This window comes from Perna viridis, chromosome 3 (assembly GCF_037379345.1).
Source record: "Perna viridis isolate PV_CMFRI_1.1 ecotype Kerala chromosome 3, ASM3737934v1, whole genome shotgun sequence".
NCBI classification, from domain to species: domain Eukaryota; kingdom Metazoa; phylum Mollusca; class Bivalvia; order Mytilida; family Mytilidae; genus Perna; species Perna viridis.
Genome location: NC_142447.1, coordinates 45,408,733 through 45,469,680, shown reverse-complemented (window position 1 = coordinate 45,469,680; position 60,948 = coordinate 45,408,733). Strand labels below are relative to the sequence as shown.

The following is a 60,948-nucleotide window of genomic DNA, read 5'->3' as shown; positions in this document are numbered from 1 at the left end:
GAACATAATAAAAAAAAAACAATATCACTTTTGATTGAAAAAAATATTTTTACTGTGTATAAATTTTTTGCTCACTTAAAGTAAAAATTCATTTAATTTATGCGGTAGTAGCATAGTGGTGGAGTGCGGAAATATGAAGATAGAGATAGATAGGATCGGTGCTTTGATTTGATTGATGATCATGAAAAGTATCGATTAATAGAAATATAGACCACTGAAATATATTACATATTATTGTATATTAATTAAGGTCCATGAAAATACGCGATTTCTACCCCGGAATCGAGGTAACTCTCCGACTTCGATTTATATTTAGTCAACTTCCTTCAAAACGACAAGTTCGTCCAACATCAGAAGATGGTAATTTCTTCTTTTTCATGTTGTTCTGTGGCACGAAAATTCAGATAACACTGAATAAATAACAAACGAAATCTCACCTTTCCTTTCATTCTAAACATTGACATACCTCGCAGACGTTTTGAAGTCAAAATCGCTTCCTACATGTAGTGATGTACTCATGATGTCATGTTACTGATGTGGACACAACTCTTTTGCCCATTCACATACTTTAATTCATTCCCCTTTTTATACACAGACTCTCTATTGATGGTTACATGTTCAGTCATGTCTTACTTTCATACACTGGGGCTCACTTGCTTTTTCTAGTGTCATTGTACATTTTTGTAGATTGCTTAGTAAGATCCCAGCAAATCTGGTTTGCCTTGCAATGTCAGAGATCATAGTAGTTTGACTATCAGTCTAAGCATGGAGTCTGAATTAATGTACAAATGTACAGTACTACTCAGGGTTCTCCATGACCTCATTTTGCATGGCGCTGTGCCATCCCCGTGCGTCATGAATTCAAATAAGCACCATATGTTCTTTTGGTGTACGCCATGTCTTCAAATTTGCGTCATGCATTGCAAGTTGGCACTGTATTTCCCGATTACTCTTGTTTATTAATCACCTACATGTAAATGAGCATAAAAATGTTCCTTCTACTTTTTGCACAAAACTTAAAAAGTTCTGTTTTTATATTAAATGACATGTGATAATGACTTTTTAGCTCACCTGGCTCCTGGCTGAAAGTCGATGTGAGCTATTGTCATCACTTTGTGCCAATCATGGCCATCTGTTAACTTTTTCAGACATCTTCTCCTCTGAAACTGTTGAACAGATTTTAACCAAATTTTGCATGAACGTTTTCTTAACTATCCTTGTTTGGCAATTTTTGATCATAAGTTAAACATGGCTGCCATTACTGAAAATAGACCACAGGGGGTCAAATTGCAGAATTTTGCAAATAACTGAAAGACATTTGGGTTTAGCAAAAATTTGTCAGGGTAAAAAGCATGATGGGGTAGACTTATGCCGGAAGTTTTCAAAAAGATCCATGGAGGGATGAATGAGTTGTGGGTCCTGACATGGATTTTTCCAAAATTTTACTTTTACAACTTGGAAAATCTTCTCCTCTAAAACTACTGAATGGATTGAAATTAAACAGCCTAAATGTTCTGTAGAACATCTTTAAGAATCTGTATTTGGGGATTTTTGATCTTGTGGAAAACATTGCTGCCATGATTTAAATTAGACCATGGGGTAAAATTGAAGAATTTTGCATATAACAGTTGAGTTTAGCTAAAATCTGATGGGAGTAAAATTGTTCAGCATGATGGGATGGACTTGTACTAAAATTTTCAGAAAGATCTGTTGATGGATGTTTGATTTATGGGTCCTGGAATCGCTTTAATCCATTGATGCACATCACAAATTAGATGACGAGGCATTTGGCTACCTTAAGAGAGTCATTCTGTAGTTACTCCCACCATTACCAGTCTTCACTTTGACATTTATAGCACTGGAAAGATAAAAAAATCACATGTAGCTAGTTAAGTACTTCTACACCATGTGTTGCTAAATGGTCCTGTTATTAGTAATCAAATGTACAAATGTACGTACACATGTATATTATTAAGTACCAGTCCACATAAAATTCCGACACTACCAATGGTAAAGTGATTTATGGTGTAGATAAACCACCAAATAAATGCTTTTTCAGTCTACATACGCTATACATGCACATAATGAAAATCATACATTTATCTCCCACTAAATCAACCAAATAAAACCAAATCAAGAATGATAACTCTTGCAAAATGCCAATGTCATGTACAATCTAAATAATTTTTTTTATCTCAAAAGTGCAACAACCAAATGAAAAACTGAGACTGGTTATATGATCATTAATTGTTTCTGAACAAGAAATAAAACTGACTTTGGTGGGTTTTTGATATGCATGAGTCACCTTCTGCCTGATTTTTATAAAGACTGCTACTTAAATAGCTGATTGTCAATGTGATTTTTTTTTCTGTTTTAGGCTGACTTTTTAAAAGGTTTGCCATCACATGATGAGAACAATTTTACCAAGTACCACACAGATGCTGGTTGTAAATCTAGTGTAAGTGTTTAATGTGTATAGTATAGTTATACACTCTGTGACTGCCCTCAAGCTTTTAAGACAGTATACAGTATGTATATGAGGGTGTGCTTACCAGATAGCTCTTCTTTTACTGAATTTTGGATAGGAACAGTACAGTAGGGATGTAAATAACCTAAACAGTGCAATTCAAACATTTGTCATCAAACATTTCTTGTTTGATCTACCAAACTAATCCAGTTAACTATTGCATCCTGATGGATTTATTGATTTACAGTCTGTAATGTTTTATTTTCTTCAAAACATGATATTTTGGATTATTTCAGTCATAACTCTATATTTAATTATTTTGTTATACTATTTAATTTTTATATTTTTAAAAAAATAAAAACAAAGAATCAGAAAAGATCCAAATGCAAATATGATGACTACATGTATATTCAAAAGTCAAACTGGTCATGCCTCATCCATACACAACCAGTCACAAAGCCTTCATTTATATGTCACAGTCTGCATTTTGTTAGGTTATATAAGGAATGACTGTTATATTTATTGGTCTATTCAAAATAACCTGAATGTCCATGATGCATGCTTGAAAGTAACCCGAATGCCCATGGTGCATGCATGAAAGTAACCTGAATGTCTATGGTGCACACTTAAAAGTAACCTGAATGCCCATGGTGCACACTTGAAAGTAACCTGAATGTCCATGGTGCACACTTGAAAATAATCTGAATGCCCATGGTGCACACTTGAAAGAAACCTGAATGCCCATGGTGCACGCTTGAAAGTAACCTGAATGCTGATGGTGCACACTTGAAAGAAACCTGAATGCCCATGGTGCACATGAAAGTAACCTGCAGGTTATTTTGTGTTCACCACATGATTGAGATCATTTCTTTATAGACTGATATAATGTTACAGTCATTTCTTATAATTTAATTTTAGTATCAAAATTTAATGAGTAAATCTTAAAAAAAGGTTGATGATGTCACAGTCGCTCAGCTTAGTCTATGAGATGATGGACACAATTTTTTATCCAGTCAGAATGTGTGTTACCTTTGAAATTGCATTATTGTCTAAAGGCCCAGACTACAAAAAGCTACATTATAAAATTACATCACTGTCAAGGCTTTGTTGTACATTTTAAAGGAGACTGTTAGAAAATTGGTCTCTACATAGGGTAGGAAATTCACTCAAATCCTAACCAGTCCTGAAAAGAATTTTTCAATATTATTACTATATGGCTTTATAGATTTTTGCTAAAATTAGCCAGCCCTGCCAAAAAAATAGCCAGTGTCGGGCTGACGGGCAGGCTACTTTTTATAACTCTGCTCTGCATCAGTATATCAAAAAATCCATAGTACTCACTTCTATCAGTTATATATAGTAATGTATAATGGACTGTATAATATAATCCTCATACAGTAAAGCCTTTCAATCTTACCCCTTTTGGATTTTAAATTTGGTGGGTTTAGATAGGTGTTTTGTTAATCAAGGTTCAAAATAATTGATGTAAATGGACTTAAACAAGTGTTTGGTTTAGACAGGTATTTTGATTATTTTTAGGGTTCAGGTTAGACAGGTATTTGTTCATAAATGGTTACAGACACAGGACATAAAAGTCTGAATGATTAATAGTAGAGCTGGTATAAACTATAAAACCATATTGTTTAAATAAAATGTCTGTATGTATTAATTTTACAGGTGCGGAAACCCACAGTTTATATATCAACAAAAGATTACCCTTCAGAGCAAGGTACAATTTTTATTCTTTAAAAAATTATTTTTTGTATGAAGAAGATTCAGTGCAGGTATAAAAAATTAATACACAGTATGATTGAAAATTGAAGCAATAAACAGAAAATATAAAAAAGAAATGTATTTAATACAGAGGTCTTTCCATGGTCTTACATTTGTATATACACATCACATGGAGGTGCACTATTGGCATTTACAAAATTATGGATGCTCCTTGAGGTTCCAGATCTATGTATTTTAAGAAGTATTTGAAATTTCATGTACATGTACACACGTATCAAGCAGTCCAAAACCAGAAAAGAAGAAAATTCATGGTTCACAGTAGAAAATCAGTAATACAAAGAAAATTAAATTGTTCGGCTAGACTTGAACACTATTTTGTAGTATTATATTACTTGTATTAGATTCCCAAACTTCATAAGAATCAATACAAAGAAAGGTACATGTATATAGCTTCATCTTGCTCCACGAAGGATATGTCAATTCACCTTACAAAGATATTGTCCGCAGTGAAGGATAGACAGCAAGCTAGTTGCAATACCAACTACTCTTGTAGTGGCATTAATCATATGTGGAGTCAGGATACTTAATAATTGTAAAGATTTATTTAAAAACCTAAAATCCTGCAGCCTTTCGGAAATTAGTTCTTTCCAAACTTTTGTCTTCTTAACTCTTTACACTACGATGCCACATGATATACTGAAATTTTGTTTGAAAGGACTTATTCATAAATCTTTTGCAATTTCGAAAAATTATGTTGTTCTTGTTTAAAAAAAACGTATTTTTCTGAAGCATTGCAGAAGGGCAAAATGTGACACACAGAAAAGCAGGTTTGGGATTTGCTTGATTTCCTCATTGACAACATATTTGTCACATTTGGAGGAGCTATTTTTCAAAAAGATGTTGGCATTTCAGTTGGCACTAACTGTGCTCCTCTCCTATTCGATTTGTTTTTATATTCATACAGGACTGAATTTCTTTAGAATCTTGTAAAGAATAAAAATATAAAAGATGCTAAATCCTTTACATTTACATACAGATATATTGATGATATATTGTCCATCAACAACCTTTCATTTGGTAAATGGTTACCTTCAATATTATATTCACTAGAGCTCGAGGTAATGGAGATTACAGAAACAGCTTGTTCTGTATCTTTTTTGGACCCACATCTTGTATTTGACAACAATGGTCATCTCAGCACATAGATTTATGATTAAAGAGATGACTTTGATTTCAATATAAATTTTCCTTACCTATGCAGCAATATACTTTCATATCCTGCATGTGGTGTTTATATTTCACAATTGATTTGCTACACTAGACCAAGTAGTAACTACTCTTGATTTCTCGAATGCCATAAATATGACTCTTGAATCATGGGTGTGAGGAAATGTGTCTTAAAAGGTCTCTTACCAAGTTTTTTTTTAGATATCAGTCCGTGGTTGAAAAATACTCAGTTTCTTCTAAAATAATGAGTAATGATTGTTCTTTGTAAGTTGTTCTATGTGCTGATGTTACTGCTGATTTACCAATTATAATGCTATAGCAAACAAATGCTATAAAATCACCACTGATATATTCATGCCCGCCTCAATGGAAGAGGGAGGTTGAGCTTGCTGTAAAATCTAGATTTAACCCACCATTTCGTCTGAAATGCATGTACCAAGTCAGGACCATTGCGGTACCAGCTGCTCCGGTAGTGAAATATCTATTTTGCCAGGTTCATTTTGGACTTGACTTTATTATGGATCAGATTAGTGTGTGGTTATTTTGTTGTCACCTTTATTTGATGGCAGGTCTACAGTGTAGCAGTGTTAGTTTAATATTTATTATTACATATTTCAATTTTGTGAAATTTTTTTTGATAGTTCATAGTTCAACATTATAGAACAGTAGTGTCCATTTCCTTTAACCTAACTTGGTATTTTAGCAATGCCCCTAATCACAGAACTACTTCGATGTTGTATCCCAATACACTAAAAGCAAGCATGTAAATTATAAATGGCACCATGGATTGACAATTGACAGTATTGATCCGCGTTAAAAAAAATGTATGTTGAAATAAGCATAAATGAAGGAAGAATCTATATAATAAATAGGATAAATAACCAAATATCATTACTTGTGCTTAGAACACTTGAAGATTTAACTTCCCAGAGCACTTGTAAAGTTTGGGCATTCTTCAGCACTTGAGATCTTATTTTGGTTATTTACTCTTTCCTATTAATTATTCCATTATTATTATCATATATCCATAACTGAATAATTTCCTTGGGCTTGACAACCTCTTTCAGACATCTGAGTATAGATATATACATGTACCTGTATTGTATACTTTAGAATACATTTTATTGCAGGCTTTGCTTGAACAAGTCTATTAATCACTTGCAAAATGTGAAAAAAGAAGTAAAGTTTCTTGTTTGAAAATTGAGGACAAACTTTTTTAGTAATTGTGTGTTCCTTAAAATTGTTTTGCATCACATAATTTGAATGTGATACAAAACAATTAAAAGAAAACAATTTTAAGGAACAGACAATTATTGAAAAAGTTGTATATGCATGTATATTGTTGAATAATTTAAAACATATTAGATAAAAAACCAATGTTTTTCTTCTTTGTTGGCCTTGTCTTCATTTAAAACAAAGTTTTATTTTTACAGTTATAACAACTGAGAAGACCAATATTCTTTTGAGATATCTCCACCAACAGTGGGATAAAAAGGTAATGTTTACTGTTAATCATATTTCCACCAACATTAGGGTTAACAGAGTAATGCTTATTATTAACCAATATCCTACATTATCAATCAAACAACCAAAGTTTGAAAAGATATTTCTCTTAGCTAACCATTTACAAAGTTCTAGTCAAAGGTAGATGAAATCTTACTTTAACAGGAGGCTTGGAGAGACATTATCAAGAATATTATTTATTTGTGTGTAGGTTGATTTACTTCATATCTCAAGTCTCTTGTTAAACAACGATGGACAATAATGTTGAAATATTGCTCATTTTATGATGAAGAAGTAAGAAAAGATTTAATGGATTTCAGAGGACCAAACATCATTATTTACATTGTACTATATAAATGTATTTGAATACAAAGATAGGCAATTAATTACACATACCATATTCAACTTTGCAGTTAGGCCTGTCAGTTAACATTAAACATTGGAAACTTTCTTTTAAAGAATACTTTCTCTCTTTTGTTTGAATACAGTTAGATGGGTATAGGGAGTAAGAATGGTTCGATTGGTTGGGTTTTGAATGATGATGGGATGTGTTTTATGTTCATGAAGAATTTATACAAGTTTAATTATTTCAGAATTCCAGTAAAAAGCGTGATTCAAGTAAAGCTAGTTTGGACAATTCTGAAACATGCAATTCATCAAAAATGCCACGACTAGGATCAACAGATGATGCATCATAATAATAAAATTCCAGTATGCTGTGTTCAAATGGTGGATATAAATATATACATGTACATGTAAAATGGTTGCATGGAAGCATGATATTTTATACTACTCAAATATGTGGTTGATATACATGTAGGAAATATGTGGTTGATATACATGTATGATATATGTTGTGAAGTATTTTTTGCTGGTGTAAATGGTGGATTACATGTACTTGCCTATGAAAATACAATATTGTTAATGTTATTATTTTGTTAAAGGTGCATTTATTTTTTTTATTTTAATTGAGCCTGATTTTACATTTATCCCTGGTATGATTTTAAAATCTGAATACTACCTGGTATAGACTGGAGTATATATATCAATAGAGAATTTATTCTAATTCATCTTCAACTCCAATATTCACCAATCAAATTGATTGAATCAAAATCTCAACTTGAGATGTTCTATAAAAGCTTGAACCAGGACTATACTAGTTCACTTTTGCCTTATTGTCTGGTGTTTCATGACAAGGTTGAATCTTAAATGCATACTGGTCATTGATGTAAAAGAGGCTTAATAAAAAAATGATTTTAATTTTCCTATTGTACTTAAGAAAAGTCTTAATTTTGAGCCTTGAAATATACATATTGGTGAATATGTAATATTATTATCCGGTAAATTCAATCAGATCTGTAAAAATGCTATACTGATACTTAACATGAATGCATTTAGTTATATGGTGTGTCTTTTAAGTACCAGTCCATATAAAATTCAGACACTGCCTATGGTAGAGGTGATTTGTGGTGTAGTAAAACATACTTTTTCAGTCTGCACATGCTATATTTTTAAATACTGATAGTCTTTTCTGTGTTCATATACATATATTTTTTTTAGAAAACCATACATTCATCTTCCACTAAAATCAACCATATCAAGAAAGATAACTTTAGCAAAGTGTCAATTTCATACACAATGTCCATGATTGTTATCCCAAAAGTACAACTGATGACAAAGTGGTCTATAACTACTTAAAGTGATTTTGATGGGTTTTTGACATGCATGAATTATCTCTCTCTGAATTTTATAAAGACTGCTACTTTGAATATTTACAGTGAATATAATGTATCATTAAAAGAAGTTTTTTTTGTGATAGCAAAATGTATCTGTATTATAACAATTAAGAATTCTTATTGATTAATTAACTCCCAAATGCATTTTTTTCATCTTTGTTTAAGAATGATATTCTACATCTCCCATGTAATTAACTATCTATGTTGTATCTTTCTGTCAGATAATGGTTTAGAGGTTTTGGCACAGTTTATTTCTTCTTTCTGTGGTGGATCGATTAGTCAATAGTTAAACTCTACAAACATATTAAATTTTTGTCCACATGAAATTGAATATGTTGAAGCCATTATACTTAATACCTGGATAATTTGTTGAACTGTTAATGTTTCCTGGCTTTTTTTCTATTAAAATTCATCATTGACCTAGTCTGATAAGCTATCCTTGTATCATAGCTTATGTTGATAATATGATTTTAAATTCAGATATGTTGAAGGTTATAAAATAGACTGTCCTACATCACAAAAGGTCATAAGTTAATTTAATGTTGATATTATCAATTTGGATGAAACAACCTATCCAGTTATAACTGCATATGTCCATGTAAAACGTTTGTAAGGTACACAGTATATGTCTATGATGGCTTATAAATCATGGCTTGTATCAATATGCATAGGATTTTTTTTTGTTAAATGGGATTACCATAGAAACTCATTTCAAGCTGCTGTCCTATTTTGCATTGTTGACATTTATTTTTGCCTTCTACATAAATCCCAATAAATAACAACAAATGTATCAATCTACAATGGTTCAGTACAGATGATGTGCTTATAAATGTACTGCAAATATCTGCAATTTGTTTATGATATATAGGCAATTGAAAACTTAACCTGATTTTTTTTGCAAAAAAGTGAATATCCTCTGAAAAGTTCATAAGTTGAAGGTAGGTAGAATCCACAGGTGTACACAAACTCTGTGTTTTGCAACTTAGGTTCATAGGAGGTCCATAAACTGCCTTCCTTTTTAACATTTGTAGGTAGGGTTGTTGTCTCTTTGACACATTCCCCATTTCCACCTTCTTCTCATTTAAAATAAATTTTCTACATTTTAGGTCATTAGTTGTAAAAAAAAAACTTTCAAATTAATGAATTTACATCATTTGATTGGTGTTTTTTCAACATGTTAATACTTGATTGACCCGAGTTGTCTACAAAAAAAAGACCCTGATCTTAAGTCTCTTTTTAATGATTTTCTGTGTATCTTAGCTTGTGTACAATTGTATATTATGTTTATATGTATATAGAACTGTAGTTAATAGGCTTATAGGTACATATATTTATTTCAACTAACCATGCATTTCATGTCAATAATGTTTATTTAATTAGTAAAATGTAATTAAACACAATTGTATTTAAACCATAGATAAACCACAACTTTCCTTTATTCTTTAAGAACCATGTACATTGGTAAAGAGAAATACAAACATGTACATTTATAATAAAAATGTTACAATATCATATCACAATTAATTAAATGTAACACTGTGAGGTTACTTGTATTTCAATTCAAACAGAAATGTAAAATGAAAAAAAAAACCCATCTATTTATGAAAGAAATAATCTGCCCTTGAAATTCATTATTTTTGTTATTAGCTCTAATAAATTAGCAGAGGTTGTAAAGATCAGGGAGATGGCTGCTATTCATCAGCTCTCTAATTTTGAAGATAGCTCTAAACAACTCAAAACATCTTTTGTTTTCTTTTTTGCAGTCTGGTATTGTTGACTCATAAGTTACTAGTACTAATAATGGTCTCTGTATATAGAGGTTGATCCATAACTCGAGAGTTTATTATTAAAAGGAGGGTTCTAGGCTATCATTAGCTAATTTGTAAGTTGGAGTTCCAACACCTTGAACCCTTCCTGGAATACTTGGGAGATGAATAAGTTTGGTTAACACAATATAAGATTAAACCGTGATGTGTAATTGTATATCAATTCTAAGTACAGTTATGAATTAGTCTGTTGAATATAATTTTTTCATACATAACAATGTTATGGATTTTGTATCTTATATTTTTTTCACAGTTTTGATTTTTATTGAAATTGTATTAAACTAATAATTAATGAACTTCCAGTTTTCATTGTGATCAGTTACCTGTTTATATTGTAGCACTCATTAGTCATGTGATCAATCCTAATTCATAAGGCTGTAAAGATGTTGAGCTAACATTAACATATGTATTTTATTTCTTTAACCACAATGAGTTTCAGTATCAACATTTGTAAACTTGAAAACAGTTACAATTTCACAAATATGTATGTGAAGCGAATATTAGGGTTTTGATTTTTTATATGTATATTTTCATGAATTTACAGTGAATATTATCTGATGGTGAACTGCTGTAGTTAACTTGACAATTGACAAAAAGATATAACCTGTCTGTTATTCAATAAATAGTATTTTCTGTCTGAAAGAAAATTAAAAATCTCCCTTGCTATCGTCCTGTTAACTACCTGAAGCAGTTCATCAGGATTAGTCATTGAATCAAAAGAAGAACCATTCTTTCTTCATTTTTTTTATGACAAACAGTTTCATGTGACCATGTTTGCCATAGATAAAATAGCCAATTGTAGTGCCCAAAGTAAAAGTAGTCCAGTAAGTTCAGAAGATCAATGAATAAATTAATCCAACTCTTTGTATGCAGATTTGCATCTTTGTCTGACAATGTATGTTAATATATTCAAATTATACAAAAACTTCAAAAAGAATGATTAGATAATCCAAATTTTCCGGGTGATTTCTGTTAATCGCACGTGACTAATTAGCGCCCAGTAATACAACACATATTTTATGCAAATTACTGATTGATCTTTATTGTAATTCCATAGCTTTTGGCTGTGAAACCAAAGAACTATATTCTTACTCTCGTCATCTGTTGAAGATCTGGGTTTCTTCCACTCGTGTGAGAAAGTCTTCCTCTTTTCACTTGCTCTGCTGCACTCCACTTCTCAAAAGATGGAATTTCTCACATTTGTGGAAGAAATCCCAGATATTCAATAGAGAGTTTGTGTAAGAACCTATTAATCTCCTGAAGTTAACCGTCCTACTGGTTATAATAAACAAGGATATGAATGTAATTTGAGTGTATACACTTTATCTGCCATTGGTTGTATTGTTTACATTTTCTATTCCACATGCATGTTGTTACAGGGTAACTCTTTTCTGTATCAGTAACACCATACTTTTGTTGCTAGTTGCACAAAAGTTTTTTTCGGTACTAAAAGAAATTCCACTCCCCTTCTGACTGAAACATGACAACTTACGTTCTATTTTATGGTAAGCAGTTTTTAATAGTTCCATGTCAATAAAGACTCTCCTTTTAAATTACATATCTCAATTATAAAAAGACCAGAAAAAAAACATAAAAATTCAAGGAAATGAGGATTTCTTGTCTGAGTGTTTGTATCTGAACTTTAGTGGTTCTTTCTATACTGTCAAGCTTTGAAGCCATGTGTCTACCTGCTTGTTCATCATTGTACCAAGCTAGGAGAAGTACATGGTCTGTGTATGCAAAAACCAAAAGGCTTTAAATCTATATAGCATGAAATGTATATATGTGTAATAATAAAAGTTAACAATTTTCTGATATGATTTTACTTTTTGCCATTTCTGTCATGTTCCTGGGTTGTAAATGCAGCAAAAGTTTCTGTAAATTTTGCATATTTTGGTATATAGCATATATGTGTCTTAATACAAACTATTTGATTTAGTCTATTTTAGTGTAACTTGAAAATTTGTTTAATTTCATCTCTTCAGTAAAGATAGAAATTTCACTTTTCACTTAATGTTTTATGTATTGTATTGTAAGTAAACGTAACCACCGTGTGTACTTTTATACCCTCTGTTTTGAAAGGAACCATATTTTTATCAGGATTTCCGTCCGTTCGTCCGTCACATTTTTATTATTAACCGGAAATCCTCCTAGATATTATGAAATTTTCAGGAAGTGATTATTTGGTAGTGCCATAATGGGACCTTGTGTTTGATTTCTTATCCGAAAGAAGATGAAATTTGCCACAACTTAGAGATGATTGGGCACATTACTATCTGCAGCTCTTCGCGGACTGCATGGTGGGTTTTTATGAAACTTATAGTGGATGATCACTGGGTCACCTTCCGCACATGTTATTTGAATTTTTGTCTAACGATAGTTTTTTGCTTTGCGTTACGTAGACTTTGCCATTGTCATGGAAGGTCTGTCGTGCTTTCAACTCCGTGAACTAATCAGAGAACGCATGTATGCACTTCTTTATTTTCCAGCTTTTAAGGCTTAAACATTTGTTTACAGCTATCCATGTCTCATTTATTTTTATCAAAAATATGACAGCAATCTTTCAGTGAACGATATGAACTTTGGCAGCTTTAACTTGATATGTTACTATGTTTTTGTTTTGGTTGCACATCAACATACTGTTTGTCATTACGGTTTTGTTGTTTTTTTTTAAAGAGTAACGTACATTTTCATATTTACCCTTCATTGGAATTATTTTGTTTTTTAAGGTTTCTTAATTCTTAGACGCATCAAGTTTGATTTTCCTTTATAAGGATGATTTTCATTTTGAATTGACAGTTCTTATGTAAATGCTGAAGATTCAGTATAATTTATTGTTTTGGGATTGAATCTTACGACATAGCACTACATCCAGGTCCTAGCTGTTTGATGCTCCCTTTGGGGCATCAGATACGTAAGGGCATATTTCTTTTAGTTTTTAATTTTATCGTGGTTTCAATTGGACTTTTATTAAGTACTTCGACATTCACATATATAGTTTTTTCTTAAACATCTACCCCTACACGTCAATTTTAAGTGAAACGCAAAAAGAATAGTTATTTTAGATCACTGGTCTATTTCTAGGATTTTTTTCTAGATGGTCAGCTTACCAGGACTTTGCTGTTAATTCAAATTAGGAACCTATTATCTTGTTCAAACTAGAAAAAGTTATGGATTACATTACATGAAATTTCAGGATTTTGTGTCTTCTTTTATGCCATAGGATAGCGTGGGTATTCTTTTTAGCTCACCTGGCCCATAGGGCCATGCGATCTATTGCCATCACATAGCGTCCGTCATCGTCGTCTGTCGTCGGTAACAATTTTTCTAAACTCTTCTTCTCTAAAACTTAATCGTCCAATCAGAACCAAACTTGGTATAAATGTTCCTCAGAGTATTCTGCATAGAACAGGTGTGGGGATTTTTGATCCGCCGAAAAAAACATGGCCCCTTACTAAAAATAGAACAAAGGAGTCGGGCAAAAGTTTTATATATCTCCTAGTACGTTAGGTTTAACTAAATTCTGAAAGGATTAAATGTGTTCAGCATGATGAGATCTATCTTTGGTCATTTGTTTTGTGACGCCATATTTAGTATGAATATTCCTTAGGGTATTCTGCATAGAACTAATGTGGGGATTTTTGATCCCTCGATAAACATGGCCGCTGTTACTAAAGATAGAACAAAGGGGTTAGTCAGGAGTTTTTCTATTACTCCTTGTTAGAGTTGTTGCCCTTGAATGGTGTAAAAAGACGTTTTTTTACAGTTTTCAGCCATATCTTGAAAATCATGATAGAAAAGGAACTTTCATTTGCTGAAATTATCTTTATGATAAGGCCTACGAAAGTTTACCGAGACTCCTTGTTAGAGTTATTGTCATTTAAAGGCGAAAAATTATGTTTTAGCAGTTTTCAGCCGATATCTTGAAGAAAGAAACTTTCAATTGATGTGATGGGTCCTACCAAGTCTTTTTTAGTCAAAATTGTCGGACAACTTCTTGTCATAGAGTAACTGCCCTTGAAAGACAAAAATAAATAAAATAAAATAACCATGCAGGTGAGCGATTCAGGCTCCTGGCAGCCTCTTGTTTTAGTTTTGACCGCTGAAATAATTGTGAAAATATCAGTTAGTCAATGTTTGAACTGATATAAAAAGTGTATAAAATGGAATGAGCGAAGGAAAAGACGTAAAAAAAGTCTTAAGTTTCCCTTACAAACGGTGCGATATTGTTAGTACAGCTAAACACTTCCTTTAAAAACAGCCCGTTTATTGGCAGTGTTCATCTCAATCCTTTATGTTTTTTTTATATATCAAAATAAAAAAAAATGCATAGTTAGTTTCCTGATACGATATTGTTAGTTAAGCTAGGCTTCAGAAAATATGTGACAACTTGCCATTACCTTTGGTTTGAATTCATGTGCTGTAAGATTCATTAATTTAAAGTTAATCAACGAATGCACTAGTGCTTCTCAATCACAATAGAAGGGTTAATTAATTACAATAAAATCAGACGATTTTATTGTAATTAATTTGTGATTAAGTTAAACCCATTTTATTGCCCGATGAAGTACCGGTAATTTATCGTTTTACTTTATTTTTTTTTATAAAAAGATAATTTGGTGTGGATTAGCAGGGTTGTCTATAAATCGACACACTATGAATGATTTTTTTTGTAAGCTAAAGTTTTTCAAAGATCACACGACAATCAGACAATTATTTAGATATGTCAGATATGAGAGATTATATAATTTATATATACTCACCTCACCAGACGATGGACAATGTTTAATTTATCCGGTCAGTTACTAGAGTAGTTTGTCGACTGTGTTCGACTGTTTCTTTGTTGAGTCTAAACGTAACAGTTCCATTGATTCAAGTTGTCTGGTTTTTAACGCAGTAGTGACGTTTCATAACCTGGTTCTAGATCTTACAAAGATGGTGTCGCATTGGAAGGTGAATCTTGAAATTTTGTTGATTGCAGGTAAGAGACAGGGGCGTATCCTGGATTTTATGAAGAAGAGGCGTAATTACACTTTATTCATGTCCATGTTAAGTTGTTAAACCAAAAAAAAAATAAATAAATAAATAAAAAAAATAAAAAATAAAAAAAAACAAAACAAAACAAACAAAACAAAAATAAATTACGAGTATCAGCATTAATGGAAACCAGATTACGACATGTTTAATGAATGACAATGATAAGTTGCCAGATTACCCCAGTCGATTTTTATCATATTAACGAATATGACGGAAATTTTGGTTCTCGAGAAAAAGGAGGTGGTCGAAACCATCCGTGCCCCAAGTTCTTGTGCATTAACGTGGCTTTTTTGTATTTTAAATTTTTATTTATAAATGGATATTCCCCACTTTTTTATGGATGTCAATAGGTACATTTAACAAACCACTTTATATTGAGTGGGGCACGTTTGCATCTTGTAATGTCATTTATTCATATGGTTATTCATTATTATGTAATATGTTCTTGCTAGAAATCAAATATTAAATACATGATCTTTCTCTCAATTCTTATCTTTGTAGTGATGCAAATGAAGCTGCGTATCATCTGCAATCATAAAATGGTTCACGTCATTATTGACAATTTTGGATGTCAAAAAGCATTATTAGAGCCATTCTTAATAAATTTTCCGATGATAGTATTCGGGTTCGTCTGGGTCTTCGTGTTGTTGATAAGTTGCTTTATTTTTAGTGTTGTTACACCATGGGCATGGTACATCATCGATGGATTGCAACTTTGACATGGGATGGTGTAACTGGGCAAATGAAAGACAGAATTGTTTTAACTGGACAATTGGTTACGGGAAATCGTGGGACAGGACATCTGGACCTGATGCAGACCACACCACAAACTGTTAGTATGATAACATCGTCCACTTTTAAATAAAGCCCTCATAGAATCATAGAAATAAAACTACCAATAACCAAACGAACACCGACAAAAAACTAAACAATAACTGAAAAATAAATCAACAACAACAAAAACTATAACCAACATGAAATCAGCTAAACAAATAAAATCCCCTAGAAAGCCAACAACAACCAAACAAATCTAACTTTGTACAAAGAAACTACAACAACGTACGAAAAATCTAACCTAGTTAAAAGAAACAAAATATTTATGCACTTAAATATACGTATTATCTTGTGTATACATCATTACTACAGCATCAAGTGGACTATATGCAGTTGTTCTGGGTCGTCATTCTATGAATTCAACATGCACAGCCATTATCCAAAGTCCAAGTGAGACATTTGACCAAAAGAAGATCTCATTTTGGTACCATATGAATGGTAACGGTATCGGGCATTTGGCAGTTTTTGTTGTTGAAAATAATGTCCGGAGACGAATCTGGTATAGAGAGGCAAGGCAAGGCGCTGGATGGCAAGAGGCATCAGTACCTTTAACCAAAGGAAATTATATGGTATAATATCATAAACAGTGGAAAATGAATTAAATAGTTCAGATTTATCTGAAAGGTGTTTGTTGTTGGACTATATGATTTCGTGATCAGAGCATATACGTGTGATATCGAAACTATGTTTTTTAGACTTTGAATATAAACATGATAACATTATCATATGGACTATATAATATATAATGAAAAACACACAAAAAAAACTAAATCGTGTTTGTAAGTTATCAGGAGAATAGTCGGTGAGTGCCTGACAGTATTGCATTTCAAATCACATGACAATTGACATTCACTGTGTACTAGTAGTTGTATAACACGACTGGGCCTGCTTTAATGATGCTAGTAATGGAGTCGTTCGCGAGGCAAATGTGCCCTCTTTATCAAACAGCTTTTTTCAACTTGTGTCTTCTTCCACGCACCTTGACCGCATTTGATTAGTGTATTATTTGACAATATAATTAAAGTGTACCATACTTAATATTACTAGTATATAGATTTTCCTAGTTTTTTCACTCAAAGACTATATTGAATGAACATACTCTAGAAATTTAATGATAAAAACAGGTTACCCACTTGACTTCGAGATAATTGCGCCCTAATAAAGTACGGAAGTTCATTAGGGTCACTGTTTTATTTTTATTTTTTTTCGAATAGTCGACTTTTAAATTGGAATTTCAAACAATAAAGTCGGAATTCTACCTAAATATACATAACCACCACAAACAGGTAGGAATTTCCAAAAGTTTACAATTTTATCAAAATCAGAAATAAATTGCAACTCGATGGCCTGGAGATAATTTGCTGAGGAAAACACATATACTCACAAGATGTATAAGATATCACAATTTTCATACGCTACGAAAGATTTGTTTTTTTGTAGATACAATTTGAAGGCACTAGCAAACTTCACTTTGGTGGTGATTTGGCAATAGACGACATATTAATTATACCAGGTAATAAACTGAAGCCAAGACCTTCAAATGAAAAATAGATTTTGGAAAATAAAATTATGTCAATGTTTTGATAATTACTGTTTCTTCTTTGAGATATGAGAATAAAGATAGGTGAATGCAAATACAACTGTACTTATAAAAACTGCAATTTGTTTTCGCATCTATAGTTAGCCTTGAACTTATTTAATCTCTTTCAAGATACAGGACCACAACCTACAAGACCTCAACTACAGCGGTTGCCTCTATCACTTCCCGTACATTGCACGTTTGACAGTGGAAACTGTGGCTTTGATATTAAAAATAAATACTCATCTGTATCATGGACTGTGCAGAAAGGATTTATCTCAGTAGACAATGTAACTTACATCACTGGGGACAACACAACTGGGAATGGTAAGTCTACATCTATCTTGTATTGTACGAGATGGACGGTGTAACATAGAGCGACGTATGGGAAGGTGTATTATAGAGCGGCACAAGGGGAATGGTATAACATAGAACGACATAAAGGTGACAACACACTGGTAACGTTAAGTCTAAAGGGAGGGCAATGTAACTTGGAACGACATAAAGGTGACAACACACTGGTAACGTTAAGTCTAAAGGGAGGGCAGTGTAACTTAGAACGACATAAAGGTGACAACGCACTGGTAACGTTAAGTCTAAAGGGAAGACAGTGTAACATTGAGCGACATAAAGGTGACAACACACTGATAACGGTAAGTTTGTATCTTATATTTTAAAGTGTAGACAGTGTAACATTGAGCGACATATTAGGAACAATATAAATGTTAAGTATAAGTCTGTATCTTATATTGTAAAAGGTGGACAGTGTAACATAGGGCTACATAAAGGGGGCAACATAAAGGAAAAACATAAATGATAACGGTAAGTCGGTATCTTGTATTGTACAGAATGGACGGTGTAACATACGTTGACATGAAGGAGAACGACATAACTGTTAACTGTAAGTCTGTATCTTATATTGTAAAGGGTTGACGTTGTAACATAGAACGAGAAAAAGGGTTAACCTTGCATTACACAGAGTGTAAGAACACTGCTTGCTGCCATTATGCGTGTATAAAATGCCAGTTTTATGGGTCAATATTATGAAATGAGTAATTATTCATTCAAATTTACCTGCTCTAAGGAGATAATCAACATTGAAAATCCGATAGATTCTACTGTATTTGAGTGTCATTTACCGAGTTATCTCCCTTAATTTGAATTCTGCAGTGCATTCTATACAAAATGTTATTTTCTGTTTACTATGGCATTTTAAACAAGATATCAAAAATAAAAATATGTAGGCTTTCCAACCATGTATCACATTTTGCATGATTCTTAGCTGGAGTGCTATTTGATTAAGTCAGCATAGTTCAATGTACAGAACAGAAGATGTAACCTACTTCATTTGTACATTACCATAGAAGACACAGTTAGTATGAAAAAAAAATGCATAGAAAGAGTAGTAATTATTAACTCACCATATTTTACTTTATCAGGGGAGTTTCTGGCTGTAGTTTCTGGGAAGCATTCGATGATTGGAGATAAATCCACCCTGAGTCTTCCGCTGATACGACCTCAAAACATGACATGTTTGACCTTTTCATACAATCTCCCAAGCAGCACCAGTGGGTATATTAAAGTCTTCACCAAGGATATCAACACTGGAATTGATATGCTTCTTTGGCAAAAGACAGGGTATCAGGGACGTATATGGAAGCATGGTTCAGTGCAGATTTATCCTTCACATGACCTGCAACAGGTAACAAATATAATATGTATACAGGTTTTTATAAACCTGACTTTTATATTTTGTAAAGAAAATGAATGAACAGAAATATTCGATTCGAATGTTTTTTTTTGTGTTCGTTAAAGGTGTATTCAATTTTTATTTACCCGATTAATGATATTTATTTTTTTTTGCTTTGAAATCTACACATGGAAAGTAAACAATCACAAAAGTCAAATGGAAAAAGAGAAGAAGCTATCCTAGATGAAGAAGTAAATGGATCGACATTCAAAATTGTAATCCTCGTTAGAATCGCCAAAGTTAAAGCTATGTTTTTAAACTTAAATCAAAACGTTTTATAGGTTGTTTTAGAAGGTGCATGTACTGGAGAGCCAGCATGTATCATAGCTGTTGACGATGTTAATTTGGAGACAGGAACATGTAAGTGTCTATACTGCACACATAACAGTATAATAACTTTTGTTACTTTGTATGTATGATTTTAGTTACTTTATGTTCTTTGTTGTGTATATCTGTTTTCCATGTCTGGTATTTGTTCCTGGATTACATTCTTTTGATTACTGCTATAACCTTGGTTCCCTTGATTACTCTTTTATACTTTTCCAATGTTTTCTGCCTTTGCTGTTTAAGTCAGTAAGTCTGTAGAAAAAAAAAACATATAATAAACGCTTTTGTATTGCAAGTGTTTGTTAACTAATATGTAATTCAGTTCTTCTTATACGTGGAAACTACTGAAACAATTCTTTTGACGCAATTGAAAAAGCACACAACGACTAAACTGATGTAAATTTGTCAGGTAAAGATTTTCATCCGACAACTACCTCATCAACAACTACTACTACTGTGACGACTGCAACAACAACGACACAACCTACTACAACCACAAAAGGAACAACAACACAACCACCTACAACTCAGCTTCCGGGCTTGTCGTTCAAAAGCGCCACCTCCTGTCATCCGGTATACACCAGCTTCATTCCAGAACTGTCTTGTGACTTCACCAACTCTTTTTGTAATTACACACAGACAGATATCAATATAGATTGGGAGATTAAAAATAAGCAATATGGTGGATGGCTGGCCAAAATACCTGCAAGAAATACAAGTGATGGTAAAGTAAAACAATTTTATTAGCAAAGCGTTTTTTTTTTCACTTAAATGAAATTATCATTGTACATAAACTTAATAATAGGCCTGTAATTAAATATACACAAATTTAAAATAAATTTAATTATAGATCTCAGCCTTAATTAGAAAATCTATATTTGCAAAGCAGTTCATGACTATTTACTTGCACTGCTTCAAGATATGACTATTTAATTTCTAGGAGGTAAAAACCAAGTCATAAGTCAATTGTCCGCCTAGAATAAAAATGCACATTTCTTACAGTAGACACGAAGAAATCTAGATTTTTATTGTCTGAGTTTATTTTTTTAATAAGAACATTTGCGATGTACAAAAAGCGTGAATTTTACAAAATTCTGAAGATGTGTTTTTATCGATGTTTCTCTAAACCATCATTCATGATTAATTGATTGTAAGAGATCACTATTGAAACTTTGAACAGAAATTTCATGATCTGAAGACAAAGGCTAGACAACAAAACGGACAAAAAATAAATTTCGTTCTTTGAATAAATGAAAACAGAGAACTGCCAAATATTCAAGCTAACTTATATGTAATCATGGAGAAACAGTTTTCTATAAGACCGAACAAAGTTGTATTAATAAAAAAAATATTTGATTTTTAGGCGACTATCTAGCACTAAATCTTTCAACATATCAGATAAAAACTGGAGAAGCAATACTAAAATCCCCGTTAATAAACCAAGATGCAATTTGTGTTGAATTCTGGTACAGTATGCCATCTTTTTCGTCAAATCTGAAAATGGAGGTAGAATCATCAAACGGAGGAAAAACAACGATTTGGAAGAAATCTGGATCACAAAACCACGGAATGTGGACCAAAGAATCTCTTTTAGTCAACTATAACAGCAAATATAAAGTATGCTGGTTTTGTTTTATGAAACTGAAGCAATGATTTTTTTATGCCCATGTACGATTTTTATAAAAGTAGTATTTTGTCATGCAGTCTTATCATGTTTCATTTCCAGAAAGTTATTTTTGTTTATTTTAAAGCAATTAGTTTAGGATGCATGATTAGGAAACAAAGAATAAGCAAAGAAAAACACACTCAATAAATAACACACATTAATTTAATTGATACACAAAGAAACTAAGGAAAAAAATAAGCTGCCCGAACTCTACTAAACTTGGAAATACGAACCTGGTGTACCGTGTTTCGCTTTTTTAATTTCAGAAAGAAACAAATAAGTTATATTTAAATCATCAATAATCTACCAATTCAGAATGGGACACTGTATCACATCACTATCTTACAAATCCATAACATAGTGACTAGAGATTCAGCAGTGGTGCAAAATATATCTATTTTTTTTTCACAGCTTGCTTTTCTAGGTGACAAGACGACAAGTATTTCCTTCGTGGGAATTGATGACATACATGTCTATGGAAAAGGCAAAGGTTTGTATTTGGCACTTAATAATTTTCATGATAGTTTCACATGTGAATAAAAATATTTATTTATTTAAAATCTTGTTATTGTCAACTTATTTTATTATTAAATTTTAGATACTATAAATTTCATGAAAAAAATTCCAATCCAACATATTTATTTTAATTTATATGTAAATATTCCTTATAAGAAGTATGTTTTGTTTAATAATATAATCATCATCATCATCATCATCATTTTCATCATCATGATCATCATCAGTTTCGTTTTTATTCAACTCCGCTTATCGCGCTGTTTTATTGGAGATTTGGTGAGTAAACACTTAATATTCTTGAGCAACGAACGTCTTGGTTTCAACGAATCTTACGATGAAAAATGTATTGAAGTTGGTTACGCTTTTATTCATTTGAAAATAATGAAAATCAATATGTACATCATTTTGATAGCAACGACGGTGTTAATTAAAAAAAACAACAAAACAAATTTATTATATTGACTTTTAAATATTACTCTTAAAATTGTTGTATTTACACCTCGGAATTATGTACCCACAATGCAATCATCTAATCTCGACTTATAATTTTACATGTGATAATCCACGAGAAATGAAGGTAAAAGGAAGAGGACCGTGATTAAAAGACGCATAGGTAACCGAGAACAACTTCATTTAGCAACGGAGTTTAATATAAGGAAATATCGATTCTACTGGCAAGTTATTTTGACACGAACAAGTGTCGGCAAATTGAAATTTTTGCAGTACGTGTATCTTGTAACGTGATTCACGTATTACTCATATTAAACATATAAATAAATGTTTATCTTTTTATCATGTTTATAAGTTTTTGTTTACAATTATTTTCTAACTTACCTTTCAAAAGTAGTTTAATTGTTATCATCCTTTAATATGCTTTTCCAATAATTTCAGTAGTCTTTTTATCAAAAAAAAATTATCGATGTCTTTATCATAAAAGATAAGCTTCGTTTTTATTCATATATGCAGTGATGGTTGATGTTGATTAATTCAGCGTAATTATTTTTTTGTCGTCAGCCTCATACATTTAATGTTTTTTAGATATTCTATTCAACTTTTTTACACAAGTCTGAAAAGAGTAATCAAGGGAACCAAGGTTATAGAGGTAATCAAAAGAATGTAATCCAGGAACAAAGACCCGACATGGGAAAAGACATACACAACAAAGAACATAAAGTAACTAAAATCATACATACAAAGTAACAAAAGCAAATGAGCAACTCGGGCTCCACTAAAAACTGGGAGCATGGACCAGGTGCACCGGAAGTAAGCGTCCCCGTCGAGTTGCTCATAAAAAGTCAAGTCCGGGGTAGACAAACGAGGAAAGGCAAACTATGACCCGTTGAATAAATCAGTTTTCATGGTGCAGATGGATACACCATAACGATCCACGAGTTCATGATGACGACCATAGAACTTCTGTAGAGATGACTTCAATCTTGTAGCAACATAACCCTGTTCCAGACGTCTATTTGTTAGAGTTCTAGCGCGATATATAAAAATATATATGTATGAAAAAAAAACAAAAAAAAACAGTAATTACTTTTTATAAAAGGAGCAAAAAATTAAATTGACATAACTGTAAAAAATAGTAAAATTTTATTTTTTCTTATTTCAGATGTTTCTAGGGGGATCAGTGCCTATTTCGACTAACAATTGATTAAATTTAAAAATAAAGAAATAAAAGACAAATATTGCTGAGAAATAATTTGTTTTAGTAATTCTTATTTCTGTTATATTTGAGATAGAATCAAATAAAATACAAAACTAAAAAAAGTCGCCCTAAATTAATGGAAATCCTTACTTTTGTACAAATATTTAGTCAACAACTCCTTAAATATCAGAAAAAAATATCACTGACCTAATTTAAAAAAAAATAACAGTATAAGGAGAATATATTCAAATGAGTTAGACAAGTGTTCGTTGAGCAGTCAAAATTCCGTTTTTTTTGTGCCACATGACAAATACTTTACTTTCGAGACAGTTGATGGCTACTTTGGGACACATATGAGGGTTAGATACGTGAAGAACCATCCATATTGCGACTAAAATATATAAACATTGTAAATACATATACATGAAGGACTTTGGTCTCGCATACTATTTTCTACCCTACCATAGACGTTTGTACTACACAGCTTTCGTCATTTCCCCTAAGGCCACTCATGGGATATTAAGTATAAGAAAACGTTCAAAAATATAAAACTAAACAGTAAGTTAGCTAACAATTTAAAAGCAATAGCAGTTTGTAGACTTATTATGATTTACTAATTTTTTAAATTTCAATGGAGAAGAAAATCTGGACAAGGTCACGCATTTCACTTTTTTTTTAAAGCCCCATCAATGAATTGTTTTTATTTCGAGTCAACACATATCTCACCATATTAGGGCGGCTTTCGTATTACATATGCAATATATTTAACACTTGTCAACTCCGGAATATTGCTATTTTCCTCGGGTAAATTCAGTTACCACTTTTATGAAAATAAAGACACCGTTGATTTAACTTTAAGATTTAAGTTGATTTTGGTGTTTCGATTAAGTCGTGAAACAAATGCATTGTTACCAACAAAATTTCCCCACATTTCAAAGACAAATCCATACCAATTATTTCATATTCCTATACTTCACCAATTGCATCCAAAATTTTCAATTATAAATGGCTATTGCAGAACCTCGAGATTGAGGACTTCAAGGCTAAACCACCTGACTGTTCTTGCAAAAGCTCTCCATTCAAATATGGTCCTTCTGGTCACGTCGTTATGGGAGATTTAACCATGATCGAAAACGAATCTCTACGCAATATCCTTTCTAAAGGTCCCAAGTACCGTGAACCACGCTCCATAAATTGGAATTAAAAGTTTCACTTTAAAGCCGTCGAGGGCTATGCAAGAAAATTGATGAAACGAGAACAAGAAAACCATAAATCTGTGCTATCCTCTTTTGGTCTCTCTACCAATGACGATGATTGTGATTTACCGTCTGTGTACTGGATTCCTAAACTTCACAAGAATCCATACAAACAACGTTTCATAGCTGGATCTGCAAAATGTACCAGCAAACCTCTTTCAAAACTTTTAACTTCTATACTCACAACTGTCAAAGAGGGTCTGCAGTCCTACCACAACACTTGTTACTCCCGTATTGGTATTAATTCAATGTGGATCCTGAAAAATTCGAAAGATCTTTTGGAGACCATCAGTTCAAGACTATTATTTGAATATAATAGCATTAAAACCTATGATTTTTCAACACTGTATACTTCTATTCTCCATACTCAGTTACAATCCCGGCCTAAAAACATTATACATCATTGTTTTTCCAAATAAGATGGTACACCTAGATACAAATATATAGTTCTTGGTAGAGATTACTCATACTTTGTAAGAAATAATTCCAAATCATCTTCCGAATATACAGAGGAAGATATTTACAAAATGCTGGAATTTTTCATCGACAACATATTTGTCCAGGGTGGTGGACGTGTTTTTCAACAAACGGTCGGCATTCCAATGGGAACAAATTATGCTCCTTTACTTGCTGACCCATTCCTTCACTCTTATGAGGCTGACTTTATAGCTGATCCGATCAGAAAGAAAGAATATCGTTTGGCTAGATCCTTCAATCTCAGTTTCCGCTATATAGATGACGTATCATCCTTAAACAATCCTAATTTCGTTGATTTGATACATCGCATCTACCCAAAAGAACATGAGATAAAGGATACTACAGACACTGTGAAGTCAGCCTCTTATCTTGACCTACACTTAGAAATCGATGGTAAAGGAAAACTATTGACCAAACTTTACGACAAACGTGATGACTTTTCATTCAAAATTGTCAACTTTCCTTTCATCTGTGGCAACATCCCTTCGGCTTCTTATGGAGTGTTCATATCACAACTCATACGTTATGCCAGAGCTTGCCGAAGCTACGCAGACTTTTTGCATCGCGCTAGAACTCTAACAAATAGGCTTCTGGAACAGGGTTATGTTGCTACAAGATTGAAGTCATCACTACAGAAATTTTATGGTCGTCATCATGAACTCGTGGATCCTTATGATGTATCCATCAGCATCATGATCACTGATTTATTCAACAGGTCATAGTTTGCCTTTCCTCGTTTGTCTACCCCGGACTTGACTTTTTATGAGCAACTCGACCGGTGTTTCTAGAAAAGCAGAGGACGCTTACCCCACCGGTGCACCTGGTCCATGCTCACAGTTTTTAGTGGAGTCCGAGTTACTCATTTCCTTTTGTTACTTTGTATGTATGATTTTAGTTACTGTATGTTCTTTGTTGTGTATGTCTGTTTTCCATGTTGAGTCTTTGTCCCTGGATTACATTCTTTTGATTACCGCTATAATCTTGGTTCTTTTGATTAATCTTCCACTTCCGTTCGTCAACAAAAGTATAGATGCAATTAATTTGGCTAGAATCTTCAATCATAAAAACGTAACCAACAAAATCCCCCATATTTCAAAGACAAATCCATACCAATTATTTCATATTCCTATACTTCACCCATTGCATCCAAAATTTCAGTTATATAAGACTATTGCGTCGAGATTGAGGACTTCTAGGCTAATCCACCTGACTGTTCTTGCAAAAACTCTTCATTCAAATATGCCCCTTCCGGTCATGTCGTTACGGGAGATTTATCCATCATCGAAAACAAATCTCTTCGTATATCCTTTCTAAAATTCCCAAGTACCGTGAACCACGCTCCTGAAATTGGAATTATAACTTTAAAGTTCTTATGAATGCCATGGAGGACTACGCAAGAAAATGGATAAAACGAGAAGAAGAAGACATTGATTCTCTGGTCAAAAGACGTGAGGTCTTTAATTTTTAAAACAAATGAAAGTTCTAAGTAAGTCAATGAGTGCCAAAGCTACATCAGTTTTCAAAGACCCCGATGTAGCAAAAACATTGTCTACTATACATGACAAATATGTTGTTATGACAAAGCCCAAAACATTGTGTTACATCCAATGTTTCTTATCAGAGGCAGACGTAAAAATAATAGCAGTAATAAGACCTATAATGCTACCACACTATCCAAAGAAGATATTGCGGAAAACCATCAATCTGTGCTATCCACTTTTTGTGTCTCTACCAAGGAGAGTGATTGTGATTTACCGTCTATGTACTGGATTCCTAAACTCCACAAGAAGCCATACAAACAACGTTTCATAGCTGGATCTGCAAAATGTACCACCAAACCTCTTTCAAAACTTTAAACTTCTGTTAAAGAGTCTCTGCAGTCCGACCACAACACTTGTTACTCCTGTAGTGGTATTAATTCAATGTGGATCCTGAAAAAATCGAAAGATCTTTGTTTTTCCAAAAAAGATGGGACACCTAGGTACAAATATATAGTTCTCGGTAGCGATTCTTCATACTTTGTAAGAAATAAGAATTCCAAATCATCTTCCAATTAAACAGAAGAAAATGCTTACAAAATGCTGGAATTTTTAATCGACAACATATTTATCTAGTGTGGCAGACGCGTTTTTCAGCAAACCAATGGGAACAAATCGTGCTCCTCTACTGGCCGAACTATTCCTTCTCTCTTATGAGGCTGACTTTATAGCTGATCTGATCCGAAAGAATGAACATCGTTTAGCTAGATACTTTAATCACAGTTTCCGCCATATAGATGACGTATTATATTTAAACAATCATAATTTTGGAGATTTGATACATCGCATCTACCCCGAAGAACTTGAGATAAATGACAAAATTACAGACACTGTAAAGTCAGCCTCATATCTTGATCTACACCTAGAAATCGATGGTAAAGGAAAACTATTGACCAAACCTTACGACAAACGTGAATAATTTCCATTCAGAATTGTCAACTTTCCTTTCATTTGTGACAACATCCCTTCAGTGTTCATATCACAACTCATACGTTATGCCAGAGCTTGCCGAAACTTTTTTTGTATCGCGCTAGAATTCTAACAAATAGGCTTCTGGAACAGGGTTATGTTGCTACAAGTCATTACTACAGAAGTTTTATGGTTGTCATCATGAACTCGTGGATCGTTACGGTGTATCCATCTGCACCATGAAAACTGATTTATTCAACGGGTCATAGTTTTCCTTTCCTCTTTTGTCCACCCCGGGCTTGACGTTATATGAGGCGGATGTTTCTAGAAAAGCAGAGGACGCTTACCATACCGGTACACCTGGTCCATGCTCCCAGTTTTTAATGGAGTCCGAGTTGCTCATTTGCTGTTGTTGCTTTGTGTGTATGATTTTAGTTTCTTTGTGTTCTTTGTTGTGTAATGCTGTTTTCCATGTCCGGTCTTTGTTCCTGGATTGCATTCCTTTGATTACCGCTATAACCTTGGTTCCCTTGATTACTCTTGCATGTAACCAGTCTGGACTCTAATCATTATTGCGAAAAGGTCACGCCAAATTTAGTGCAGCATCAAATTGATTTTTTATGGAAAGCAGCTTGATGTTTTTATTGTGCTTAATTGTTTTTATATGATTCACATAGATTTTTATGGTTCAATAGGCGTAGCGCAGTGAGTACGACAATTATCATTAATGAATTTAAAACCTATTTTCAGTATGTTGTATATGAGTTTATTTAAATTACAGTAGAATGTTAAAATGTTTACTTGGGCAACTCAATAAATACTAATAACAACTTTTCACTGAACTGAAAGGCTGCTAAGTAGATTGTCTATAAATCCTCCATAGATCTATGCATATTGAATAAATTTCGGTTACCTAAAAACAAACAATTAAAGGCACCTTACCACTATACACTTTCCTATAGTTTCATTTTAATTGTTTTTGTGTTATTGTACGAAATCTTGAAACACCACATTTTACATGAAAAAAAAATCCGTAACGCCAAAACGAAAAAAAATTCCAACCATTAAAGGAAGCCCTCCACAATAGATGTATACATTTTCCAACGTATAATTATAATTGAAGAAAGCATTTATAAGAATTTGTCAAAAAAATAAAAGGGAGCTTTCCAATATAGGTTTAAACATTTTCACAAAGTTTCAATTTAATTTGGGCAAGCGTTTTAAAGTTATTGTGCAAAAACTAGAGGGATGGATGCTTCGACGAAAGGACGGACGAAGGAAAAACAGAATGGTATGCCCAACTAGTATTTGCGGAGGCATAATAATCATCTGAATTGAAGAACAAAAGATTAGCAGTTTTATAAAGAGAACACACGTGTAATAGGTCTTTCTATTGCATTATCAGGTGACGTATAATGAGGCAACAATTCATATTTTATCTCTCTTTATAGATATTTATTGTTGAAAAAAAAAACATATTCAGCACACAAAGTGTTTCATTATGTTACACAAGAGTAAATTATAAGCATGACATAACTTCTGCGTAATCTGCTTAATAACTATAGTTTCAATATCTCAACTCATACGTTATGCCACAGTTTGCCGTATCTACACAGACTTTTTGTACTGCGTAAGACTCGTGGATCGTTACGGTGTATCCATCTGCATCATGAATACAAATTTGTTCTACTTGTCATAGGTTTTCCTTCCTCTTTTGCTCACCCCAGACTTGACTCGGTGGGTATTTCTAGAAAAGCAGATGACGCTTACCTTACCGATGCACCTGGTCCACGGTCCCGGTTTTTAGTGTAGGCCGAGTTGCTAATTTACTTTTGATTCTTTGTATGTATCATTTTCATTATTTTATGTTCTTTGTTGTGCATGCAAGAGTAATCATGTGAACCAAGGTTATAGCAGTAATCAAAGGAATGTAATCCAGGGACAAAAACTCAACATGGAAAACAGACATACACAACAAAGAACATACAGTAACTAAAATCATACATACAAAGTAACAAAAGCAAATGAGTAACTCGGACTCCACTAAAAACTGGGAGCATGGACCAGATGCACCGGTAGGGTAAGCGTCCATTGCTTTTCTAGAAACACCCGCCGAGTTGCTCATAAAAAGTCAAGTCAGGGGTAGACAAACGAGGAAAGGTGAACTATGACCCGTTGAATAAATCAATTTTCATGGTGCAGATGGATGCACCATAACAATCCACGAGTTCATGATGACGACCATAGAACTTCTGTAGTGATGACTTCAATCTTGTAGCAACATAACCCTGTTCCAGAAGCCTATTTGTTAGAGTTCTAATGCGATACAAAAAGTCTGCATAGTTTCGGCAAGTCTGGCCTAACATATGAGTTGTGATATGAACACTCCATACGCAGGTGCTGAAGGTATTCAAAGTATGAATATAATTATGAATTTCTAAACGTATTTAAAAATATACTTGAAAAATGTTCAAACAACTTTCCATATATCAATAATATATAGTTTATACAGCAGAATATAGGCCTCGAATCTATTCGTAGAATTTTGTCCAGTTGTATTTCATAACGTTTTTTTCTTCATTCGATCATCATTATCCACTAGTCAAAAGTTTTGATACTCGCAATTCAAGATCAATAGTCAACACTTCAAACGTTATTTAAAAGAATCGAAATAAACTACTTGCTGCATTATATTACAATACTTATCAAGTTATATTGAACTCAAGCATTACTTTGATAAACGACAAATATAAACATACCGATATCATGACAACTTTATCTGGAAGTTGTTTAGTCAATGTTTATCTAATGCAATTGATATAATTTGACTGTTCGTCCGAAGACAGTCGAAATACTGAAGTTACTGAAGTGTGCAGCACAAGAAAAATATAGATACAAATCAATGTTTGAAACAACAAAAAGACAACTGACGAACAAGTTACACAAACCAAAGGAATCAAAAATTAAAAACACATATCGGACAGCAGCGATCCCACAGAAGTTTGGGCTCATCTTTGAAGCTCCGAAATGTGATAAGTAATTAGTCCTTCCATGTAAGACACCCGCTGCGGTGCTGTTTGTTGAAATCGTGCTCAATGAAAGAGAATAAGATGATAGAATGAGGCTAATACTTTGTATTTTTTGCAGATAGTAATTGAAGGTACGTATTCCGGTATACCTGGCTGTGTAGTCGCTATAGATGACATTTGTTTTAAGGCAGGTCCCGGTGAGTACACACTTTTCTTGTTGTACTGGACTGAAATAGCAAGAATTTGAAATATTCAATTATTACCTCCAATGTTCGATAATTCTTTTCACATGTTTTAAATAATTTCTAATAATAAAAACATTACAAAATCTGGTTTGATGCACACTCGTTTGGAAGTATCTCTCATCAGCAGCATTATGACCGAATTCTTCGGAGATTCAAGATAAAAAAAAATAATGGGATATATAAAACCAAAAAAGAAATGTCTTTTTTTTTATTTATTTCACAAATTCTAATCAGCAAATATATCGGTAGAATGTGCTGAAGCTTTTAAAAACAACCTGCATTGCCTTAAGGATTTTACTTTATTGTTACCTTAACAGCTCATTCGTTTCTTCTGATGTCATTTAAAGAAGTGACGTCATGTCAACCAACCTACAATACAATAGAAACAAGTTGGCCTTTTACCACGGATTTTTGTAATTTTACACAACCAGACACACCATTTAAGTGGATTCGTAAAAAACAAAGATAGCTCTTGGTTGACATAGGTTCCTGACAGACTTTTACCATGACTGGTAAAATTTATCACTAACTGACATTTTTTTAAAGCCAAAATTTGTTTTTTATTGGTAGGCCATACTTCGAAATTTCCATTGATGTGTATACTGGAAACCTCAAAACCGCGAATTCAAGAATCCGTGAACTTTTGTATGTTGGGAGACCAACCTCGACCTGGTAAAAAGGGCATTTTAAGTATGCAAAACATATTGTTGCTTGTGCACTATGTCAATGATGTTGCAATTTAGCTCATTTCTGATGAGAAAAGAACCAATTTTAAGCCTTTCACACTTGTTAGCTGGGGATAAATCCGTTTCCTTCTTTATTACCCGGGTGTATGGAAATTGTACCACCCAGAAGTACATCTGGACAGCCTTAGGTTTCGTATAAGGCTGAGCAGAAGTACTTGTAGGTGGTATAATTTCCATACATCCGGGTTATAACGTAAGTAACTGAGATACGTTCATCAAAGATAAAAATAACCATGACTATGAGGTTCGATCATTTTCTTGCATTAAAGCTGTTCCTTACTGTGTTACAGATTAAAGGTTAAAATTTATGTCTTATTATGTTAAAAAAAAGTGTATTTTAATTTCATATGAGTTATTTAGGACTTTTGTTTGCTTATAGAATGTTTCTGGATGAGTTTTCCCAAAATATCTCTCAACACTGCACTACAGTTTATGGATTTGCATTTTCGTACCGTCTCGCGTACATTTTATATGCGTCTTAAATTTCATGAAAACGAGCTGTAATATAATTAGCGATAGCTGGTATAGCTGGTAATTTTCGCAAGGTGCTTATTTTACAAAATGATGAGGTCACTTAACAGTTAAAATCAGATAGCGAAATGCAAATCCTTCCACTGAAAATGCATTGTAATATTTGTATTATATTTTCATTTTTTTCTGTAACTTATATGCAGAGTTCTATGCAGTTTTAAACACAACCTATTAAAGTATAAGGACCAGTGAAAGTATCATAGCTACATCAGAGATATTAGAATAATCCGTATGTTCAAAGTTCTGGTACAATATGCCTTCTGTGGAGTCTGAACTAATAGTAAAAGTTATGCCATATGGAAGACGGACTAAGTTTTGAAAACCCTAGAGATGGTCAACGGCCATTGGAAAAAGAAAGCTTTGGTTATCAACATTGGATATAAATTCAAGGTCGAATTATAAAATCACAAGGTTAATACTTCTTGGGCAATAAAAGGGCTTAGGTCATTTGTTCATGAGGGTTTTTGTAAAGAGACTGTTGCACAATTGACTCGTCAGTTGTATCGTCAAAATGCAGATATATGGTTTTATTTCGAGCCTGACTTCAGTACATGTATTTATTTTACAGTTTTGGGTCGAAATTTTAATATGAAAAATATAATTCTGGGTATCAAATTAGCCAAATATATGATAGTATCTAAATATTGAGCCAATAATAGAATTTACTCTTCAGTATATTATTGATCAAAATACATGTAATAAGGAAGTCGGTCAAAGTTCTTTAATAAGCTTAACCTTTGTATACCCTCCGATATGCGCGAAGTATATATAGGTCATGCAATACGTCAGTCCGTCCACTTTTCCTCGTCCCCAGATCAAATCGTAGCTTCACTGGAGTCTCTGAATGATAAGAACTTGAATTTTTCTCAAATCCCTTATCATGCGATGCCACTGTCCATCTTCTTTTTGTTTTTCCATCTGAGTGACTTATAGGGATATCTAATTAAAAGTATGGACTTCATCGACTAAGGAAACCATCATCTATTACACAACTCATCTATAACTCTAGAATGAAATTCAATGTACAAGTAACTTTTACAACCTTTATATCCAATGTAACTTTTAAAACTCTTTAGCATATGATGGTATAATTAATCTTTTATTTTGCTTGTACCACTCGAATGACTTTTGGAATGGGTATCATTGAGTGTGCTTTGATTACAATTTTTCTTATTTACATATATTTCTTTTTTCTTTCTATCTTATATTTTACCAATTATTTTTTTTTTTTTTATTTTATTGATTTACTCTTTTGACTTAGTTAAACATGACCTCGGCCGAAATAAGGAAGTGTGCAAGGTACTCAACATCACATTATATTTTTAAGTCTTCCACATATACTGCATTATGGTTAATTAGTAAAGATTCTGAGTACAACTATTTCAATTTTAATTTTTTTTCTTTTTTGTTTTGTTTTATATTGCTAGTGAATAAATGCTGTAAATCATGTTTTCTTCTTACTTCTCTGTAGTTTCTTTTTCTCGGCAAAGGCAAAACAGCCATCGATGATATTTCGTGTCTTTTCCAAAGATCAACGTAAGGTTTTTTGTAGCTTGTAGTTTATTTCGTATTAATAAACATAAGATTCCACATTAAATCGACCTGTACTGCTAGTTTAGTAGATATTGTGATATCAGTCGAAACAATGATTGTTATTTATGCGATTTAAAAATATGAATGACGTGGAAGGCAAGGGAAGTTCAAAATAAGAGGCTTTATTGTTGCATCTTTTGCCTTACTAACAGAAACAGCGCAATAATCTTTGAATTTATAGTACTGATTAATTTGGAAAATGTCATTTCCATTTTTAATTCTATGTAATTATGTTCCAAAAATATATGAATTTGACTGTTCGTAATTTATATACTATCATGTTGCCCACGTAAGTTTCATTTCCTGGCTGGTTGAACATGCGTTCCGAAATATCGTGTGAGCGTAAAAATGTTTTTTTTACAGAGGTAATTTACTTCATAAGAAATGTGTTTAGATATCGAATAAAAAAGGTTATGGTCATTATTGTTGGAATGGAGGAATATAGGATAATTAAGATGGAGAAGAGGGTAGTAGATCCACATTCGTGACTACGGTATGACTAATTCTCATCGCTGGTATAATTTTTTTACGTGTATCTGTTTCATACTCCTGTTTTTTTTCGAAGGTAAACTTTGCATACTACTGTCAGCCGACATACACGACGTATTGCTAAAAGAGGGATGTTATTTCAATTGTTTAAATATAATGGTCATGGAAAGTTTCAAGTCGTTTTTGAACTTGTTTAGGTCATGTTTTGAGATTTTGACTTATTCTAAACATCAACCCACTGCTGATGTTTTGGTACTTTTTTGTGATCTACAGTCTATGTACTGGATTCCTAAACTCCACAAGAATCCAAACAAACAGCGCTACATAGCTGGATCTGTTAAATTTATCATTAAAACTCTTTCAAAACTTTTAAGTTCTATACTCACAGCTGTCAAAGAGGGTCTCCAGTCCTACCATGACACTTGTTACTCCTGTTGTGGTATTAATCCAATGTGGACCTTGAGAAATTCGTAAGATCTTCTGGAAACCCTTAATTCAAGATTATTATCAGAATATGATAGCATTAAAACCTATGATTTTTCAACACTGTATACTTTATTCCCCATACTCAGTTAAAATCCAGACTTAAAAACATTATACATCGTTGTTTTTTTTTTTTTTTTTTTAAAAGATGGTACACCTAGATACAAATATGTAGTTCTTGGTAGAGATTCCTCATACGATACCTCGTGGATCGTTATGGGGTATCCTTCTGCATCATGAAAACTGATTTGTTCAATCTTTCGTCTACCCTGGGCTTGACATTTATGAGCAACATGGCGGGTTTTTCTAGAAAAGCTAAAAGCAGAGGACGCTTATCCTACCGGTGCACTTGGTCCATGCTCCCAGTTTTTGCTCATTTACTTTGTTACTTTGTATGTATTATTTTGGTTATTTTATGTTCTTTGTTGTGTGTGTCTGTTTTCCTTGTCTGGTTTTGTCCTTGGATCACATTCTTATGATTTCCGCTAGAATTTTAGTTCTCTTGATTACTCTTTGCCAATATTGTATAAATTATATAATAATAAATCTCTTTTTATTCAAGTGACTTAGTCGTATGGTGCACGATAAATTGTATCGACTTTTCTTTTCTGGTTTGGAACAAATTGGCACATCAACCACAATAATGATAAGATATAAGTTAAATTAAGTTAAACAAGCTAACCCTGTACTGAAGCGGTCCCGGTCAAAAGCTGATAATCATAAAAGTTATATCCCTTTGAAAAATATTACAGAAAACTAACGTAGTAGTGTTGATTTACTTTCCGAGGAACATTAACCCCACCCTCTTCCCCACCCAAATAAATGTTCATGAACGAAAAGAAAAAGTATTGCCCTTTAGAACGAACATAGTTGGTCAACAAACTACAAATTTAATCGATGCTGAGAGCTCAATAGACTGGGTAACAAAGCCCGTGAATTAACAAATACGACATAATTATTTTATCCTACATTCATTAACAGCGAATGAAACCGCTACAACGAAGCTGGCAATAAAAGCAGAAAGATAAAAAAAAACCCACATTGAAACCAAAATGGCAGTTGTTTATAAGTAGAAGTAGTTCTTTATAAGGTTTTTTCTTTCCAAAACTCATTGAGTTATGTATGGTTTATTAATATATCAGTGATGATATTTACACTATGATGATGTTGGAATAACTTGCTATTCCTGTCATAATATATGTGTGACAAAATATAGTGTTTATTAAATTTTTCAAAGAAAATGAAGAAAAAATATATATAACAATGTTGAAAGAGTAATCAAGGGAACCAAGATTATAGCAGTAATCAAAAGAATGTAATCCAGGGCCAAAGACCAGACATGGAAAACAGACATACACAACAAAGAACATAAAGTAACTAAAATCCTACATACAAAGTAACAAAAGTAAATGAGCAACTCGGACTCCACTAAAACCTGGGATCATGGACCAGGTGCACCGGTAGGGTAAGCGTCCTCTGCTTTTCTAGATACACCCGCCGAGTTGCTCATAAAAAGTCAAGTCCGGGGTAGACAAACGAGGAAAGGTGAACTATGACCCGTTGAATGAATTAGTTTTCATGGTGCTGATGGATACACCATAACGATCCACGAGTTCATGATGACGACCATAAAACTTCTGTAGTGATGACTTCGTAGGCATAACGTATGAGTTGTGATATGAACACTCCGTACTCAGGAGCCGAAGGGATGTTGCCACAGATGAAACGAAAGTTTACAATTCTGAATGAAAAGTCATCACGTTTGTCGTAAAGTTTGGTCAATAGTTTTCCTTTACCATCGATTTCTAATTGTAGGTCAAGATATGAGGCTGACTTCACAGTGTCTGTAGTATCCTATATCTCAAGTTCTTTTGGGTAGATGCGATGTATCAAATTCCCGCAATTAGGATTGTTTAAAGATAATACGTCATCTATATAGCGGAAACTGAGATTGAAGGATCTAGCCAAACGATATTCTTTCTTTCTGATCAGATCAGCTATAAAGTCAGCCTCATAAGAGTGAAGAAATAGGTCAGCAAGTAAAGGAGCACAATTTGTTCCCATTGGAATGCCGACCATTTGTTGAAAAACACGTCCACCACACTGGACAAATATGTTGTCGATTAAAAATTCCAGCATTTTGTAAACATCTTCCTCTGTATATTCGGAAGATGATTTGGAATTATTTCTTACAAATTATGAGTAATCTCTACCAAGAACTATATATTTGTATCTAGGTGTACCATCTTTTTTGGAAAAACAACGATGTATAATGTTTTTAAGTCTGGATTTTAACTGAGTATGGGGAATAGAAGTATAAAGTGTTGAAAAATCATAGGTTTTAATGCTATTATATTCAGATAATAGTCTTGAACTGATGGTCTCCAAAAGATCTTTCGAATTTTTCAGGATCCACATTGAATTAATACCACTACGGGAGTAACAAGTGTTGTGGTAGGACTGCAGACCCTCTTTGACAGTTGTGAGTATAGAAGTTAAAAGTTTTGAAAGAGGTTTGGTGGTACATTTTGCAAATCCAGCTATGAAACGTTGTTTGTATGGATTCTTGTGGAGTTTAGGAATCCAGTACATAGACGGTAAATCACAATCATCGTCCTTGGTAGAGAGACCAAAAGAGGATAGCACAGATTTATGGTTTTCCACAACTTCCACAAATAAATCATTTGTCGTAAATATTTCTATTTTTAGAGTTGTGTCATTAAGTAGCAGTCTTTATAAAAATCAAACAGAAGATGATTTATGCATACCCACTGAATTCATCTTTATTTTTTATTGAGAATCAGTTACAGACCACATAACCAGTCATAGTTTTAAGTTGGGTGTTGCGCTTTTGAGATAAAATTTATATAGATTGTACATTAAATTAGCACTTCGCAAGAGTTATCGTTCTTGATTCTGTTTGATTTGGTTGATTTTAGTGGGAGATAAATGTATGATTTTATCAAAAGTATAGATCTTAATATGGAAAGGACAACTGTTTCGTGAAATTATAGAACATGTAGATTGAAAAAGCATTTTTTGTTCGGTGGGTTTTTCTTTACCATGAATCACTTTAAGGAGGAAAATGTCTGAAAATTATATCGACTGGTACTTAATTATAATTTATTGTTTTATTTCGCATATGACTTTTATGTTATTAAAATGTTGTATTCATTGATCAACATCATCGGCATCATCATCGGCATCATCATCATCATCATCATCCTTTTTGTCATGTTGAGGTAGGAAGAAATAAATCCTATCTAAGCACTTTATCAAAATAATTGTAATGTCTTGATTGTAATGTCTTGATTGTACTGTAGTAAAATAAAATAAAGAAACTGCTTCGACTACCAGTATTTACAATGTTAAGGCGAAGGGGAAATACAGGATCTTATTGGCTGTAAACACAACTGAAAATTAAACACAGTGAATTTCGTAGACTTGAATCTTTTGCAAATGAGAAAACATATAGACATCTGATAATTCTTGAATTGAAAGGACAGGAAAATTGCTCGTAGTGTACCAGTATTCAGATATTTTGTCAAAGTTTGTACTTTTTGGTAATTTTCTTGTCACATAATTTACAATTATCAGCAGCTTTTGTTAAATGACGTAAAATTGAAACACTATTATGATGTCATTTCAATGAACTAATATCAAAGAATTTTATTTTTGTATATTTATATATATTTCTCTGTTATAGACAACTTTATGTTAATACAACAAAGTTGATATTTTTAAGCAATATTCATACACTTTTTATATAACCTTAACATACTGTATACATACATTACATTTAAGTCCTTTCTGATCTGCTTTAATATATCATAATGTACACTGATCTAAAAGAATGTTATTGAATATAATATGCACTTTTAAAAGTGTGACCTCAAAGGAACGATGTATTGATCCGGGAAGCGACATCGGTGTTCTGTCAGTAAATATTTTTGATTTATAAAACAAAATGTTCAACAGAGTCTTCATATACATTCCACCATGAATTAATTTATTACCTGTAATCTGTTGGCAAAAATTACAACATTGTATTATCTTGTCTGCTAACATCATTATAGTTTATCGCTTTGAATATTTGGTTGACCCTTTTGCCAAGATTTTACTAGAACTTCACAATGAGACTCGTACACAATTTGTAGACACAAAATGCAACACAAAAGCACATTCATCTTCAGGGTGAAAGATTAGTGTTCTGATAAAGCGAGGCTTGAAAGTGAAGTGATTTAACGAAGTAGTGCAAAATTTTGGAAGACAGCTATTGGGATGGAAAGTAAAGGTCTATAGCATTATTTTTACTCCCTTCAGAATGAAATTACAGGTGTAAAAATTCCAATCTAATCAGCAATATGCTTTTTTGTGTATTATACTTTGTTGTTCACCTTGTACGACAGTTTTTATAACAATGTCAATTCCATGTACATGTGTAAACATACATGGCAAACACTGCTTCAACAAAAGATAGATACGATTAAAGGCGTGGACGGTTTCATGAGATTTAAAGCTGCATTAGCTGTCAAATTTGTTCAGTTTTGATGCTACTAAATTTTGCTGCGTCAATGAAATAAGTTTGCAGTAATGCAATTGAAGCAGTAAATGTCGATAATACCTACAGAAAATTGTGAAAACAACGTTTTTCTAATTAGAGAAGATCGATAGCTCTGATCTAATATTTTTCGTCATTACTTACGAAGATTGCCGACAGGTAAAACATAACAATAACGGACACACAGTTAAGCACGTGTCTTCTTTTTATTTCATTTCATCTATTTCTTGATTAGTTTTCAAATAAATAATGACCATATTTGAGCCACATGCGTAATTTTCAAAAGGTTTCTTGCGTTATATTCGAACTTTTTCTCTTTTACGGCGGTCTTCCTTGCGGTTGAATTACCACTTTCGCTTTGCAATCAGGTTTGGTATTAAAGAAGCGACTCTTACAGCACATGCGCGGATTAAGGTCACCAAAAGTCAGATGCATACGAATTTATCTAGGTCGATTTTTTGTCTTGCAAGACAATAAAGATAAAGTCACATATTTTATGTATTTAATGCATTTTATTTGTGGATATCAAATAAAATTATACAGGAAAAGTACAATTTAGTAGAAATAATTTGAAGTTAAGATATTTTACAACAGAAACAAACATTTACGAAAATGACAGCTAATGCAGCTTTAATCTATTCATGTAAAGAATCGTATATTCAAAACCACAATTTTGAAGGAATATGGTTATCAGCAGCGCGTATATTTACTTTGAATATTGACTTAATGAGAGTCTACAAGAAAAAAATAAAAATAAATTGCAGATAAGTCAGAATTGGTGTTACAAGGATTTATCGATGTGTAAAATCGGACCATTCACTCACAAAACAGTTCCCTTTGAGTTGTATTTGTTTGGTGAATGATTTTACACATCGATAAGATCTGGAAATCATTATAATAATAAAAGCAAAAATGTATTTAAGCGGTTTTCGATAAAGCATATCTTTTTTCTTGATGTAATGAATGATAATGTAATTTCTGTTTTCCATACTGCGTTAGGTTTGGTGATTGCATGGTCATTGTAGCTATGTTTGTTTCAAATGTTATTAGTACACTTGAGTCTAAAATGTTGATACTATAAATACTTCTCCTTAAAGCATAAATATAGGAACGAGAATTATAGAAGTTGAAAAAGCAGATTTTGGCGGAGTCTGATAATACAGACTTTAAGTTATTGTAGAGGGATTAAATCGTATTTTCAATTTACTTTGGTTATGTTAAGTGTACCGAAGTGGATGATGCCAAGTTAAATTGTTTACATTTCATTCATAACTTGATAAATGTTACAAAAACAATAAGCATATGTCCATCAATGTAATGACAAAGTGTATTTCTTATTGTATGTGATATCAAAAATATGGTGATGCTGAAAAAAGCTATCGTATTGTTTTGAATAAATGTAGATTGAAGGAAATGCAAGTTTTTTCTACTGGGAAAAAAAGCAGTAATTGTTGCTTTTTAAAATGTAACGATACATGAAGCTTTCGTGAAAAAAAAAACCAATCCTGACCGGAATCAACCGACTAAAGAAGGGCCTGATTTCTATTAAGTATGCTGCTGCATTGTATACTAGTTTTCTTTAAGTTCTTATTTAAATGTATTCAAGAAATTTGTTGTTACTTAATTGTCACTAAATGTCTGTTTATCTATCTTTACTCCACAACTAGCCCTTGACATTGCTCATAGTATGTTACACGCGGGCTTGAGGAAAGAGGAAAGAAAAACTATGACACGGTGAACAAATGGGTGCTATTGGTGCAGATGGAATCACTGCAATGACCCACGAGTTCATTAAACTTTTGAAGTGATATTTTTATTCTTGTAGCATTATAATCCTGGCTTTGTTCAAAAACTTGAGATAAAAATTACAATTTGCAATAAATGTTTTGAACTCCAGTAGAGTATGAAGTAAGTTAACTAATCATTTAAGTGTAAAAAAAAACCATAAAAAAGTAAACACAACCTGAACGAAACAAGACGAAAACAAACATTTAAAATGACTTAATGCTAAGAACTTCCTTTAAACAACCTTTGAAGATCATATTTGAAATGGCAAGATAGACTTTGGTGGCTTTTTTACTTCGAATATATGTTAAACTGTTATTATACGTTTATTTTATGTTGAAATTCCTAAGTTTAAGGTTCTTATACTGTTTTCGTTTTTACATTTACTTCAAATTTAAATAAGCTTTGGTTTTATACCAGTCATTAATTTAAATGTATATAAAGGCACTATAAATTGCAAGATTTGAAAAATACCTTTTTGCTTCTTTTCCTGAATATCATATATTTCAGTTCCAGTCCAAATAAAATTCAGACACTGCCTATGGTAGAGGTGATTTATGGTGTAGAAAATCCCATCGAACGCATGATGTTTTTCTCGGTTTAAATTTATGTCGGGACATTCCTTCCTGTACACAGATCAGTATTATTGAGAAAAACTGTACATTCACCTCCCACTAAATTCAACCTAATCAAACTAATCAAAATAAGGAACGATAACTAATGCAAAAGGCGAATTCCATACACAATCTTTATAATTTTTATCCCGAAAGTGCAACAGCCAAATGACAAAATAAGACTTTATGTGGTCTGGTAAATGTTTCTGAATTAAAAATAAAATAGCGAAAATTGTCGGTTTTTGATACGCATGATTCGCCTTCTGTCTTATTTTTCATATAGATTGCTACTTAAATCAACGTCCATGGTCGTCTATGTTAGTCTTCAACACTTTTTAAGAAGATTGACTTTAATTTAAGGCACTACAGATGAACACAAGCAACGATTCTTGAGAATTAAATACAAAAGACTATTTGAAAAGTGAGATTTATTTGATTTAAAACATTTTCCAGTGCAAATACCAGTTCGACATTTTAGATTTATTCTTATTTTTCTAGATTTCGTATTCCCCAAATAGATCCTTGCATGCATTTGTTACAGGAGAATTCAACTATCAAAAGAAGCAGTATACTTGATAAAGGTAGTAAGGTAAAGTCAAATTTGCATCAAGAATGATAACAGACAACCACGAAATTTGACAGGTCACTTAGTCAAACAATAAGGTCACGAAAATCATGTAGAATAAATCATAAATGCAATGGTCTGATCATGACACATGGCTACACACTATCACAACTTTGATAGATAAGAGTGATTGAGAATATACATATGGTCAGATATTCAATTATATTAATCTATGTTTACATGTTTAAAACCAAAAGATCCACAATTTGTAAGAATAATCTACTGAATATCTCTTTTGTTGTTTTCTCTTTTTTTTTGTATTGTCCTTGACTATTCTCGGCGTTGTTTTTTGTGTTTACTAAAAAAAAATGTGTATTTGTTATTATTCATTTTGTAATATTAATCATAAACGTTCACATCCTTTTCTGACATGTTTTCAAGCACTACGCATAAAGTAAACCATTCCTTTAAATGCCCAAAGCTTGTCCCATTACTAGTAAATTCTGTTGTGATAAAGCTCTATGTGAAGTTGATTACGGGTAACAGTTGTACAAATAATTAAACAAAATTATCTGTTTATTACTTTATCTTGCCATATAAAGATTATTCAGCTGAAGTACATAGTCAGTAGTATTGGTCCAATGGATACAACAGTAGTCTACCTTGGAATTATAATATTTCTCTCAGGTACAGCTCAATCAGTAACAAATTGTTCAAGATAAGCATCAATGAAATTTGATAGTTTTTATTGCATAGTGAATTATTTTATTTGTTGAGAGTAAAATTGCAATATTCAGTATTAAGATAAAATACTAAACCTTTGTACCAATGTTCGCTTATTTCTGTACTTCATTAGTCCTTAAACAAATTTATTTGCATTGGTAACTTCACCTGAGATGAAAGTACCTTTAAAGATATATAGTCGGCATGACATCTATAACAGCTTATTATTATCATCATCATCATTTAATGTTGAGATAATGTAAAATGAACTGTTTCATCGATATCGACACATGAAGCTTTAAGCAATCGATGAAATAAAAACTCGTCATATTTTGGTTACAAAACGTAGACTTAAAAGCATTTTGTTCCTTCAAATAACTTTTCGTATGATCTTTTGTTAGGTTCAAATAATTTCATGATTATACACATATAAAAAAGTTTCTTTTTAAGCGGAAAAAATCTATAAAAACAAGCACAGATCTTCATCGTACCATGATTAAAAGACTACCAAGCAATGCCAGTTTAAAAGATAAACAACTAATTTAATCACTATCCTGTTTCGTCAATTTTAACAAAGACAGTGTGTTATTCTTGTTATTAGTTCAGTTGAATGTATATTCGTTGAAGAGATGAAATATCGTAGATACGTATTTTCAATATTTTTTTCTGGATAATATAAAAACAAAAAAAAACTACAATTTATTGTACTTATTGTATTCAAGTCTCGTAAGTAAGGAAAAAATAAGAAAATACACCGAGACTACTGAAGAAAAGAAGAAAGGAACGAAGAAAGTAAAATATATATAAAAAAAAAATAAAAGTTAGTTTTGAAACCTCAAACACTAAAACTATTATAAAAATGGTAACAATTCCATGAATAAATGGAGATATGTACCAGGTGTATTAGTAGGATGATGAACGTCCTTTGGTTTAGTTAATCCTTGAACTTTTCATGCATTGTGCATGATTAACTTGTCAATTTATCCTTCTGTGTGCCCTTAAGACGAACGAACATGTATCGGAGATAATATCTTATGTTTAACTAAGTAACCTATCCCCATTTCCTTTTAAACTGTGGACCTGCTGATGATTATTTTATCTGACAAAATCGGAGATAGCCTGGTCCATATTTAAATATATTAATTTGTATCAATATTCAATATGAATAACGTTTTGTTTTAATTTCAAATAATCTGGCAATACAGATGCCTTAACATGAACAGAGCAAAAGTATAGTGGTTTAACGTAATAATAATGTTGTAATGTAATTTATGCTCTATAGTAAAGAAGGAGTTTAAAGACTAATTACCTGTGCTTATTCTAATTGCCGCTGATGTATTGACAATAAACTTTGTTTTAACTAAATTAAACAGAAACCAATGGGCCTTATGTAGTTGCATATTAAATCAAGTAAATGGATCACGATTAAAATAGTTCTTAACCGCCTCCTTTACGATCGTACGATCATTAGGTATAATTCGGTCATTTGTTTAACGTTTATCAGAATTAACTCCCCCCCCCCCAAAAAAAAAAAAAAAAATACATTAAATGCAACATCTTAAATAATACTCTTCATTAAGTAACCGATTGTGAATTTTTAATTGTATGCTAAATTGTAGAAATCTTAAAATGTATTCATATCCATGGTAAAATGAAAAGGGTGAAGTGTGGTTTTTTGCTTTTTCTGACAAACTGTTTACCAAAATCAATGAAATATTTACTTTGCACATGGTGATCATTTTGATAGACACCCCTGCGTAGTTTGAAACATTTATTGCTGTAATTGTTGAAAAAAAAAAACAAAACAAAAATGCACCGAAAAATTCCTAATTAATGGTTCACGATCCTTAACGTGCTCTATTCATGATCAAGCTGTACTTGACCAATATTACCGATCTGTTCACGTTCATTTCTCTCCCAAAACAGAGTGCCAAAGTGATTTATACCTAACAAGCATTATAAAAAAATCAATTGTTAAATAAGCATATCTTATTCAACAACACAAAACAAATTAACACTCAAGAAAAAGAAATCATATTTATTTTTTAGGACAGTATATTGATAGATCTATCACAACCATGCGGTCTCATACGTCTAATTCATTTCAAGAACGATATTGCAAATATAAATAGCAATCAGCCGATAATTTAAATTGGCACATTTCCATTGCAAGAAAATTATCAAAAGTCATTATAGGCCACTGTGCCCTACATACGCATCAACATTATATTTATATCTATGTAACAGTTTTACTTCTTATAATTGAGTAAATAAATCATGATATTTCAAGTTTCAATGTTTTGACGGTTTCATCATTAAGTCTAATATGTATTCAAAATAAATTTCCGGCTTTTTACCAGTTCGAACAGTAAAATGTCACTGTGTAATTGTTTTACACTAAATAATTGTACCAAACCTGTACCATTAAGGGCAATTTTCCTTGTGGGTTTAAAAAACAATTTACGTTTGCTTTTGATTCTACAGATTTATTCAAGAGAGCTGATTCCAGTACTTTAGATTGTACATTTGATAGTGGATTTTGTAATTGGAAGAACAGCAAGGCCGATTGTTTTGATTGGGCAATAGGTGACGGTGATACTGTCGACAAAACTTCCGGTCCATCTATTGACCACACTACAAGATGTATGTATACAGCAACTTATTCACATCGTTAGTAAATATCACAAGAACAGTTATTTCATACTTAAAATACACATATGTACAGGAATATATGTGCTAAAATTTAAACTTTTAAGTAAATATACTTTTTTGGTTTAGAAATTTTCATTGTAATTTTAGTTCATTCATAAAAATATATATATATAATACATTGTAGTAAATACAGTTTATTTGTCCGATTGGTATAGGCGTTGGACTTATTAAAAGCGATATTGCAAAAATGTTACAACAGTGCAAGTTATCTTCCAGCCGAGAAAACGACCGAAAATATTTATTTGTAAATATAACAGTTTTAACATCACATACTTATATCTACAATAATAATAATGATTTAATTTGCATAAAATTTCAGCATCTAATGGTTCATATGCTGTGATATACGGTCGACATTCAATAAACAAAACCTGTACTGCCGTCCTCTCAAGTCAAAATGTAGGATACAAAGTTGACGGTATTTTTTCATTTTGGTACCACATGAACGGAAACGGTATAGGGCGACTTGCTGTATATGTAATAGATGGTCGTAACCGTCAACAAGTGTGGCAGAAAAAAGGTCGACAGAGTCCTGATTGGTTACATGCAAATATTGTGATAAAACCCGGTGATTTTAGAGTACGTTTTTCCAAGTATCTTTTTTTAGTATAAAACAAATGGATTGGAATGAATATTGTGTCAAAGCATAAATGAAACTCAATCAATTATGAAAAATCCTTTAAAAACATATATCTGAATTTCAGTTGGAAAACTATTTTCAATTAACATCGGCCTTTAATTTTTATTACATTAAGAAACTGCAGATAGAAGTAAAAGTCAAGGTCCTGAATGGTATGCGTTCCAATTTGTAAACATTTCATTGCGATTTAGAATTGGTGTTTATATATAGGTTTTTTAACCCATAGATCGACCTGGTCACTTAAATTCCATACCAAAATGACACATCGTATGCCAAAGATAAAGCTTCATTCACAAATGTTGGCCAGACTATAGTAATATCAAAGTAGGTCAAACCTTTTTTGATTAATGTCAATGAAACTTCTAGACTTTCGTCAAATGATATCGCGATATTACTATTTCTTGAATGGAATATCGAACTAAATTAATAAAATATTATTAAGACGTATATTTGTATTGAGATAAACAAGTATGCCATATTTGCTTGCTTATATTTTTATGTATTTTTAACAGTCCAAGGTTGCCTGTAAATCATTGGTACCTTGACTTAGGTCTTTCCGAAGTAAAACTGTGGTACAAATGTGTCTGTTCAAATTTCGTGTGTATAATATTTACCGAAATGTTATGACAAAAGATAAACACCTTTATGAAGAACACAATCGATTATAATGGACACTTTAATTGTAATGTTAAGACCTAAATTAAGAAAACTATTTACATTCAAACATTTTATTTTTACCACATTTGTCAGAATAGACAAATTCAAACAGATTTGAACGTAATTCAGCGCACGCAATGTACCGTTATGTTTAACAAGTGTAAATCGCAATCATGACAAAACATCCGCGTCAACTGTTAAATAGCTCAAAATTATCATTTGAAACGGAAAAGTAGACATTTTTAAACGTGACAAAGTGGTGTTCAATTTTGAATTATTTTTTGATACTTCAAGTTAGAAAAAATGAAAATAGTTCAGGTATTTGTGTTTTGATTTACAGATTTATATATTTTTAAGATAGAATTTGAAGCAACTGCAAAGTATCATTTTGGAAGTGATTTGGCTGTTGACGATATATCATTCCGTGAAGGTAAACATACAAGATTATAAAAAAGGGCATCAAAAGTACAAAATACTGGCTTCATCTGATTTTTTTTTACAATATGTTATTTTGTAAGGTCAAAAAAGTTTTTTTTTCTATTCATTTTAATTTAGCATTGTTTTTTTTTTCTCTAGCAAACACCATATCAATTTCACTTTTTAAAAAGTAGTTATAAAGTAAAACCCACAAACCATAGATTACAGTGTATTTCAACAATTTTTTTATTGACTTTTCTTTTACATCATCAAAAGTTGCAACAGCAGCACATACCACAACATTAAAGCCGTATTCAACAGAAGCTGCAATGTCACTTCCGTTTTTGTGTACCTTTGATCATGGATTGTGTAACTTAAAATTGGATGAAAGTAACATATCGACAGTTGAATGGAAGAAGAAATCGGGATCAGAGACCCTTGGGAATGTTGTGTTCATTCATGGGGACAACACAACAGGAACGGGTATTTACAATGAGCCATGTTATTTATCTTCAAATCGGTTGTTTGTTTGAATTGAGTATAAGAATAAACATTCTTATATTGTTACCTTTCGTGTTTTGCTGTTGCTTTTTTTTCTACTGTCAATATTTTCCTGGTGGTGTGTCATGACATATTTGCAAAGGCGGTTGGCAATAAGGACATTTATAGGCAAAGTCTATCATACTTTGTATCATGACAAAACACTAGCTTTAGCTATATATATAAAAAAACTATACGTTTAATTTCAAAAGTACCTAATTAACACAAGTACTAATTATGCTAAAACATCTTTATATATTTCGTTCGATATGCAAAATAAAAACACTCATTGGCAAAAAAAAAAACAAACTCTTTGCTTAATATTCGTTTTTAAGTTCCCATGTTTTATTTTCCTTATGATCTAGGGTCGTATTTATCCTTAACTGTCACGAACAGACCAGCATCGATTGGCGATAGAGCAAACCTTCACTTTCCTGTGACGAGAATCTCAAAAATGTCATGTCTTTCTTTCGCCTACAATTTACCCAGTCAAACAAGTGGAGGAATTGAGGTGTTTCAGACAGATATTCTTACAAATAACGCCAAGCTCTTAACGCTATTGTCAGGTTATTACGGGAAACGCTGGAGACAGGCGCAGGTCCAAATTTTTCCATCAGAAGATTTGTTAAAAGTATGATAATAGTATAATTTTAAAATTTTGTATGTACTTAACGATACAATAAAATGAATGAAAAATGTTCAGACGTCTCCTGTCATATTTCCAAACGTTAATGATTTAGTATATGATGGGAATAAGATGCGTATCCGCATGATGAAATGATCCAACGATTTCTCAAAAACTAATTAAAAATTAATTTCCTGCAATTTTTCGCACTGTTTTATATGTTTAATGGCCAATTTATGAAATAAAGTTTTCAAGAAACAATTAAAATCAATGGGAGTAAAAAATGCTTGGTCATTGTATAAAAATGCTTAACAACTTTGAACTTAAACATTACTCCGTTAAATACGTTAAACCCGTTGTAACCAGGTCTCAAATTTGTCAATGTGTATCTGGTTCAACGGATAGAATCTAAATTAGCATGTGAGCGTAGAAGACAAACAATAGGAGTACCGAAGTTTCCAGTACAACAAAATCAAATGTTTGAAACATAAACAAAGACAATTTGCACAACCCAAATAAACTATAAAGTAAAACACAGATGGAACCGCCCAAATTCAACAAACGTAGCAATCTAGTAGTACGACACCCATCGCGGAGCTGCTATGTGAAAGTCGTAATCAGAGACAGAATGAGATCTCAAAATGAGGTCGTTTAATACTTCACTAATACTTTAAATATTTTTGCAGATAGTAATTGAAGCTTTTTATTCCGGTGAACCAGGCTGTGTAGTCGCTATAGATGACATCAGTTTTCAGGAAGGTTACTGTGAGTACTTACGTTTGTTGTTGTACGGTCAATTGTTTGACTGAATAAACAACGTATTGAAATATTTAGATTTGTGACTGACTGTCACATACAGTAACTAACCAAATAATTACAAAATTTCAACAAAATTGGGATGATTGTGAATTAGATTTCTAACTATCTAGAACAGATTGTTGAAGAAAAAATTTAGGCTTCATTTTTGCCAAAAAAAAAAAAAAAAAAATCGGTAACTTACTTGTACAAGGAAAATAAGTTTAAAATTTAAGTTTGTCGTTTATTTTCATACAGCTCGCCATTAAAATTTGTTTACAATTACAAATAACATGTATTTGATATACGAAATTTTGTTTGAATTTTAATAGAGGAAAATAATATCATCAAATATTTATTTTGTGCATGTACGAACACATTTATATAATGGACACAGTTATATGCTAGGTATAGTTGTATTCTGAACACATCTACATGAAAATAACAAGCTCATGAGGATTTCCCAATTCTAATTGAGGAGGTTTTAAGCTTGCAAGGCTATTGGTTATCCGTTCTGTCTCGTGGCAATAATATTTTATGTTTCAATTTGAATTTATTATCTAAAGGAATCTTGGTATGGTTTCGAACGCATTATTTGAAACATGTTCCATCCTATTGCAGGATACATTCCTCGATGCACCCACTTGAATCATTTGATTAGTACTTTCATAGTTTATAAAAAGCGAAAGTTCTAGAAGTTTAACCCATTACTTGCAGTTATTTCCCTTTTAGTATCATTTTGAAGCTTATATATGAGAAGTCATTCAAAGTTTCTGGTGACTGAGAACTCTTCTATTTATTTGACCTCTCTTTATGCATGTCGACCACATTAAGTCTTTTCAAGAATCAGAGATGTAATCATATCAATATTGCTAATTTCGTTAGCTATACATGTGTGTCTTTCATTGGCATAATCATAACCAATTACTTCGGAGATTCATGTTAAAAATAATCGGATCTATATAAAACCAGTATTTTAAATAATAAATTTCGCAAATTAAAAACAAAAATATCGGTCGAATGCTCTGACACTTTTAAGAATAACCTACATTTCCAAACAATTTTCACTTTCTTGTCTTACTGAACTTTAAAAATGATCTAAAGGTGAAATAAGTAGTGCGTTAGAGAATAAATTTAATTAAAGCATTGGAAAATAGGTCCAAATTTACATGATTCAAAATCTTCAACGAATTGTATACTTGTTAATAAAAGAAACGATGCAACATTTTCATTAAACAGTATTTTACTGTTTAGAAGAAAATAATGTCAGTAAGAAAAAATACTTGTTTTTCATACGTGACACAGTAGCAACAAATACGTCTCAGACAATTCCTGGATCATATAGGGACATACCAAACTATCTTGATTTTCAATTTCTTTAATATAATAGAAGGATTCAACTGACCCGAAATAATGTAGTTATGACGATAATATATTCCTTGCGTAGTTTTTCCGCATTTAATTTTCTTATACGCACGCTTTCAGTGGAGTCCGAGTTGCTCATTTGCTTTTGTTACTTTGTATGTATGATTTTAGTTACTTTATGTTCTTTGTTGTGTATGTCTGTTTTCCATGTCTGGTCTTTGTCCCTGGATTGCATTCTTTTGATTACTGTTATAACCTTGGTTCCCTTGATTACTCTTAAAAGATCTTGACGTTAAGAAATTTTACGGTGTCCAGGCATCATTTGGTGAGCAAGGTTGCATCAGTCGAGTTACAAATCTTTGACAAAATTATTCGTACCACATAAAACTATTTGCAACAGTTGTCTGTTAACGGTTATTTTGGAATAACCGTGGCATTTAAATATTGGTTCGTTTCTTTTGTTGACTAGTATATATTTTGTAATATTTCAGGTGCAGATTTTCAAACAACAACCACATCATCGACTCCGACGACCCCCACTTTACCTCTGATGTCATTTAAAGAAGTGACGTCATGTCAACCAGCCTACAATACAATAGAAAAAAGTCTGTCTTGTGATTTTACCAAGGACTTTTGCAATTTTACACAAAAGGCACCATATACTTGGATTCGTAGAAACAAGGATAGCTCCTGGTTGACAAAGGTTCCAGACAGACCAGCTCATGGTAAAATCTGTCGTTTACTGTCATGTTTTTAAAGTCAAAATTCGTTTTTAATCATTTCTAATTATCTTAGGTCTAAGAGTTATCGTATTAAACACATTTAGTAGTCAGAACACTACAGCTGCTATATACTGTATTTTAGATTGAAAGTTTAAAAACCGTTTTCATGATATGTTTAAGATATACAAAAAAAACCCAATTCATTGGGGTTCGGTCATTTTAATTACATATACATATGTATGTTATATAGGACGATTATTTGCCTTTCAAATGAAATCATCCGATGTGTGCTATATGAAGTGTCGAATACTCCCGTTGGTCCAGACATCAGTGATATAATAACATCGATGCATTATCAACAGAGTCAAATGTTATTTAATTTTAAGTATTTACGTCTTTTAAAGTTAAAGCCCAAAATGATATCATTATAGATAGCTTGCTAAATATACGACTTTTTTTTCAAACAAAATATTTTCATAAAAGTGTTTCTCTATGGGAATTCTTGTAAAAAACCTTATTACAGTCTACTGCCGTACAGACAGCTTTTTTAGACTTCTGTTTGCCTAAAAAAATCTACATAAAATTCTGGGGTCACCTTACAGTTCAAATCAATTGCAAGCTCTCTCGCTGAAAATTCTAATATTCTATTATTCATATTACATTTCCATGGTTGTAACCAACATACAGAATTTTATGCGGTTACAAACACAACCTCCTCAAAGCATGGCGAAAGAATATTAGCTACACCAATGATATTTGAAAAATCAGTCTGCGTAGAGTTCTGGTACAGCTTGCCTTCTGTGTCGTCCGAGTTGACAGTTAAAGTCCTGTCATATGGAGGACGGACTTCCGAAGTATGGAAAACAACAGAAATGGCAGGAAGTTGGAAAAAGAAAGCTTTAATAATCAATATTGGATACAAATTCAAGGTAGGTTTTTTTTTACAATATGACAACTCGAATGTTTTAGAAAGAGCGATAAAATCAAATAAACTTTATATTTATTATTTTATTTTTTATCTGTCTTCAATCGCTTAGGTACACATCGGCCTAAGTAGTAAGATGTGTAAGGTTCTTTGATCAATTATCACATTATCTTTTACTAACTGCGCCTTTCATTATACCAACTATTTAATTCCTTATATCCCTGTTGAGATATGGTATCATTACTTGTCTCTCGTTTGCTTCTGCATCCATAGGTTCTTTTTATTGGAAACATAAGAACGTCAAAAAGCAAAGAAGCAATCGACAATGTTCAAATACTAAAAAAAGGACCAAGTAAGTGATATAATAGCGTAAATGAATCCATACAGAACATTTTATCAAATTTAATATCAATTTAAAATATGCACATAATAAACAAACATAATAAATAAACAAACTCAAAACAAACAAAATATCATGGGGTTTATGTTATTGCACCAATGTCACTACATAGGCTAAATGAGTTAATAGTTTAAAGGTGCAATTTTATGGGCTATAGGTCGTATAATCCAAACAACATTGTAGTGAAATCGAACCTATTTAGATCCATCATTAGAAATCATTTTGTTTATATGGCTGTGCATGCCAAACATTCATTGAAATGTGGTAAAGAGTAATCAAGGGAACCAAGGTTATAGCGGTAATCAAAAGAATGTAATCCAGGGACAAAGACCAGACATGGAAAACAGACATACACAACAAAGAACATAAAGTAACTAAAATCATACATACAAAGTAACAAAAGCAAATGAGCAACACGGACTCCACTAAAAACTGGGAACATGGACCAGGTGCACCGGTAGGGTAAGCGTCCTCTGCTTTTCTAGAAACACCCGCCGAGTTGCTCATAAAAAGTCAAGTTCGGGGTAGACAAACGAGGAAAGGCAAACCATGACCCGTTGAATAAATTAGTTTTGCTGATGGATACATCATAACGATCCACGAGTTCATGATGACGACCATAACCTTGTTCCAGAAGCCTATTTGTTAGAGTTCTAGTTCTAGTTCTAGAGTTCTAGGTAAAATGACTTCAGATGGAGTATAATTTATAAATCATTGGGTCAATGCTACTGTTGGTGTACCAAAGCCCCTGCGGGTATTCACCTTCCCAGAAATAAGACTTATCTAATTTATAGCAAAGATTATTAATCGAAATTAGGACTTTCATCAGAGTCAAATGCTTTAAAACACCGAGACTTCTTTTCAAGTTCCTGACGAAAGGTTATTTCTTGAAACATTTTTTCAATATTTATATTGATTAACATTTTTGTATATTTAGACAAGTTTTGTGTTTATTTAGGATTCCGCTTGGACATGTTTCTCTATTATGCTTGTACATACTGTCATCTGTAAGAATTTAAAATCTCCACAAATATTAAAGGTGTTGTTCTGTGAAATCATTTTAGAAATGATATCAACGCTTAATACTATGGTATCAACATCAAGATCAACTGTATCTTCATTGTCTTTTGGTGTCCATTCGTCTTTAAAAACGGCTATCACGACTACATCAACCGTTCGAACGACTCCTACTTTACCTTCGTTGTCATTTAAAGAAGTGGCGTCATGTCATCCAGAATATAACACTATAACACATGGATTGTCCTGCGATTTTACAACTGACTTCTGTAATTTTACACAACCAGAAGCATCTCTTAATTGGTACCGTACAAAAAAAGACAATGGTTGGTTGGCAAAGATTCCAAACAGACATTTGAATGGTAAGTTCAATGTTGTTAGATTTCAAGTGTTAAGTGTACAATAATTGTATAGGTTTATATTTTCGTAGAATTATAAAACTAAAACAGACTATAAATGAAAAGAAAAACAACATATTGACTACCAATTATAATATTTTTTGCATCAATCTAAGCAAAAAAACAAAAACAAAACAAAATAGATATTAATCAATATGCATAATTACTCAAAATTTATGAAATTTTGAACTGAACGTGTAAAAAGAAAAGATGAAAGAGATGAAATTGTGGCACTTGATTTCGTTCCGTAACATTTTTTTTTCAGATTTCTAGTTTGTAAACGTGAAAAGAATATTCTATAAGTGTAAATCACATGTTTTTTGTTTTTTGTTTTAATCTATTCCATTTGTAATTTGTGTAGGGTACTACGCAGCACTTAATGCTTCAAACTATAATGTAAGGAGTGGTGAAGGTATCCTGTCTACTCCAGAGATATTAGAAAAATCAGTCTGCTTAGAGTTCTTGTACAGTATGCCTTCTGTGTCGTCCGAAATGACAATAAAAGTCATGACATATGGAGGGCGGACTGTGGAAGTATGGGGAAAGAAAGGGCTTATCGAAAATGGCAATTGGACAAAGACAAATATAATCATCAATATTGGCTACAAATTTAAGGTTAGTTTAATACTTATCCCAACTAAATTATCTTCACGATTGTTTTTTTTCTATTCAAATGTCACAGATATGGGTATATACGATCTAGCTTTAAGAAAAGAACTTATTTGTGACTGTTTCGTCACAGTTTCTGTTTACAGTATCTTGGCTGCCATAAATACAATGCATTTTTGAAATATTGTCTCAATAACGGCATATAAGGAATTCCCCAACAGTTTTACTTTCGCCGGATCTTTAGGTTTTCAAACATTCCTTTGATTTCAAACACCAGAGGGTCTGTTTTCAGATGTGCACATTTGTCGAATAATTTCTTGTATTTTCTTATTTAAAAAATAATCTTTGTTCTTTGAGTTCTGTATAATGTCATTTCATTCGTGCTATTTTTCAATTTTTAAGAGTTTTAATCATACAGTTACGAATTCAACATAACGAGAATATGTAAGGTGTATATGAGATAATAATCCCACCGGGATAAAAAAATGTCAGCCCAAGTCCACCAATTGGTCTGCAATGAACGGCGAGGAAATCCTTACACCGCATAGCGGGCTGGAGCTTGTCCCAAAACATCATTATATACAGGTGCAGCGAAATAGTAGCCCTATATACTCAAGTAACATAAAAAGTAAAGTTAAAGGTGAAAAAGAAAAAAGACACACAGAGGCCAGGAATTCCTGACATAGGACAGGCGCAAAAAATGTGGCGGGGATAAAATACTTTGGCCTCCCCCTACAACCTTCCCCCTTTAAAATTTTGCCACAGTGAAAAAATACAACACTATTAGACACACCTAAAATCAGTTCAAAAGGGTCTTAGTTCCACGTTACAACGTAGATAAAGAAACCGAATATAAATTACAAAAATGTACAAACTAAGAACTACTGGCAGGTGACCTGCCAGCTCTAGACCAGTTTAAACCTACAAAAAGTTATGTCCCCATCGTATATAAAATCAATCTCAATTCTTTCTGTGCGGGGTTAAGAATCACGATACACATTAAGTCACAGAATAAGGACACAACCCATGTAATGCCTAAAACTGTTTAAAAAGTATAGTGTTTTAATTTTTATGAATACACCCTATGTGCGAATCAATCTTTATACCAAAGAATGCTATCCTTAACGACTTGACAACAATATGATAACTATATCCCTTACGAATGAGTCTATTCAACGGTTTAGTTAACTTATATGGTGAGTATTCAGCTTTCCGTGCTTTGTGTAGAATATAAATGTAAAACAAAGGGTGAGAAATACAAGCATGTACTAATCTTTTATAAGTACATCTGTATTTGAGAGTGAGTGTCTTGTATTGGTTGAAAAATTTGTGAATGTTTTATGAGCTTGTCATATCAAAAACCTTGAAGTATTGTTTAATATGACCGGGTCAATTATTTCCGGCGTTTTGTTTTAAAGGTAACCAATTTACATAAAAAAAAGTCACATATAAATGTGTACACATTGAATTATGGACGGGGCTTTTTTAATGTTATCCCGTACGATGATACTTTTTATTCCTAAAATGCCAATATTTAAGACTCTAATTAATCATTTATTTATATAAAATTACATTTGATACGAAAGATAAGACAAAGAAAAACGGAGGCGAATTAGTACGATTTGTATTCTCAATTTATCCATGACTGTATACTTCAAAGATTTATTATTAAGAAAGTATATTCACATGTTTTTTTTTCAGGTACTTTTTATCGGCAAGAAAATGTCATCAATTTCAAAAGTAGCAATCGACGATGTAAATATCTTCACAAAAGGTCAACGTAAGTTTAATTTTAATTCTTCATTTAATTCGTATGAATCGCACATTTATTAATTTATGAAGTCAGCTTTGTTCTCAATTAAACTTAAAACAGGAAATAAAAAGAGAGAAAATAACTGTTTATTATTTTGAATTCTAGCAGTTTTTAAATGATCATCGAATATTATAGCTTTCAAAACATCAGTTGCATATGTATTTATTTCGAAAAAAAAAAGAATCATAGTTTAAAGCTTTCAAAAGAAGTGAGTGTGAATTTGTTTTGTGTTTTTAAAAACGCTTCTGAAATATGTAAATATGCGAGTAATTCTGTATCTTGGATTGTGAAGTTGTATGACGTTGAAATTTGAAATTTCTGTCTCGCCACTAAGCGCGCCCAAGTAGACCGTGATATGAAGATGCATCAATTCAGAATAAGAACAATGTGCTGGAATGGGATAATTTATTTTTTTTAATACCATTTTTGCAGTTTTAATAAAAATCCAAACAGTCAATTAGGCAATCTAATATAATGATATAACATTTCAAAAGTAAAACGTCTAGATTGACAGAGAGTATTGTTATACAATTTATCAGTTTTTATCATGATAAAAAACACAAACACTTGATTTCTTTTTAAACAAAAAGTTTAAACGGCAACGAAATTAAACATCTATGGACCTGTTATGAAAAAATTAATCATCTTATATGTGGGTTGTTAATTGACTTCAGTAACATTGAAACATCTCCAAAACAAATTGGTTTTTTTTTGACGTACTGTTCAAAGGTTTGGAAAATACACATTTTAATTGTAGATTTAATTTTATTTAATTTTTGAAAACATTTTAGAAACTTGGTAGAAGTGTTTATTGTACAGCATTTTGGTACATAGAAGGATACAATACTTGAAAACACTAAGGTGTGAAATTCATACTTTAAGCTACTCGGAAAGATTCCGGTTCTTACCGGATAGGGTACTTTCTTCTGTGCCATCTGGCTGTTTATAAAACATACAATTAGCACGACCTTTGATAAAGATGATAGAAATGGGTACAAATTTGTTTTGTTATTTAAAACAATGCCATGCCTGCTTACTTTTCCTTGCAGTTCTAAACAGCTTATTTCGGTAGTGGATTTTGGCAAGCCACCCAAAATTGTCATGGACACTGATAAATGTTTTTATTATATCTGTTTGTCTATGTAGTTTTTTTTAGATTTTTATGGCAATATATAGCTAAAGATATCTCATATTTATTTACCTCCATAATGTAGGGATTTGAAAAATGTATTCTTTATATTGAGAAAAATCATTATATTTTATTGTCTGGGTGTCTAAACATTGCATTATTTACTATAAATGACATAAAATATCTGCAGTGGTCGAACTATCATGTCAAATCCGCCGATTATCAGATTTATCGAATACAATATTGTTAGTTATATGACTGTATTTTACACACCCGATAAAGCTAGTGCTGAGATACCTTCATTTAACTAACGAGATTGTAGAAATCTTACAATTTGTTCGTTGATAAAAAGCTATATTTATTGACGTGTTTATTAAAATGAATAATCTTTAACCAACAGTAACCACTGTCCAATCGACAAGAGATGTCACAACGGAAGTGTTCACGACCGACACAAAAATGAATACCCTTTCTACAGTAGGAACGGAACGACCTTCAACAAATAAACAAACTACAAATTCTGTCAAGATTAAAACAACAAAAAAAGAAACAAGACCGACTGCACAGATTCTCAAAACGACAAAAGTGATACAACCTAAACCAACAAGTAAGCCAACAACGAAGAAGACCACATCGACAAGTATTAAGACAACTGCTAAAAGTACATTAAGAGAGACACAAGCGCACCTAGCCACAAAAATAACAAAAACTCCGACGTCAACAGTATCTAAATATCCTATGCGTGTATCAACGAGTGTATTGCCAACAAACGGTAAAATGACAACAACAGGCAAAACGGAACCAGGAAAAGCTGAATTTACATCGACAAAAGTGATACAAACTAAACCAACAAGTAAGCCAACAACGAAGAAGACCACATCGACAAGTATTAAGACAACTGCTAAAAGTACATTAAGAGAGACACAAGCGCACCTAGCCACAAATATAACAAAAATAACAACAACTCCGACGTCAACAGTATCTAAATATCCTATGCGTGTATCATCGAGTGTATTGCCAACAAACGATAAAATGACAACAACAAGCAAAACGGAACCAGGGAAAACTGAATTTACATCGACAAAAGTGATACAAACTAAACCAACAAGTAAGCCAACAACGAAGAAGACCACATCGACAAGTATTAAGACAACTGCTAAAAGTACATTAAGAGAGACACAAGCGCACCTAGCCACAAATATAACAAAAATAACAACAACTCCGACGTCAACAGTATCTAAATATCCTATGCGTGTATCAACGAGTGTATTGCCAACAAACGGTAAAATGACAACAACAGGCAAAACAAAACCAGGAAAAGCTGAATTTACCAAAAAGCCTTCATCAACAAAGAAACCAACGACTGGAAAAACACACGCTAGTAAATCAGAAGGCTTAAGTAATGATTCAAAATTAGGAATAAGCATCTCAGTTACAATTGCGTTTATGGGTGTTATAATAGGAATTTTCATAATAACAAGGAAGAAATCTAGTTCCATTGAAAATTTTTTTGATGGTATTGAAGTAAAAGCATATGGGGATACAAAAAGTCCTGATGTAGTGCAGAACGGCCAATTACAAAAGCAAAATGGACTTGTGGTGTCTTTCGAAAGCTTGGATACGAAAATGTAAAAAACAAGATGACAAAGCCTTAAAGAATGTTGCAAAAATCCGTCCAAAATAAATTAGTGCTCAGCAGTAAACGTGCTTTTTTTATTCTGATGACCTTAACATTTATAGCAAAAATAGATTTGAGGGACTCGATCATAATTTTGTATTGTTGTTTGTTTTTATTTAATTAAAATACTAGCTATTTAGCATTAAAAAGTTATTATATATGGGCGCGGTCTGAAAACGTATTCTTACGTCTAGATGATCTCCTATTATAAGTTCGGTTAACAATATTTGACAAACGTCACTGTAAGTTTCTTAAAAGTGCTCCTCGACATGACCATTGTTTTCCGATTTTAGAATTTGCAAAAATTGTATGTAATTGTACATTGCAATTTCCCGATTCGTAGTTCATGATACCAACGAATTGATTTGTCATTTTTAAAAGAGTAATCAAGGGAACCAAGGTTATAGGGTAATCAAAAAAATGTAATCCAGGGACAAAGACAAGCCATGGAAGACAGACACACACAACAAAGACCATAGAGTAACTAAAATCATACATACAAAGTAACAAAAGCAAATGAGCAACACGGACTCCACTAAAAACTGGGAGCATGCCTGGACCAGGTGCACCGGTAGGGTAAGCGTCCTCTGCTTTTCTAGAAACACCCTCCGAGTTGCTCATAAAAAAAAGTCTGGGGTAGACGAAAGAGGAAAGGAAAACTATGACATGTTGAACAAATCAGTTTTCATGGCGCAGATGAATACACCGTAACGATCCAAGAGTTCATGATGACGGCCATAAAACTTTTGTAGTGATGACTTCAATCTTGTAGCAACATAACCCTGCTCCGGAAGCCTATTTGTTAGAATTCTAGCGCAATACAAAAAGTCTGTGTAGTTTCGGCAAGCTCTGGCATAACATATGAGTTGTGAACACTCCATACGCAGGTGCTGAAGGGATGTTGCCACAGATGAAAGGAAAGTTGACAATTTTGAATGAAAAGTCATCACGTTTGTCGTAAAGATTGGTCAATTGTTTTCATTTACCGTCGATTTTTAAGTGTAAGTAAAGATATGAGCCCGATTTCACAGTGTCTGTAGTATCCTTTATCTCAAGTTCTTTGGGGTAAATGCGATGTATCAAATCCCAAAATTAGGATTGTTTAAAGA

At 32.5% G+C, this 60,948-nt stretch overlaps 3 protein-coding genes across 8 annotated transcripts; all 3 read left to right on the top strand.

Moving 5' to 3' along the window:
• The first annotated feature begins 314 nt into the window (after positions 1–314).
• On the top strand, positions 315–12,305 carry LOC148622468 (DET1- and DDB1-associated protein 1-like). The gene is made up of 5 exons (XM_088572427.1): positions 315–360; positions 2,378–2,458; positions 4,145–4,196; positions 6,862–6,923; positions 7,525–12,305. The coding sequence occupies exons 1-5, from the start codon at positions 358–360 to the stop codon at positions 7,627–7,629; spliced, it is 303 nt and encodes a 100-aa protein (XP_088428553.1). The 5' UTR covers positions 315–357; the 3' UTR covers positions 7,630–12,305.
• Positions 12,306–15,219: 2,914 nt separating this feature from the next.
• Positions 15,220–23,915, top strand: LOC148622467 (MAM and LDL-receptor class A domain-containing protein 1-like). Of its 3 annotated transcripts, none has more exons than XM_088572426.1 (11): positions 15,220–15,474; positions 16,201–16,362; positions 16,677–16,933; positions 17,805–17,877; positions 18,076–18,270; positions 19,383–19,645; positions 19,975–20,053; positions 20,430–20,744; positions 21,384–21,637; positions 22,098–22,815; positions 23,818–23,915. In XM_088572426.1, exons 1-10 carry the CDS (start codon positions 15,429–15,431, stop codon positions 22,224–22,226), a joined length of 1,773 nt encoding a protein of 590 aa, XP_088428552.1. In that variant the 5' UTR covers positions 15,220–15,428; the 3' UTR covers positions 22,227–22,815; positions 23,818–23,915. The 3 variants fall into 3 exon arrangements, with proteins under 3 accessions (XP_088428552.1, XP_088428551.1, XP_088428550.1); XM_088572425.1 differs by having other exon boundaries at positions 22,098–22,876; positions 23,818–23,904; XM_088572424.1 differs by having other exon boundaries at positions 22,098–22,924; positions 23,818–23,891.
• A 19,316-nt stretch (positions 23,916–43,231) lies between these two features.
• On the top strand, positions 43,232–59,979 carry LOC148622466 (MAM and LDL-receptor class A domain-containing protein 1-like). Of its 4 annotated transcripts, XM_088572420.1 has the most exons (14): positions 43,232–43,361; positions 45,882–46,040; positions 46,429–46,688; positions 47,764–47,836; positions 48,100–48,306; positions 48,729–48,994; positions 49,675–49,753; positions 51,640–51,873; positions 52,558–52,799; positions 53,069–53,147; positions 54,260–54,574; positions 54,972–55,225; positions 56,921–56,999; positions 58,562–59,979. In XM_088572420.1, exons 1-14 carry the CDS (start codon positions 43,316–43,318, stop codon positions 59,791–59,793), a joined length of 3,525 nt encoding a protein of 1,174 aa, XP_088428546.1. In that variant the 5' UTR covers positions 43,232–43,315; the 3' UTR covers positions 59,794–59,979. The 4 variants fall into 4 exon arrangements, with proteins under 4 accessions (XP_088428546.1, XP_088428548.1, XP_088428547.1 ...); XM_088572422.1 differs by lacking the exons at positions 43,232–43,361; positions 45,882–46,040 and adding an exon at positions 46,976–47,073 and having other exon boundaries at positions 46,550–46,688; positions 47,768–47,836; XM_088572421.1 differs by lacking the exons at positions 43,232–43,361; positions 45,882–46,040 and adding an exon at positions 46,976–47,073 and having other exon boundaries at positions 46,550–46,688.
• The last annotated feature ends 969 nt before the right edge of the window (positions 59,980–60,948 follow it).

What these genes read in the sequence shown, in the direction of transcription:
- LOC148622468 (XM_088572427.1), top strand. An exon ending in AGATTACCCTTCAGAGCAAG is followed by an intron (nt 4,197 to 6,861) that starts GTACAATTTTTA and finishes TTATTTTTACAG; the next exon opens with TTATAACAACTGAGAAGACC. An exon ending in ACCAACAGTGGGATAAAAAG is followed by an intron (nt 6,924 to 7,524) that starts GTAATGTTTACT and finishes TAATTATTTCAG; the next exon opens with AATTCCAGTAAAAAGCGTGA.
- LOC148622467 (XM_088572426.1), top strand. Translation starts at nt 15,429, where the DNA reads ATGGTGTCGCATTGGAAGGTGAATCTTGAAATTTTGTTGATTGCAG. An exon ending in CGACATATTAATTATACCAG is followed by an intron (nt 17,878 to 18,075) that starts GTAATAAACTGA and finishes ATCTCTTTCAAG; the next exon opens with ATACAGGACCACAACCTACA. An exon ending in CTTCACATGACCTGCAACAG is followed by an intron (nt 19,646 to 19,974) that starts GTAACAAATATA and finishes AACGTTTTATAG; the next exon opens with GTTGTTTTAGAAGGTGCATG.
- LOC148622466 (XM_088572420.1), top strand. Translation starts at nt 43,316, where the DNA reads ATGGATACAACAGTAGTCTACCTTGGAATTATAATATTTCTCTCAG. An exon ending in GGACAACACAACAGGAACGG is followed by an intron (nt 48,307 to 48,728) that starts GTATTTACAATG and finishes CTTATGATCTAG; the next exon opens with GGTCGTATTTATCCTTAACT. An exon ending in CATCAGAAGATTTGTTAAAA is followed by an intron (nt 48,995 to 49,674) that starts GTATGATAATAG and finishes ATATTTTTGCAG; the next exon opens with ATAGTAATTGAAGCTTTTTA.